Source organism: Cucumis melo, chromosome 11, assembly GCF_025177605.1.
Source record: "Cucumis melo cultivar AY chromosome 11, USDA_Cmelo_AY_1.0, whole genome shotgun sequence".
Lineage (NCBI taxonomy): Eukaryota > Viridiplantae > Streptophyta > Magnoliopsida > Cucurbitales > Cucurbitaceae > Cucumis > Cucumis melo.
In genome coordinates this window covers 26,597,523-26,655,040 of record NC_066867.1, presented here as the reverse complement: position 1 = coordinate 26,655,040, position 57,518 = coordinate 26,597,523, and the positions used below count along the sequence as shown (strand labels likewise).

The following is a 57,518-nucleotide window of genomic DNA, read 5'->3' as shown; positions in this document are numbered from 1 at the left end:
TCAGTTGCTATATGCGTTTCCAATTTACACATCCTTTGTGATATTCCTTAGATCCAGTCAACTAGTCAAATCAGAATCGGACTCATAGTCCTTCCACGACAACACTCCATGATCAACATCCCGACAATAGACTACCACACACCTAACCTTAAGATTGTAAAGTCCATCAGCATACAATTCCTGTCCACAACGTAGCCCATTGACATAACTACAATATACAGAACATCCGGGCATCGATGTCTATCCGCAAACCACTCCTTACATCCGATGGCACACAAGCTACAACTAGCGGTCACGTTACCTTTACATCAGACAAGAGCATAACAGCGATACTTAATAGTCAAACATGCATCAATTCTTTCAGTACAGTTACTAACGTGTAATCCCCTGTGGATTACTACATTTCCAGCCTCGATCCGAGGTCCAGTAGTAGGAAAACCCTTACCAGATACTCGGTTATGCCCCTCGATCGAGTCCATGCTCAACGGATCCACCTAAACGAAAACACAAAGGTTTTAACGATGATACTAGTAGGAGTCATTTTAAATGGTCCTAAGCAACATCCGTTGACTTACCCGAGGAAAGAAAAGCTATCTCTAAATAAGCCTGCCGCGGAACCCGAGAACCGGATCCACCTAGGAAGGATACCTGCTTCAGCCAAAACTCGCATTTCGAGAACTTTGCATACAACTTATTATCCCTAAGTGTTTGCAAAACCATACGTAAATGCTCCTCATGCTCGGACTCCGTCTTGGAGTATATCAAGATATCATCAATAAACACAATCACAAAAGTATCTAGGAACTCCCTAAACACTCTGTTCATCAAGTCCATGAACACTGTCGGAGCATTCGTTAAACCAAAAGACATCACAATGAACTCATAGTGTCCGTATGTGGAACGAAATGCTGTCTTCGGTACATCACCATCTTTAATCCTCAGCTGATGATATCCCGATCGAAGATCAATCTTAGAGAACACTGTAGCTCCCTGTAACTGGTCAAATAGATCGTCGATCCTGGGCAAGGGATATCTGTTCTTAACGGTTACCTTATTCAACTCCCTATAGTCAATGCATAGACGCATCGATCCATCCTTCTTCTTAACAAATAAAACTGGCGCACCCCAAGGTGACACGCTCGGTCGAATGAATCCCTTATCAAGCAATTCTTGTAACTGCACCCGGCTCCAACTCTATGGCAAACTCAACCTCTCTGTGAGGAGGTAACCCTGGAAGTTCTTTAGGAAAGACATCCGGATAGTCCCTCACCACCGGTTCTGATGACAGGGATACATCGACCTCTCTAGTATCCACCACGCTCGCTAAGATACACCAAGTACCCTGACTGAGCAGTTTACTGGCCCTGATGGCTGAGATTACCTGAGGCAACGACCTTGACCCTTCTCCCTTAAATTTAAAACTGGCCATTGAGGGAGGGTTAAACGCTACCTCCTTACGGGAACAATCTATGCTGGCATGGTTAGCGGCCAACCAATCCATACCCAAGATTACATCAAAGTCGAGCATGTCCAGGACTAACAGTGTTACTTCAATCACATGGCCTACTATCTCAATCTGACATGCTTTCACCTTTTTCTTCGACAACATACACTCCCCGGAAGGAGTAGATACTGATAGAACATGGTGTAAGGGCTCTACCTCTAAGCGGGCATGCAACACAAATGCGGAAGAGATAAAAGAATGCGACGAACCCGAATCAAACAAAACTAAGGCGTAATGCCCCAATACTGGAAGCGTACCTGTCACCTCCGTGCCTGCCCTCTCAGCCTCAGTCTTGTTGGTAGCAAAGACTTTACCCTGATGTGGTGCACCTGCTCCCTGATTCTGCGCATTCCCCGTAAGTGTCATCGGGCATCTGTCAGCTGTATGCCCCTCTTGCCTACACTTAAAGCAAGTCTTGGTTCCCAATAAACAACGGCCCAGATGGTGCTTCCCACAAGTGGCACACAATGGCTTCCCCTGCCTCAAAAGGTTTCTGCTGGATGCGGCGAAACTCACCACCTGGTCTGAAGTTCCGCTGCGACACTGGAATAGGCTGCTGCTCAGCCTTCCTTTTCTGTCTCAAGGTTCAACCTCTACCTGCGACCTTCGACGAGTTAGCCCTCTCCTGTAAACTGAGATCCACTGCCAGGCGCAGTGCATCGGCATGTGTAGCGGGTCGGAAAGCTCGAACCAAACCCTGAATGTCCAGTCGGAGGCCTCTAACAAACTTATCAGCTCTGGCCTCCTCGGTCGCTATCATCTCGGGAGCGAAGCGGGATAACATGTCAAACTCCGCATCATACTCCTCCACTGTCATGTCACCCTGCTCTAAGTTCAGGAACTCCTGCAGCTTGGCATCTCTCAAACTAGTAGAGAAGAATTTCGCATAGAAACTCTCCTTGAACTGTTGCCACGTGATCTGACTCACATCACCACCTAGCATTCTCTCTGTAGTCTCCCACCATGCAGTACCTCTGTCTGTCAACATGAAAACAGCACACTGAACTTTCTGATCCTCAGGGCACTTCATGTATCGGAATATGGTCTCCAAAGACGATAACCACAGCTGAGCCCTGGTGGGGTCCTCCAAAGACCCATCGAATGTCGTGGGATTATACTTCCTGAAATCCCTCAGGTGCTTGGCCTCTGCTGACAACTGATCCGGCACAACCTGGGGCACAACTGGTACTGGAGCCGGAGCTGGAGCAGGAGCTGGCGCTGGAGCTGGCGGGGCAGGCTGCTACTGCTCCCGCATCTGCATAATCAAATCCCTGAACCTCTGCTCCATGGCAGCTAGGTCCGCATAAGTAACTGGCGCAGCCGGGTCAGTGGCTTGGGCTACAGGCTGCACCTCAGGTTGAACACGTCCTGCTCCCCTTCCTCGGCCACCCCTACGTGCACCCCTCCTTGGCGGCATTTCCCCTAACAACCACCAATGATCCCTTTAGTCATAAGTGATAATTAACTTCGCAGTTTAATTTAGGTAAGGTAATGCATATAGAGTTATACATATAATTTCATGAGAGCGTACCTGACGAGTGGCAAGGATCGTTTTAGCCATAAGGACACAAAACACAGACTCACATCATAAGTCAGTCTACAGAACCTAAAACCTAGGCTCTGATACCAACTGTAACGACCCAACTTTTCGGACTAAGCTGAGGTCACTACTCAGTACTAAGACTCGACCACAAAACACAAAAACTCATGAAGGACCGGATACGATTCATTAAAAACGTTAGAAATATTACAAAAGCAGTTTCGGGCCCTAGTTTAAATCACAGTCACGAGAGTTTCAAATACAATACTCAAGTCATCAAACTCAAAATCACAAAACCAAATATTCTAACAAAATATATCAGCGGAAGCATAAAGAAAACTAGACGTGTCCATATGGCCTTTACGCATCCTTCCTGCCTCTCATCGGTCTGCCCCTCGCTGTGCCCTTACCTGAAAAGTTAAAGAAGAGAAAGGGTGAGTATAAATATACCCAGTAAGGGACCCACTACCGGGCCCGTTAGGGAACAACAGTTAACTTCCTATGTAGGGGGTACCCTACGTAAACAGTCTAGTGGTTCCGTAGAACGCACACATCAGTCTCGTGATCCCGAAGGATGCACGTATCAGTCTAGTGACCCCGAAGGATACACCTATCAGTCTAGTGATCCCGAAGGATGCACATATCAGTCTAGTGATCCCGAAGGATGCACATATCAGTCTAGTGATCCCGAAGGATGCACGTATCAGTCCAGTGATCTCGTAGGATGCACCTAACCGTAAGGTACACTACCCCATAGATTAAGCTAACTGTTACCCCTCAGTCCATATTACACCGTCTACAACAGTCACACTCCGACAACATTCATATTACTAATTCACCATAGGGTTTACCAACCAGATAGTATAGGTTTAAACAATTACATCCTCAGTTGCTATATGCGTTTCCAATTTACACATCCTTTGTGATATACCTTAGATCCGGTCAACTAGTCAAATCAGAATCGGACTCATAGTCCTTCCACGACAACACTCCATGATCAAAATCCCGGCAATAGACTACCACACATCTAACCTTAAGATTGTAAAGTCCATCAGCATACAATTCCAGTCGATAACGTAGCCCATTGACATAACTACAATATACAGAACATCCGGGCATCGATGTCTAGCCGCAAACCACTCCTTACACCCGATGGCACACAAGCTACAACTAGCGGTCACGTTACCTTTACATCAGACAAGAGCATAACAGCGATATTTAATAGTCAAACATGCATCAATTCATTCAGTACAGTTACTAACGTGTAATCCCCTGTGGATTACTACATTTCCAGCCTCGATCCGAGGTCCAGTAGTAGGAAAACCCTTACCAGATACTCGGTTATGCCCCTCGATCGAGTCCACACTCAACGGATCCACCTAAACGAAAACACAAAGGTTTTAACGATGATACTAGTAGGAGTCATTTTAAATGGTCCTAAGCAACATCCGTTGACTTACCCGAGGAAAGAAAAGCTATCTCTAAATAAGCCTGCCGCGGAACCCGAGAACTTGAACGTCAACTCCTTAATACCTTCAAGGGATGAAAGATAGGACCAAATCTTATTCCAATATTCAAACTCGAATCGGTTGTAGCAACATTAGGAAATTCATCAAAGACAATCCTTACCGAAGACTCACCATGACCCGAAGTGGAGGAAGGAAGGCTTAGGTGGCTCGATGAACAGGGAGCTCGGCTTGGCTTGGAGGTGTTCGGCTCGGCTCGACTCGGCTCGCGGATTGGGTTGGCCAGCTCGCGGCTTGTCTCGGCTTGGATCAGTTTATGGCTCGGCTTGGATCAGTTTACGGCTCGGCTCAGCTCGGCTTGAGGCTCGGCTCGGTCTTCGGCTTGACTCGGCTCGCGGCTCGGTTCGCAGCTCGGCTCGCCTTGGGGCTCGACTCGGGAAAGGATGGTTGCTTTGCTAGCTCGGCTCCACTCAGCCGGCTTGGAGCCGATTTAAATTCCACACCACACGGCGGCGAAACACACGGCGACGATGGCAGAGAAGGTTTGCCCGGTTACTTACGTCGATGCTAGATATACGACGGTCGACGCTGTACAACCGAGGCAGAGACGGCCGATGGCTGGCCGTGCACGCGAAACCCAGAAGAAGACGGTCGGATACGGCTGCAGTTGGGTGGTTTTCTGTCGGTGATGTGTTGCCGGTTAGATGAAGGAGGAAGCGTTCGTTCGGACGGTGAAGTACGACCGAGCTGGTGACGGAGAGGAGGTCGGAGACAGGGGCGGAGGTGGAGACGTGCACGAACGTAAGGGGGATGGTTGCGAGGCGGCGGCGGCTTTGCGTGTGAGAGACGATGAAGAAGAAGAAGAAGAAGAAGAAGATGGAACGGCTGGGGGGGGTCGCGCGCCTTTAGGGTTTTTTTTTTAAAAAAATATTATTATATATATATATATATTAAACAAAATAAATAAATAAAAATAACAATACTAATATAAATAATCAAAGAAAATATTGAATAATAAAAATAAAATTAATAATTCAATATTAATATTAATTAATTATAATAATATTAATATCAAATAATGAATATAATATTCAATAAAAATAAAGGTATTAATATTAAATTATAATGATAATAATAAATAATAATAATAAGATAAATAATATTATATTATTATTTCATCATCTACAAGATTTTAAAATCCCAAAAATTCACATAAAATGCTAAAATTTTACCTCGAAATTCGGGGCGTTACATTGGATCTAAGAATCATGTTAATAACAACAAGACTCAAAAACCACAACACCAACAGCTCCAAAACCAATTTGATTTGAACCCCTAAGATATAGGTTAGATTCAGATTACTTAGATGATCTAACAAACTAAGGATTGGACAAAGCTAGAAACTTCCATAAACCCTCAAACACTCCACAAGCAAAGACATATCAATTCTCACTTGATTGCTGCAAATATTCATGCACTCTATCACAAGAACACACAAGAACAAAATTCTACATTTTAGTATTTTCAAATTTCATTCATCCAAACTCTTATTTTAAATGTGGAAATTACAACCATAATTTTATACTAATTAAAATATTAAATCAAAACTTTCAACATTTAATTTGATGACTTTTGGGTTGTCCAAATAATTTTTCAACTTCTTCATTTGATTCAGTTCTGATTTCTAATTGGTTCATATAATATTACGTACTTTGCTGTATATGTATATTGTCAACCATCGACAAAAATTACATTTTTTTAAGATTGCAATACTTCTTCATTTGATTTTGTATTTCTATTGGCCATGTAAATTTTGAACCGAAAAATAGAAATTTAAAAATTTTCACTTAGAAATTATCCTTTGAAAACTTAATTTTTGGATTTGGTGATTAGACAATAATTTTTTTTCTTATGTGTCGGATTTTTATAAACACGTCATCTAAATTTCAATTCCTTAAATAAAGTATTAAAAAATTCTTGAATAGTTAAACTCAATTTGAACATTTTATATCTAGAGAAGACGATACTTGGTTGCTTCTTAACCATTCTACTGCTTTATAGTTAATTTGACGGGTATACTTACACTTCACACCAAGTTTTTGGCATCATACATGGTCAGAAAATTCAATTTTTAACATCTTAGTTGTATCTTTCCAAATAAATAAATAAAGCATATCTTAGTTGTAAGTATGTCAAAAACAAATTGACAATTATGATTATTCAAGAATTGATTTTGGGTATTTTTTGAAGATAAAAATAACAAATAATAATAATACAAAAACAAACAAAAGACTATAATAGGCTTTAACTATGTAATTACAACTTCCCTTTCTACTCCCAAAGAAAAAAACCATTTCTCTAAATTCCATCTATATATGTGTGTGTATCGATCAAAATGACCCATAGGACACTAATATTGAGAAAGAACAAAGAAATTAAAATGACCAATAACTCTTGTATCGTCATTGTCTCTCTCATTGAAGTTATTTTGTTCACCATCATTTCAAATGTGGCATCATCTAACGACGTCATTTCCACTATCTATCCGAAAACTTCAAACCCACCATTTTGTTCAAGTGTGTTGAAATCTGCAGGCACTACAGATCTAAAAGGCTTGGCTGTATACACCTTAAATCTTGCCCATACAAATGCTTGCAAATCTTTGACCTTAGCCAAGTCACTTGCAACAACCACCACCAATCCACAGCTTAAGCAACGATATTCGTCTTGTTTTGAGAGCTATGATGAAGCTGTTGGTGACATTGAAAATGCCCTAAAGGACTTGGCACTTGGTGACTTTAATGCTGTCAATATTGTAACTTCTCGTGCCATGATAGAGATTGACGACTGTCAGGATAAGTTCGCGCAGCCGCTGAAGGATACGTCGTTGCTTTTGAAGAATGGCAAGACTCTAAACGATATATGCAGCATTATTTTGGTTATATCCAATCTTCTTTGAGGGCTATATGTACTTTTGAGATTTAATGAAGTTTATTTTTTAAAATAATAACATTTACAATGTAATGGTATTTAAATTGATTATTTTAGTTAATTTTCAGGTGATAAAAAAAATCACTTAAAAACAAATAAAAATAACCAAATCGAAAACATCGAATCAAACTTAAATAATTTATTTAATTCGTTTGATATGATATAGTTAACTTAATTAGAATTCAAAGCACAAATTAGAAAGGAAAATCATTAATTATACATTAACTTATTGTTCTATTAAAATGACCAATTCCAATTTCAATCTAAGACTCTTTGGCTAGTTTTAGAGTTTTTCTTTTCTTTTCTACAAAGTTATTCCTCACATATGGTGTTGACACAACGACACAACATCAAACGTTGTAGCATCAAGCATATGCCCGAAAACTAGAAATTGATCATTTTGCACTAATGTATTGATATCTCCAGGCAACACAGACCCAAAAGTGTTAGCCACTTTTGTAACGCCCCGACAAATTTGATTTCCATTTATTATTATTTAAGTGTGGTTACGGAAAAATTCGAATTTATTTGAGGAACTCTATCATTTTGATTTGTGATTAATTAAGGTTTGGAGTTTTTTTTTATTTGGTTGGATTTTAATTGTTTTATTTGGAAATACATTGGTGAAGTTTTGTTGTTAAAGATCAAAATTGGTTGGTTAAGGAGAGAGAGGTGAGGATTTAATTAGGGAAAAGAAAGAAAGATTCTTTTTCTAAAAAAAAAAGAGAGAAAAAGGGGGGATTTAATGAGATTTGGAAAAGAGAGAGAAGGTAGAGTAAGTGGGTTTAAATAAGCATTGGGACCCGTGTACCAAAAATAAATTTCCTTTTTAGAAAAGAAAACAAGAAAGAGAAACCTAGAGAAATTTTTGAAGAAAAAAAAATAAAAGAAATTGTTTGGAAACCCTAGCCGCCGCCGACCCTAGCTTCGCCGCGCTGCCGCTGGATTCCAGCCAACTTGTACGGGAGCCCAGCTGCAACCCCCGAGCCGAAATTCCTCGTCCGTCCCGCGCCGCCGCGTCGAGTCGAGAGCTTCGAAGCCGTGCAACCCAGCAAGCCGTCGCCTTCGCGGATCGGAAGCCGTCGCGTCTCGCCAGCCGAACTCCCTCATCCGCAAGCCGTCGCCTTCGCGGATCGGAAGTTGCCACGTCTCGTCAGCCGAAATCTGTCTGCAAGCCGTCGCCGAGCACCGCTAAAGCCAACCGTCGAAGTCGCGGCGTTAGCCGGATCGCCCTGCGCCCCGTTCACGCATAAACCCGACCCGGCCGAGCCTCCACCCCGTGACTCGAGCGACCCGCGTCCGCACGCGCTCAGCACCTGCGCCCAAGCTGAGCCGCGTCGGCGTCGTAGCCGAGCTGCTTCCCTCCGCGCCGCGCCTGTCTGCGCCGTGTCCGAGCCGATCCCAGTCTTCAAGCCGAGCCGATTTCTACTTCTCTAGCCGAGCCGATCTGCTTGCTCTTGAGCCGCCAGTCTGCTCCGGTTCCTCTTCACCTACTTTGGTGAGTCAAAAGTGTTTCTCACACCCAGCCAAGATTTGAAACTTTAATCTAAATAATTTAATTTGGACTAAATTAAATTATATCTTTTAAGGAACGCCGTGGACCAATTGACTTGGAGCGTTGGACTTCTTCAGCAAGGGCAAGCGTTACAACCTCGACCTAGGGTAAGTTGTCCCAACCACATTTGTTTGGTCTTGGGTCATTTGGTGATTCAATTACGAGTTTTGGTGTTTTAAACATTTAGGATCTCGCTGCTTGGAAAGCACATTTTCTGATTGTTAGGGCTCGTTGAACAAATCTCCAGGTAAGAGAGTTCTACTACTAGTACTGTGATTAGAACCATGAGACCGCTCACACCTTCAGTTATGCATGATAAAGATTAGACTGCATAACACATGTAATTAATGAGAGCATGATGTGTTTGATGATGTGGTTACATGATGGTATGATATTGTGATGTTGTGACTTGTTGAATTGTATGTTAGATATTGTGATGGTTTGTGAAATGGCGATTTGACTTGTCTGGTTACATGATGACGCTATGTGCATGTATGTTACGGTTAGGGTACTTGTTAGCTTAACCTATTAGAGTCATGCTTGCATGGGTGTCATTCAAGATCACCACCTATTTAGGGCTGTGTAGTCCGACGGGACGCCAGTCTAGCATGGATATAGATATGATTCGAGTGGCTCGACGGTCGCATCCTGATTGACTTAGTGTCACCCCGGGTTCACTACAGACCAGTATGTCCTAGGTGCTCCCCCGAGACACCGAAGACCAGATTTTCGTTCCTACGGGAGCGTATGTTGCACGTGTTCAGGAACGTGCCAGAGATTGGGTACCATTTACAGAACTCTAATGGGAAGCTAACAGGCACATAGCGGGACTAGTAGTAGGTCCCTTACTGAGTATTTTATACTCACTCTCTCCATGTCATGTTTTTCAGGTAGAGGCCGAGGTAGGGGCAAAGGCAAGCTGGCGAGCGACCAGAAGTGACCGTGGCGAGCCATAGGGATTTCTGCTTCCGCTTACCCCGTTTTAAACATTTTGTACTTGAGTTTTATTTTCTTCCTTATTTACTATTTCATTTTTTTAAAAGTAGATAGGGCCCGAGTAGGATTTTAACATTATTTACATTTTCCATATTATCCTGATTTGATTTTCAGAAATGAAATTCTGAAGTTTGATTCGTTTTAACTAAACTTTATGGCTTAAATCATGTGTTTTACCTTTAGTAATAACTTCGGCTCAGTATAAGGAGTTGGGTTGTTATAGTTGGTATCAGAGCCCAGTGTTTTAGGTTCTGTAGACTGACTTACGAGGTAGGTCTTGTTTTGTTTGTTTTTATTTTAACCCTATGGCTATACGGTCCTTCGTCACTCGCCAGGTATGTCTCAAAGCCTTGCTAATGTTAAGATTATAATCTTGCCTGAATAGACTAAGCTTAGAAGTTTGAGTGTCATGTTCTTGTGGTGAAAGTTTTTACTGGTTAAATTTAGGGAGAATGCCGCCACGTAGAGGTGCACGCTGAGAAGGTGGTAGGGGAGGCAGAGGAGCCAGTCGTGGCCAACCGAAGGAGCAACCCGCTGTGCCGGCGGTCGACCCTAACGCACCGGTCACCTAGCCGAATCTCGCCGCGATGGAGCAGCGTTATAAGGACATGCTGCAAGCTGCTCTAGCGCCTTTCCTTGCTGCCCAGCAGAACCAGGTCGCCCCTGTTCAGGACCAGACCGTCATTCCTCCAGCCCCGGTGGAAGCTCAGCCCGTGCCAGTTCAACTGTCGACTGAGGCCAAGCATTTGAGAGACTTTAGGAAGTATAACTCTAAGACTTACGACGGATCCATGGACAACCCCACAAAGGCCCAAATGTGGTTGACGTCCATAGAGACTATCTTTCGGTACATGAAGTGCCCAGAAGACCAGAAGGTGCAGTGTGCAGTTTTCTTCTTGGAGGATAGGGGCACCGCCTGGTGGGAGACTGCTGAGAGGATGCTGGGGGGCGACGTCAGCAAGATAACCTGGGAGCAGTTCAAGGAGAACTTCTACGCTAAGTTCTTCTCGACCAACATGAAGCACGCCAAGCTGCAAGTATTCATAAACTTGGAGCAAGGCAACATGACCGTGGAGCAGTACGACGCGAGTTCGACATGCTATCCCGTTTCGCTCCTGATGTGGTAAGGGATGAGGCTGCTAGGACTGAGAAATTCGTTAGAGGTCTCAGACTAGACCTTCAGGGCATCGTTCGAGCCCTCCGACCAGCCACTCATGCAGACGCACTACGCATAGCACTGGATTTGAGCCTGCATGAGAGAGCTAATTCGTCTAAGGCTGCCAGTAGGGGGTCGAGCCTTGGTCAGAAGAAGAAGGCGGAGCCGCAGCCTGCGCTGGCACCACAGCGAGACTTGAGGTTAGGAGGCGTCTTCCAGCGGCATCGTCAGGAGCTAGCTGCTGCAGGGAGGACGTTGAGGGAGCTACCTCCTTGTGGGAGATGTGGGAGAGTGCATGGAGGTCGTTGCTTGTTAGGGAGCGGGGTTTGCTTCCCATGCAGACAGCCGGGGCATACCGCTGACGCATGTCCTCGGAAACCCTTGGAGACGACACCGCATCAACCTTCTGCTTCCAAGCAGGGAAGAGTTTTTGCCACTACCCGTCAGGAGGCCGAGCGAGCTGGTACAGTGACAGGTACGCTTCCAATCTTGGGGCATTATGCTTTTGTATTGTTTGACTCTGGGTCGTCCCACTTGTTTATATCCTCTGTTTTCGTTCAGCATGTGGGTTTAGAGGTAGAACCGTTGGGTAGTGTTTTGTCTGTTTCTACTCCGTCTGGGGAGGTCTTGTTGTCTAAAGAGAAAATAAAGGCATGTCGGGTAGAGATAGCCAATCACGTGTTAGATGTGACCCTACTAGTATTAGACATGCAAGACTTTGATGTGATTTTAGGCATAGATTAGCTGTCAGCTAACCATGCAAGCATAGACTGTTTTGGTAAAGAAGTCGTTTTTAACCCTCCGTCTGGGCCTAGTTACAAATTTAAGGGGGCAGGCATTGTATGTTTGCCCAAGGTCATCTCAGCCATGAAGGCTAGTAAATTACTCAGCAAGGGTACTTGGGGCATCTTGGCAAGCGTAGTAGACACCAGAGAGTCAGAAGTTTCCTTGTCCTCCGAACAAGTAGTAAGGGAGTACCCTGATGTTTTCCCCGACGAGCTTCCAGGACTTCTGCCTCCTAGGGAGATAGAATTTGCCATTGAGTTAGAGCCGGGCACTGCTCCTATCTCGAGGGCCCCTTATAGAGTGGCTCCAGCCGAGCTAAAGGAGCTGAAGGTCCAGCTGCAGGAGTTGCTGGACAACGGTTTCATCCGGCCCAGTGTGTCACCTTGGGAAGCCCCAATGTTGTTTGTAAAGAAGAAGGATGGGTCGATGCGCCTTTGCATTGACTACAGAGAGCTGAACAAGGTGACTGTTAAGAATCGCTATCCCTTGCCCAGGATTGATGACTTATTCGACCAGTTGCAGAAAGCCACCGTCTTTTCTAAGATCGACCTGCGATCAGGCTATCACCAGTTGAGGATCAGGGATAATGACATTCCTAAGACGGCCTTTCGTTCGAGATACGGACATTACGAGTTCATTGTGATGTCTTTTGGTTTGACTAATGCCTCTGCGGTGTTCATGGACTTGATGAACAGGGTGTTTAAGGACTTTCTAGACTCGTTCGTCATAATTTTCATTGACGACATCTTAATTTACTCCAAGACTAAGGCTGAGCATGAGGAGCATTTACGCCAAGTTTTGGAGACTCTTCAAGCCAATAGACTGTATGCCAAGTTCTCCAAGTGCGAGTTCTGGCTGAAGAAGGTATCTTTCCTTGGACATGTGGTGTCCAGTGAGGGAGTCTCTGTGGACCCAGCAAAGATCGAAGCGGTTACCAATTGGCCTCGACCGTCTACTGTTATTGAGATTCGTAGTTTCCTGGGCTTGGCAGGTTACTACAAGAGGTTTGTGGAAGACTTCTCACGTATCGCCAGCCCCTTGACCCAGTTGACCAGAATGGGAACCCCTTTTGTCTGGAGCCCAGCTTGCGAGAGTAGCTTCCAGGAACTTAAGAAGAAGCTAGTGACTGCACCAGTTCTGACAGTGCCCGATGGGTCGGGAAGTTTTGTGATCTATAGTGATGCCTCTAAAAAGGGACTGGGCTGTGTTCTGATGCAGCAAGGTAAGGTAGTTGCTTATGCCTCCCGTCAGTTGAAGAGTCATGAGCAGAACTACCCTACCCATGACTTGGAGTTGGCAGCAATGGTTTTTGCACTGAAAATATGGAGGCACTACCTGTATGGTGATAAGATACAAATTTTCACCGACCATAAGAGCCTGAAGTACTTCTTCACTCAGAAGGAGCTGAACATGAGACAGAGGAGGTGGCTCGAGTTGGTGAAGGACTATGACTGCGAGATTCTGTACCACCCAGGTAAGGCAAATGTAGTAGTTGACGCGCTGAGTAGGAAGGTCGCACATTCAGCAGCACTGATCATCAAGCAAGTCCCCTTATTCAGAGATTTTGAGAAAGCCGAGATTGCAGTCTCAGTAGGAGAGGTTGCCTCACAGTTGGCTCAGTTGTCAGTGCAGCCGACCTTGAGGCAAAGGATTATCGTTGCTCAGCTAAATGATCCTTACTTGGTCGAGAAGCGTCGTTTGGTAGAGACAGGGCAAGGTGAGGATTTCTCCATATCCTCTGACGATGGCCTTATGTTTGAGGGACGTTTGTGTGTGCCGGAAGGCAGTGCAGTCAAGACAGAGCTGTTGACTGAGGCTCACAGTTCTCCATTTACCATGCACCCTGGAAGTACGAAGATGTACCAGGACTTAAGGAATGTCTATTGGTGAAGGAACATGAAGAGAGAGGTGGCAGATTTTGTCAGTAGGTGCTTGGTGTGCCAGCAGGTCAAGGCACCTAAACAGCGACCAGCCAGGTTGTTACAACCCTTGAGTGTGCCAGGATGCAAATGGGAGAGTGTGTCGATGGACTTCATTACGGGACTGCCCAAGACCCTAAAGGGCTATACAGTGATCTGGGTTGTTGTCGACACTCTCATGAAGTCGGCCCACTTTGTGCCAGGGAAATCCACGTACACTGCCAGTAAGTGGAGGCAGTTGTACATGACAGAGATTGTGAGACTACATGGAGTACCCGTATCCATCATTTCAGACAGAGATGCTCGTTTCACATCGAAGATCTGGAAAGGACTTCAGCTTGCATTAGGCACGAGGTTAGACTTCAGCACGACCTTCCACCCTCAGACTGATGGTCAGACAGAGAGATTGAACCAGGTTTTGGAAGACATGCTGCGAGCCTGCGTGCTAGAGTTTTCAGGGAGTTGGGACTCCCATTTGAATTTGATGGAGTTCGCCTATAATAATAGCTACCAGGCTACCATCGACATGACACCATTTGAGGCTTTGTATGGTAAGTGCTGTAGATCCCCTGTCTGCTGGGGCGAGGTTGGTGAGCAGAGGATGCTAGATCCCGAGTTAGTTCAGACCACCAATGCAGCCATACAGAAGATCCGAGCCCGTATGCTGATAGCCCAGAGCAGACAGAAGAGTTATGCTGATGTACGACGTAAGGATCTCGAGTTTGAGGTGGGAGACATGGTATTTCTGAAGGTAGTACCTATGAAGGGTGTTCTGAGATTCGAGAAGAAGAGAAAGCTAAGTCCACGCTTCGTAGGGTCGTTTGAGATACTGAAGCGGATTGGCCCCGTGGCTTACCGCTTGGCGTTGCCCCCATCTTTTTCTACAGTATATGATGTATTCCATGTCTCCATGCTGAGGAGGTATGTCGCAGACCCGACGCATGTAGTGGACTTCGAGCCACTGCAAACCAGTGAGAACTTGAGCTAGGAGGAGCAGCCTGTCGAGATCTTGGTAAGGGAAGTCAAGAAGCTCCGTAATCGAGAAATTTCTCTGGTCAAAGTCCTTTGGCGGAACCATGGAGTTGAAGAGGCCACGTGGGAGATAGAAGAGGACATGCGAGCCCAGTACCTCGAGCTGTTCGAGGATTAGAACTTTCGAGGACGAAAGTTTTCCAAGGGGGGAAGATTGTAACGCCCTGACAAATTTGATTTCCATTTATTATTATTTAAGTGTGGTTACGGAAAAATCCGAATTTATTTGAGGAACTCTATCATTTTGATTTGTGATTAATTAAGGTTTGGTGTTTTTTTATTTGGTTGGATTTTAATTGTTTTATTTGGAAATAAATTGGTGAAGTTTTGTTGTTAAAGATTAAAATTGGTTGGTTAAGGAGAGAGAGGTGAGGATTTAATTAGGGAAAAGAAAGAAAGATTCTTTTTCTAAAAAAAAAATAAAGAGAGAAAAAGGGGGGATTTAATGAGATTTGGGAAAGAGAGAGAAGGTAGAGTAAGTGGGTTTAAATAAGCATTGGGACCCGTGTACGAAAAATAAATTTTCTTTTTGGAAAAGAAAACAAGAGAGAGAAACCTTGAGAAATTTTGGAAGAAAAAAAATAAAAGAAATTGTTTGGAAACCCTAGTCGCTGCCGACCCTAGCTCCGCCGCGCCGCCGCCGGATTCCAGCCAACTTGTACGAGAGCCCAGCCGTAACCCCCGAGCCGAACTCCCTCGTCCGTCCTGCGCCGCCGCGTCGAGTCGAGAGCTTCGAAGCCGCGCAGCCCAGCAAGCCGTCGCCTTCGCGGATGGGAAGCCGCCGCGTCTCACCAGCCAAACTCCCTCGTCCGCAAGTCGTCGCCTTCGCGGATCGGAAGTCGCCGCGTCTCGTCAGCCGAAATCCGTCTACAAGCCGTCGCCGAGCACTGCTAAAGTCAACCGTCGAAGCCGCGGCGTTAGCCAGATCGCCCTGCGCCCCGTTCACGCGTAAACCCGACCCGGCCGAGCCTCCACCTCGCGACCCGAGCGATCTGCGTCCACACGCGCACAGCACCTGCGCTCAAGCCGAGCCGCGTCCGCGTCGTAGCCGAGCCGCTTCCCTCCATGCCGCGCCTGTCTGCATCGTGTCTGAGCCGATCCCAGTCTTCAAGCCGAGCCGGTTCCTACTTCTCTAGCCGAGCCGATCCACCTATTCTTGAGCCGCCAGTCTGCTCCGGTTCCTTTTCACCTACTTTGGTGAGTCAAAATTGTTTCTCACACCCAGCCAAGATTTGAAACTTTCATCTAAATAATTTAATTTGAACAAAATTAAATTATTCCTTTTAAGGAACGCCGTGGACCAATTGACTTGGAGCGTTGGACTTCTTCAGCAAGGGCAAGCGTTACAACCTCTACCTAGGGTAAGTTGTCCTAACCACATTTGTTTGGTCTTGGGTCATTTGGTGATTCAATTAAGAGTTTTGGTGTTTTAAACATTTAGGATCTCGCTGCTTGGAAAGCACGTTTTCTAGCCGTTAGGGCTAGTTGAGCAAATCTCCAGGTAAGAGAGTTCTACTACTAGTTCTGTGATTAGAACCATGGGACCCCTTACAGCTCCAGTTATGCGTGATAAAGATTAGACTGCATAACACATGTAATTAATGAGAGCATGATGTGTTTGATGATGTGGTTGCATGATGGTATGATATTGTGATGTTGTGACTTGTTGTAATTGTATGTTGGATATTGTGATGGTTTGTGAAATGGCGATTTGACTGGTCTGGTTACATGATGACGCTATGTGCATGTATGTTATGGTTAGGGTACTTGTTAGCTTAGCCTATTAGAGTCGTACCTGCATGGGTGTCCTTCGAGATCACCACCTATTTAGGGCTGTGTTGTCCGACGGGACGCCAGTCTAGCATGGATATAGATATGATTCGAGTGGCTCGACGGGGTCCTCGCATCCCGATTGTCTTAGTGTTACCCCCGGGTTCACTACAGACCAGTATGTCTTAGGTGCTCCCCTGGGACACCGAAGACCAGATTTTCGTTCCTACGGGAGCGCATGTTACACGTGTTCGGGAACGTGCCAGAGATTGGGTACCATTTACAGGACTCTAATAGGAAGCTAACAGGAACCTAGTGGGACTAGTAGTGGGTCCCTTACTGAGTATTTTATACTCACTCTCTCCATGTCATGTTTTTCAGATAGAGGCCAAGGTAGGAACAAAGGCAAGCTGGCGAGCGACCAGAAGTGACCGTAGCGAGCCATAGGGATTTCTGCTTCCGCTTACCCCATTTTAGATATTTTGTACTTGAGTTTTATTTTCTTCCTTATTTACTATTTCATTTTTTTAAAAGTAGATAGGGCCCGAGTATGATTTTAACATTATTTAAATTTTCCATATTATCCTGATTTGATTTTCTTAAATAAAATTCTGAAGTTTGATTCGTTTTAACTAAACTTTATGGCTTAAATCATGTGTTTTACCTTTAGTAATAACTTCGGGTCGGTATAAGGAGTTGGGTTGTTACAACTTTCATCCTCAAACTTACATGTGCAAATGGAAAAAAATCTCTAAATTTGGCCAAATCTCTTGTAACAACGATGACCAATTCTCAACTTGAAAACTAATATTTCTCTTGCTACGAGAGCAACGAGAAGGCCGTGGGCGATAATGTGAATGCTAAAAGTAATTTGGCCATTAGAGATTCCAATGGTGTCGATATGACAACTTATGGCATCATGACAGTGGTCGACGACGGTTAAGATAGCTTTAAATAGCCATCAAAAGATTCATCATTATTGCTTCCAAAAGAATGGGAGGACATTAAATGTTGTATGTAGTATTATTTTAGTTATATCTAATCTTCTCCCATAGTCCCCATTTAATGAGAGGTATTATGATATGAAACCCTGGACATTGGATCTAAGAATCATGTTAAAGAACAAGACTCAAAGAAAACAACTTCAACAGCTCCAAAACCAATTTGATTTCAACCTCTAAGATATAGGTTAGATTCAAATTACTTAGATGATCTAACAAACCAAAGGATTAGACAAAGTTAGAAATTTCCATCAACCTTTAATCTTCAAAGCACTCCACAAGCAAGCCAGATCAATTCTCACTTGGATGCTCCAAATATTCATGAATTCTATCACAAGAACACACACAAACAAAATTCTACAATTTAGAATTTTTAAATTTCATTCATCTTAATTCTTATTTTAAATGTGGAAATTACAACCATATTTATACTAATTAAAATATTAAATGAAATGTCACAATATTTAATTTTATGGCCTTTGAGTTGTTCAAATAAATTTTCAACTTCCAAATACTGCATCCCTTCAACTTCTTCATTTGATTAAATTCTAATTTCTTGGTTTGTATCGTATTGCGAACTTTGTTGTATATGCATATTGTTAACTGTCAACAAAAGTTACATTTTTTAAGGCTGTAATATTTTTTCACTTGATTGTGTATTTCTATCGACCAGGTAAATTTTCACTTAGAAATTCTCCATGGAAAATTATTTTTGGATTTGGTGCTTAGACAATAGTTGTTTTTTTTTTCCTTATGTTTCATTATTTTAAAAAACACTATCATCTAAATTTCATTCCTTAAATAAAATCCAAAAAATTCTTGAATAGTTAGACTCAATTAGAACACTTTTTCTCTATAGAAGACGATATTGATTTCTTAATTACCATTTTACTACTTTATAATTAACTTGACGGGTATACTTACATTTTACACCAAGTTTTTGGCCATACATGGTGAAAAAAAATTCAAATTTTAACATCTTAGCTATTTCTTTTCAAAATAATAATAATAAATAAATAAATAAATAAATAAAACACATCTTAGTTGTAATTATGTCAAAAAAATGACAATTGTGATTATTCATGAATTGATTTTGGTTATTCTTTTTTAAGATAAAAACAACAAATAGAAAAAAAACAAACAAACAAAACAAAAGACTAAAGGAGGCTTTAATTATGTAATTGCAACTACCTTTTCTCCTCCCTAAGAAAAAAAAATATTTCTCTAAATTTCATCTATATATATGTATTAATCAAATGACCCATAGGACACAGTATTGGGTAAGAACAAAGAAATTAAAATGGCCAATAACTCTTGTCTCATTATTGTCTCTCTCATTGGAGTTCTTTTGTTCCCTAACAACGTGGCATCATCTACTGATGTCGTTTCCATCATCTGTCAAAAAACCTCAAATCCACCATTTTGTTCAAGTGTGTTGAAAGTTGCAGGCACTACAGATTTAAAAGACTTGGCTGTATACACCTTAAACTTCGCCCATACAAATGCTCGCAAGTCTTTGACCCTAGCCAGCTCACTAGCAAAAACCACCCTCAATCCTCAACTTAAGCAACGATATTCGACTTGTGCTGAGAGCTATGACGAAGCTATTGTTGATATTGAAAATGCCCAAAAAGACTTGGCACTTGGTGACTTTAACGGTGTCAATATTGTAACTTCTGGTGCTATGATAGGGATTGACGATTGCCAAGATAAGTTGGCGCAACCACCAAAGGATACGTCGTTGCTTTTGAAGAATGGCAAGACTCTAAATGATATATGCAACATTATTTTGGTTATATCCAATCTTCTTTGAGGGCTATGTACTTTTGAGATTTATGTACTCCCTACATTTAATACTTTCAAAATTTAATCTATAATTTCATAAGGTTTTCCTAATCAATCTTTTCTAATAACTTATACCGTTTTCTTTAGATAAAGTCCTACGACGGAATCTAGGAAATTTAGGAGTCCAATTTCCTGTAACCCTTGAGGTGAGGGATCACATATTTGGGAGTCCAAGATTTGATCCCAATAAAAAATAATTTTAATTAACGTTTAAAAAAAACACATCTCTTTATTAGAAGGCTATTCCGATGACGGATTTTGAGAAATTAGTACAATTTTCCACTTTCTTGAGATGTGAAGAAAAGGAAATGTTTTCTCAATATAGTCTAATATAATTGATGAATTTTCTTCCACCTATTTTAGGGGATTGTTGCTTCAAATATGGGAGTAATGAGAATAAAATAAGACATCATTTTAAAAAAGGATTTAAAAATTTTTCAAACAACATTTTCAATTTAGGTTTTGAAGGAAAAAGAAAAAATATTAGCCACCATTTTTGCAGGTGTTAAGGGGTGCTAACACCTTCCCCTTACACATTTAACTCCCAAACTTAACTCTAGTTTTCACAGATAATTTTTTTAATGATTTTATTTAAAAAGTGTTTACTATATTTCGCTGCCCAATCACATCGCAAAAAGAATCGGTGGCAACTTTTAGTTTGTTTTGAAACTAACCATTTTGAGGATGTCAGCCGCTCCGTGTCGTCTCGTCTCGGGCACGTGGCGACAATAATAAATGTTGGAAAGTCGTCTACTTTTGATATTATGTGGAATTGTGCATGGTTGAAATGAAATTATTAAGAAAATCAAAACATTTGAACATCTTTGTCTCTCGAATTTAAAACTTTACTTTTTTTCTTATGTTTCATTATTCTAGAAAACACATCATCCAAGTTTCATTCTTGTGCTAAGAGCTATGATGAAGTTGTTGGTGATATTGAAAATGCCAAAAGGACATGGCCATTAGTGACTTTAATACTGTCAATATTATAACTTCTGGTGCCATGATAGAGATTGACGACTGTCAGGATAAGTTTGTGCAGCCACCAAAGGATACGTCGTTGCTTTTGAAGAATGGCAAGACTCTAAATGATATATGCAACATTATTTTGGTTATATCCAATCTTCTTTGAGGGCTATATACTTTTGAGATTTTTATCAAAGAATAATATGAAATTCATTTTTTAAAGTATTAACATCACAATGTGATCGGTGTGACTGGAATTGATTATTTATTTTGGTTAGTTTTTAGATGATAAAAAAATCAAGTAATAGATAATTCTAACAAATTAAAATAATTAAATAAAAAATCAAATTTAAAATACAATATTCCAAATAGATTTGTATTTTTTTTTTTTTTTGAAAAAGATACAAATGGGTCATAGGTGCACCCCGACATCTCCTAATAGACTTATGTTAATAGAGAATTCCAGCAGATAGAAAAATTAGTAAACTTTAATATATTTCATAAATAAAAATTTTCACTTAGAAATTCCCAATAGAAAAATTATTTTTGGATTTGGTGCTTAGACAATACGTAAACACTAATAAACCGAAGTTGTAGCAATGAAATTGGAGATTTATCACCAAAATAAGTTTTTAATTTTTAATTTCATAAAGAGATAGAGAAGCCAACTTCTAAAATTGAATAATATGTCCACCGCTAAACATGATGATTTCTACCACTAAATTCTTTTAAAGATTAGATGTAATTTATGGATATAGGAGGTTTGTAAAATCATTGATATTTGGAAGTTAAATAAAAACATTATTTCATAATTGAAGTTGTGGATCCAATCCACGACTCCGATCGAATATTCCACTGTCATGTGTCGTCTTTTTACCATATGTAATTATATTTATATTCCATAAATAGTAACGTAGAATGTGAGTTTTCTTAATTTACTAACAAATTGTTTTTGGTAACTTTTTCTTTTGCCAAACTTAAATTTTGGGTAATTATATATAAAACTATCATATTTACTTTCTCATTACCTAAAATAATTTATCGTATGTAATTATATTTCTTTCATAAATAATAACATAAAATGTGGGTTTTTCCTAATTTACTCATAACAAATTATTTTTTTGTAACTATTTCTTTTGTTAAACTTAAAATTTGGGTAATCAAGCTAAATAAGAAGCAAAATCAATTATTTCAATCTTTTTTATTTATTTTTAAATATGCACTCAACAAATTAAAAATTGCAATCTTGAAAAAAAAAACATTTACATCTAATTTAAAATTTAAATTTCAATCAAATTGTAGGAAAAGGATCGGGTTACAAACTTATCATTTTTATTTTTACTCAATTTCTAATTTCTAAACTTCGTTTTTTCTTTTGCGACACCAAATTTTTAAGAAATATAGCATTGTTTTGGGTCACAAAAACTTGAATTTCATTAAGGAATTTATACAATTTCTATTTAATGGGTGCATTTTAAACTATTTAAAAAAGAATCAATATTAAAATTGTAACCTTTGAAATAAGCTATACATTTTTAAAACAAATAACAAAGTTTTGACTTTTATTATTATTATTATTATTATAAATGTTGCGAACTCCTATACGGATACCGACTTTCTTTTTCCCATTTTTTAAATTCCTTTTGATACTACCATTTTTGTAACGACCCAACTTTCCGGACTAAGCTGAGGTCATTATTCAGTGCTTATACTCGACCACAAAACACAAAATTCATAACGGACCGGTTACGATTCATTAAAACGTTAGAAATATTACAAAAACAGTTTCGGGCCCTATTTTAAATCACAGTCACGAAAGTTTCAAATAAAATACTCAGGTCATCAACTCAAAATCACAAAACCAAATATTCTAACAAAATACATCAGCGGAAGCATAAAGAAAACCAGACGCGTGCATATGGCCTTCACGCATCCTTCCTGCCTCTCGTCGGTCTGCCCCTCGCTGTACCCTTACCTGAAAAGTTAAAGAAGAGAAAATGGTGAGTATAAATATACCCAGTAAGGGACCCACTACCGGGCTCGTTAGGGAACAACAGTTAACTTCCTATGTAGGGGTACCCTACGTAAACAGTCTAGTGGTTCCGTAGAACGCACACATCAGTCTCGTGATCCCGAAAGATGCACGTATCAGTCTAGTGACCCCGAAGGATATAGCTATCAGTCTAGTGATCCCGAAGGATGCACATATCAGTCTAGTGATCCCGAAGGATGCACATATCAGTCTAGTGATCCCGAAGGATGCACATATCAGTCTAGTGATCCCGAAGGATGCCCGTATCAGTCTAGTGATCCCGAAGGATGCCCGTATCAGTCCAGTGATCCCGTAGGATGCACCTAACCATAAGGTACACTACCCTATAGATGAAGCTAACCGTTACCCCCAGTCCATATTACACCGTCTACAACAGTCACACTCCGACAACATTCATATTACTAATTCACCATAGGCTTTGCCAACCAGATAGTATAGATTTAAAAAATTACATCCTCAGTTGCTATATGCATTTCCAATTTACACATCCTTTGTGATATTCCTTAGGTCCAGTCAACTAGTCAAATCAGAATCGGACTCATAGTCCTTCCACGACAACACTCCATGATCAACATCCAGACAATAGACTACCACACACCTAACCTTAAGATTGTAAAGTCCATCAGCATACAATTCCAGTCCACAACGTAGCCCATTGACATAACTACAATATACAGAACATCCGGGCATCGATGTCTATCCGCAAACAACTCCTTACACCCGATGGCACACAAGCTACAACTAGCGATCACGTTACCTTTACATTAGACAAGAGCATAACAGCGATACTTAATAGTCAAACATGCATCAATTCATTCAGTACCGTTACTAACGTGTAATCCCCTGTGGATTACTACGTTTCCAGCCTCGATCCGAGGTCTAGTAGTAGGAAAACTCTTACCTGATACTTGATTATGCCCCTCGATCGAGTCCACGCGCAACGGATCCACCTAAACGAAAACACAAGGGTCTTAAACGAGGATACTAGTAGAAGTCATTTTAAATGGCCCTAAGCAACATCCATTGACTTACCCGAGGAAAGGAAAGCTATTTCCAAATTAACTTGCCGTGGGGTCGTGAACTTGAGCGTCAAACCCCTATTACCTTCAAGGAACGAAAGATGGGATCCGGTCTTACTCCAATATTCAAACTCGAAACGATTATAGCAACGTTGGGTAAATTACCAAAATGATCCTTACCGAAGACTCGCCGTGACCCGAAGTAGAGGGAGAAAATATGACCTAGGTGGCTCGGCTCGGCTTGGCTCACCCTCGGCTCGGCTCAGCTCACGACCTGGCTCGCGGCTCAACTCGGCTTGGCTCGGCTCGCGGCTCGGTTAGCGGCTCGGCTCGGTCTTCGGCTTGCGGCTCGAGTCGGTCTTCGGCTTGCGGCTCGCGGCTCGATCTTCGGCTTGCGGCTCGCGGCTTGATCTTCTGCTTGCAGCTCGGCTCAGATTCACGAGTCGGGTCGGTTTGGATGAGGGTTCTCGGGTCAGCTTACAAGAAGAAAAATCCGCGACGGATGGCGATTGGCGGATGGAGGTTTGCCGTCGGCTGCCCGACGAACGACGCGGCGGATGGCGGCTGGACGCGGTCGGACGAAGGACGCACGGCGGCGTCCGGTTACTTGAGATCGAGAGGGAGGTCGGGAAAGATGGAACCGCAGCGGACGAAGTTGAAGTTGAAGAAGTTGCCGACGATGGAGACGGAAATGGAGACGGAACGTGACGGAGGAGATGGGGACGGAGGCGAAGGCGTGTGTGACGGAAGAGAGATGGTGGGAGGCGGTGCTGAAGAGAAAAGAAAAAGAGGGGGCTGCGGCGGCGCGAGGAAGGAGACGAAGAGGATGAAAAAGAGGGGGTGCCGCGTGTCAGGGGCATAATTGTCCAACGTATTATTTACCGTTGGTCGTATGCCCGAATACTCCCAAATTACTTTATCTTTATGTCTTGAAAGTAGTTTAGGTTAATTCTTTCGTTTAGGTGTCGCCGAGTCATAGTGTGACATTTCGGCTTTTTCATATGCAAGCCTGCCAAGGCCAAAATTCTCAATATGTACTATAGGGGGTACATGACTAAGTCCGAGCCCCGCCCAAGCCTTGTCGCACTCTTTGCATGTTGAGTTATTTTCCTTGCAATTGACAGTCTTCAATGCTTTCTTTATGACGTTTTCAACTATTTACTTTCTCTCTCCCGTTTTATAAAAACATTTTTTCAAGAACGGGAAGGGAGGCTACGTCATACCGCGAGTTTGACCACGGATTCCGATTTTCGAACGGCTGACTTGCTGATTGAGCTAAGCAAGTGCCGCACAATCGTGTTGAGAAGTTACGATTGTGACAAAGTGGTATCAGAGCCAAGTTGGCTAATTGACGATTACACCGAAGCATGTCATCGTCGAATCCATCGGGCAAGGCCCAGAGAGACCGACTAGTAGAGATAGAGGAGCAGATGCTCTACCTAGTCGAAGTTCCCGACTCCATCCGCTACTTGGAGTCTCGTTTCGACGGAATTTCTGAGAAAGCTAACATGATCGATTCGGTAGCTGGCCGTGTCGAAGGGTTGCCAATAAAAGAGTTGTTGGCAAGGGTTGACGCCCTAGAAGAAAACACCAACGCCAGAAGAACTATTAACTACGAGCGTGGGGAGAGTTCTTCAGGTTTTGCTGCCCACATGGAAGAACGCGTCAGTGAGCTTGATAACACTCAGAAGACACTCTTAGAGATGATAAACGGCATGTCGGAGGATTTTAAAGTCACCCTCGATGTCGTTAGAAATGAAATCACAGACGTGAACGCAAGGCTGAGTCTCACGATGCGAGCAATGGCTAACCAAGCTCCAGCTGGAGGAGCAATTTCGGTTAGCAAAGTAAAAGTCCCAGAACCAAAGCCCTTCTGTGGGGCAAGAGATGCTAAGGCCCTGGAGAACTACATTTTCGACCTTGAACAGTACTTCAAGGCTACAAACACTGTCGCCGAAGAAGCCAAAGTGACATTGGCAACGATGCATCTGTCTGAAGATGCAAAGTTGTGGTGGAGGTCCCGATACGTAGACATACAGGAAGGACGTTGCACTGTAGATACGTGGGATGCCCTGAAGAGAGAACTCCGCTCGCAATTTTTCCCCGAGAATGTGGAAATCCTGGATCGGCGAAAATTGCGCGATCTAAGACACACTGGCGAGATTCGGGAGTACGTGAAGCAGTTCACAGGGTTAATGCTAGACATCCGGGATATGTCAGAGAAAGACAAAGTTTTCTACTTTGTCGAAGGGCTGAAGCCGTGGGCGAGGGCCAAGTTGTATGAACAAAGGGTCCAAGACCTCACGTCAGCATATGCAGCAGCCGAACGGTTGTTCGACCTGACAAGTGACTCTCAAGATGCGAGGCGTAATCAAAGTTTCTCACCAAGAAGGAACAGGGATAGTCGCCCGAGCTCTCCCAAAGCTGTCGGGGGAGACAGACGTTCTGGTAAGGACCGCAAACCTTACCAGCCAACCACCGAAAATACATGGCGGAGGCCGAATGATCGAAGCCCAACCAAGCATCCCCTCAGTTGTTTCATATGTCAGGGGCCCCATTTGGCAAGGGAATGCCCGAACAAAGTCGACTTCCATGCGTTTCAGGCCTCACTAATTGCGGATTCAGACGATAAGTCAAATCGTGCTGAGGATAAAGCGGACCTGGTAGATGGAGGCGAGAAGACTCGGATTGGGGCCATAAAGTACATGTCGTCTCTGCAGAAAAAGTCAGGGGAGAGACATGTACCAACAAAAGGGGGCCTAATGTATGTTGACACCTGGATCAATCAAAGACAGACTAAGAGCACAATGGTTGATTCTGGTGCAACCCACAACTTTATTACAGAGGCAGAAGCCAGACGTCTAGGGCTCCGTTGGGAGAGGGATTCAGGAAAGATGAAAGCCGTGGATTCCATTGCCCTACCTATCGTCGGATTGGTGAAGCGAACGACGATAAAGTTGGGAGGATGGAGAGGCCCCGTAGACTTCGTGGTTGTAAAGATGGACGACTTTGATGTAGTGCTGGGAATGGAGTTCCTCCTTGAACATCAAGTCATTCCAATGCCCTCAGCCAATTGTCTAGCGATTACCGGATCTTTCCCCACGGTAGTGCCAGTAGAGATTCATCAGCCCAACGAGTTTAAAATGTTATCGGCCATGCAACTAGACAAGAGTCGCGCCCAAGAGGAACCACCATCGGTGGAGATCCTGCTTGGGGCGTTGGAGAAGCCGAGGGAGACAGTCCCCAAGGACACTCTGGGTGTTCCAGAGAAGTGCCATGGTGTGATGCCAAGTAATTGGCCCAAGTCCTCGTCGAGGCGAAGGAGGACCGACCATGGGATAGAGCCGCCGTCAGAGGCAAAAGCGCATGCGAAGAATGCTTATCGCATGGCGCCGCTGGAGTTAGCCAGACTTCGGAAACCATCAAAGATGCTGTGGAATACAGGATTTTGTAGATCTGTACAAGCCCCTTATGGAGCCCATGTCCCTGCCCTGAAGGAGAGGGACAAAAGCCTACAACAGCATATTGACCGTCGTACCCAGAGTAAGCTCACGGTCCGGCGTAAATGTCCACTCCCCATGCTCACGAGGCGGGGGGACTACCCACGTGGAGTGAAGCATCTCCCAAAGTCAGACGGCCGACCGAGGCAATGTCGAGTAAGAACAACGGAGGCAAAGGGACTCGAGAAAAATTGTGTCACTAGGCATGAAGCCTGCGAGTTCCCCGTGGTGCCGCTGGGTCTTACTGATGCCAAGGGAGGAAAGTATTGTTCTGTGCAGGGTCGGGTAAGCGTGCCGATTCATGTGGGGGAGTGCCACCAAGGTGGGTCGTCGAGAGAAGAAGACACTCAGTGGAGCGAGAACCTCGAGTGTCAGGTCGCCTTCAATGGTTCGTAGCAAAGCATGATCGGGGGGCCAAGTCTTGGGGTCGCCGATGCGACCAAGACTCCTGAAGTCGAAGCCGAGCAACTCAGCTGTGTGCTCGAAGGATACCTGCATCATTGTGTTGATGGCAGACAAAAGAATTGGGTTCAACTGCCGAGGGTAACCCAATTCGGTTATAGTGCTCAGACCGACTCGCTGATCAAGAGAAGTCCGTTTGAGATTAAAGACAAGAGGCATTCTGTATTGCCGCCCGTCGCTGATGGCCCCTATCTACGGGACCGCCCTTAAGTCCATCGAGTTGGAGAAGAATGTGAATAGATGGCCAACATCGCTCTAGTGTGCCTAGAAGAAGCTTCAAGGCTGATGGAGGAGAGGGGAAATCAAAAGCGATGCCCTCTCGAGTTCGAGGGGAGGACCAAGCTTCCAATTGACGGGCAACAACACCGTATGATTATCTGTCAACCTGGACCTGGAGGAAGACGGAGAAGCCGAGGAAGCCCTTGCTGACAGAGTAAGGACTTGTAGAAGGCCCACGAGGGAGATACATAAATTCCTGGTGAAGCGGAAGAAGCCCTCGTGGAGGTAACCAGCGGAAGACCTGTCGAAGACTTTGAAGCGTGGGTGCAGAAGACCAAAGAGCTCCAGCTTCGCCAGTTGACGAGGACGTCAACCGTTTGAGTGGGGGAGAATGTCAGGGGCATAATTGTCCAACGTATTATTTACCGTTGGTCGTATGCCCGAATACTCCCAAATTACTTTATCTTTATGTCTTGAAAGTAGTTTAGGTTAATTCTTTCGTTTAGGTGTCGCCGAGTCATAGTGTGACATTTCGGCTTTTTCATATGCAAGCCTGCCAAGGCCAAAATTCTCAATATGTACTATAGGGGGTACATGACTAAGTCCGACCCCCGCCCAAGCCTTGTCGCACTCTTTGCATGTTGAGTTATTTTCCTTGCAATTGACAGTCTTCAATGCTTTCTTTATGACGTTTTCAACTATTTACTTTCTCTCTCCCGTTTTATAAAAACATTTTTTCAAGAACGGGAAGGGAGGCTACGTCATACCGCGAGTTTGACCGCGGATTCCGATTTTCGAACGGCTGACTTGCTGATTGAGCTAAGCAAGTGCCGCACAATCGTGTTGAGAAGTTACGATTGTGACACCGCGCGCGCCTTTAGGGTTCTTTTTTTTAAAAAAAAAAAAAAATATATATATATATATATATATATATTAAACAAAATAATTAAATAAAACAATAATACTATTATAAATAATAAAAGAAAATATTAAATAATAATTAAAATAAAATTAATAATACAATATTAATATTAATTAATTAAAATAATATTAATATCACCTAATGAATATAATATTCAATAAAAAAAAATAAAGGTATTATTATTAAATTTTAATGATAATAATAATAATGATAATAAGATAAATAATATTATATTATTATTTCATCATCTACAAAATTTTAAAATCCCGAAAAATTCACATAAAATGCTAAAATTTTACCTCGAAATTCGGGGCGTTACAATTTTATCCTTATTAAAAAAAATCACCTTGTACTAGAGAGAAGAATTTCTTTCTGTTTTTAAGATGATCGAAGAATATTAAAATAAAATTTGTTACATTACCTAATTTAAAAAGTTGATGGTAACTAAAATAACGTTAAATATTGTATAATATTTATTTATTATATGCGAAAGAAATCCATATTTAAAAAATAATTTGAATTTAATTAGAGATTTCACATGAATTCATGCACGTGTTTTTCAACTAATTTAACTGAAAAAGATTGAAACAATAGTTACGAATTATCTTTTCCTAAAACGAATGTAGGCAACAAAACATTTCCAAAACTAAATATGCATTTTAATGATTATAGAATCAAAAGTTATATAATTACAATCGTTAAATGAAATTAATTATTAAGAAAATCAATACATTTGAACATCTTTGTTTCCTGAATTTAAAACTTTAACTTTTTCTTATATTTCATTATTTTAGAATACACGTCACATATGAATTTCATTCCTTAAATAAAATCCAAAAAATTCTTGAATAGGTTAGACTCAAGATGATGATACTTGATTTCTTCACCATCTTATTGCTTTATAACTTGACCGGTATACTTACACTTTACACCAAGTTTTTGGCATCATACATGGTCAGAAAATTAAAATTTTAACATCTAATTAGTTGAATCTTTTAAATAAATAAATAAAACCGATCTTAGTTGTAATTATGTCAAAAAAATTGACAATGTGATTATTCATGAATTGATTTGGGTTAACTTGTTGAAGATAAAACAAACAAACAAAAGGCTGAAATAGGTTTTTTAATTATGTGACTAACAACTTTCCTTTCTCCTCCCATAAGGAAAAGACCGTTTCTCTAAATTTCATCAATATATATATGTATTGATCAAATGACCCATCTCAACGAGGACACAATATTAGGAAAGAACAAAGAAAATAAAATGGCCAATAACTCTTGTCTTCTTATTGTGTCTCTCATTGGAGTTCTTTTGTTCACCATCATTTCAAATGTGGCATCATCTAACGACGTCGTTTCCACCATCTGTCCAAAAACTTCAAACCCGCCGTTTTGTTCAAGTGTGTTGAAATCTGCAGGCACTGCAGATCTAAAAGGCTTGGCTGTATACACCTTAAACCTTACCCATACAAATGCTCGAAAATCTTTGACCTTAGCCAAGTCACTTGCAACAACCACCACCAATCCTCAACTTAAGCAACGATATTCGTCTTGTGCTGAGAGCTATGATGAAGCTGTTGGTGACATTGAAAATGCCCAAAAGGACTTGGCACTTGGTGACTTTAATGCTGTCAATATTGTAACTTTTGGTGCCATGACAGAGATTGACGACTGTCAGGATAAGTTCGCGCAGCCGCCGAAGGATACGTCGTTGCTTTTAAAGAATGGCAAGACTCTAACGATATATGCAACATTATTTTGGTTATATCCAATCTTCTTTGAGGGCTATGTACTTTGGAGATTTTTATCAATAAATAATATGAAGTTGAATTGTTAACATATATAATAACACTACAATTTGATGGTGATTGGAATTGATTTTGTTTAAACTTTAGAAGAGGAAAAAAAAATCAATCAATAGATAAGTCCAACAAATCAAAATAACTAAATAAAAAATCAGACTCGAAAGATAATATCTCCTATAACACAGATCGACGTATATTAATAGGTAATTCTAACAAAAGAAAAATTACTGAAATTTTATAAATATTTTGTTATATTTAAAAACAATCGTTAAGATAATTCACATAATATAATCTCTTAAGGAATGAAGCATTTTAAATATGTTTAATGTATATACTATTCTTTAAATAAGATCGTTTAATGTATATATAATTAAAGTAATAATTAAATTAAAAAATAAAAATAACCAAATAAAAAACATCAAATCAAACTTAAATAATTTATTTAATTCGTTAGATGTGATATAGTTACATTAATTAAAATTTAAAGAACAAAGAAAGGAAAATCATTAATTGTACATTAACTTATAATTCTATTAAAGTGACCCATTCCAATTTCAGTCTTGGAACCTGTAACGACCCAACTTTCCGGACTAAGCTGAGGTCACTACTCAGTACTAAGATTCGACCATAAAGCACAAAAACTCATAAAGGACCGATTACGATTCATTAAAAACGTTAGAAATATTACAAAAGCAGTTTCAGGCCCTATTTTAAATCACAGTCACGAGAGTTTCAAATACAATACTCAAGTCATCAAACTCATATCACAAAACCAACTGACCTAACAAAATATATCAGCGGAAGCATAAAGAAAACCAGACGCGTCCATATGGCCTTCACGCATCCTTCTTGCCCCTCGTCGGTCTGCCCCTCGCTATACCCTTACCTGAAAAGTTAAAGAAAAGAAAGGGTGAGTATAAAATATACCCTACATAACAGTCTAGTGGTTCCGTAGAACGCACATATCAGCCTCGTGATCCCGAAGGATGCATGTATCAGTCTAGTGATCCCGAAAGATACACCTATCAGTCTAGTGATCCCGAGAGATGCACATATCAGTCTAGTGCTCCCGAAGGATGCACATATCCATAAGGTACACTACCCCATAGATGAAGCTAACCGCTACCCCTCAGTCCATATTAAACCGTCTACAACTGTCATATCCCAACAACATTCATATTACAATTTCGCCATAGGCTTCGCCAGTCAGGTAGTATAGGTTTAAACAACTACATCCTCAGTTGCTATATGCGTTTCCAATTCACACACCATTGTGAAAAATCCCTAGATCCAGTCAACTAGTCAATCAAAATCGGACTCACCGTCCTTCCACGACCAAACTCCATGATCAATGTCCAGACAAAAGACTACCACGTACCTAACCGTAAAACTTTAAGGTCCATCGACATACAATTCCAATCCACAACGTAGCCCATTAACATAACTATACTATACCGAACATCCGGCATCAGGGTCTATCCGTAAACTACTCCTTACACCCGATGGCACACAAGCTACAACTAGCGGTCGCGTTACCTTTACATCAGACAAGAGCATAGCAACGATACTTACAAGTCAAACACACATACATTTATTCAGTACAGTTACTAACGTGTAATCCCCTGTGGATTACTACGTTTCCAGCCTCGATCCGAGGTCCAGTAGTAGGAAAACCCTTACCTGATACTTGGTTATGCCCCTCGATCGAGTCCACGCTCAACAGATCCACCTAAATGAAAACACTAGGGTTTAAACGATGACACTAGTAAAAGTCACCTTTTTAATTCATTCGAAACAACAACGTCGGCTTACTCGAGTAAAGGGAGCTATTCCCCAAATGAACTTGCCGTGGGATTGTGAACTTGAACGTCAAACCCGTATTACCTTCAAGGAACGAAAGATAGGACCCAGTCTTACTCCAATATTCAAACTCAAAACAGTTATAGCAACATTGGGTAAATTACCAAAATGATCCTTACCGAAGACTCACCGTGACCCAAAGTGGAGGGAGAAAAATATGGCTTAGGTGGCTCGGCTCGGCTTGGCTCACCCTCGGCTCGGCGCGGCTCACCCTCGGCTTTGCTCGGCTCACGACTCGGCTCGCGGCTCAACTCGGCTTGGCTCGGCTCGCGGCTTGGTTGCGGCTTGGTTCGCGGCTCGGCTCGTTGCTCGGTTCGCAGCTTGGCTCGCTGCTCGGCTCGGTCTTCGACGTGCGGCTCGGCTCGGTCTTTGGCTTGCGGCTTGCGGCTCAGCTCAGATTCACGAATCGGGTCGGTTTGGATGAGGGTTCTCGGGTCGGCTTGCAAGAAGGGAAATCCGCGACTGATGGAGGTTTGTCGTCGGCTGCCCGATGAACGACGCGGCGGATGGTGGCTGGACGCGGTCGGACGAAGGATGCACGGCGGCGTCCGGTTACGTGAGACCGAGAGGGAGGTTGGGAAAAGACGGGACCGCGGCGGACGAAGTTGAAGTTGAAGAAGTTGCCGACGATGGAGATGGAAGTGGAGACGGAACGCGACGGAGGAGATGGGGACGGAGGCGAAGGCGTGCGTGACGGAAGAGGGATGGTGGGAGGCGGCGCTGAAGAGAAAAAAAAGAGAGAGTTGCGGCGGAGCGAGGAAGAAGACGAAGAGGATGAAAAGGGGGGGTGCGCGCGTAGCTTAGGGTTTTAAAAAAGTAATATTATTATATATATATATATATATATTTAAATAAAATAATAATAATAATAATAATAATATCAAATAATGAATATATATTAATTAAAGATAAATGTATCAATATTAAATTATAATGAATAATAATAAATAATAATAATAATAATAATATTATATTATTATTTTATCACTTACAAAATTTTAAAAATCCCGAAAATTCACAAAAAATGCTAAAATTTTACCTCGAAATTTCGGGGCGTTACATTCTTTCCCCCTTAGGGAACTTTCGTCCTCGAAAGTTTTATTCCTCGAACAGTTCGGGATACGGGACCTCATGTCATCTTCTCGCTCCCATGTGGCCTCTTCGACACGGTGATTCTGCCATAAGACTTTAACCAAAGGAATTTCTCTATTCCTCAACATTTTCACCTCACTAGCCAGCACCTCTACGGGTTGTTCTGTATAGCTCAAGTTTTCATCAATTTCTAGTGGTTCGTAATCCACTACGTTGGATGGATCTGGCACGTACTTCCTCAACATAGAGACATGGAACACATCATGAACTGTCGAGAGTGATGGTGGCAACGCCAAGCGATAAGCTACAGGGCCAATCCGCTCCAGAATCTCAAACGGTCCAACAAAACGGGGACTCAGCTTTCTTCTCTTTTCAAATCGTAAGACACCTCTCATAGGTGCTACCTTTAAGAACACCTTGTCCCCTACATCAAACTCAAGATCCTTCCGTCTCACATCTGCATAACTCTTCTGCCTACTCTGTGCGGTAAGCATACGTGATCTAATTTTCTGTATCGCTTCGTTAGTAGACTAAACTAACTCAGGACCCATCAATCTCTGCTCACCCACCTCACCCCAGCAAACCGGGGATCTACAACATTTGCCGTACAAGGCCTCAAATGGTGCCATGCCAATAGTAGCCTGATAACTGTTATTATAAGCAAATTCCATCAAATGCAAGTGGGAGTCCCAGCTACCTGGAAATTACAATGCACACGCTCGCAACATATCCTCTAAAACTTGGTTTAGACGCTCAGTCTGATCGTCAGTCTGTGGATGGAAAGCTGTACTAAAGTCTAACCTCGTGCCCATAGCAGTCTGCAAACCCTTCCAGAATTATGAAGTGAAACGGGCATCTCTATCAGAAACAATCGACACTGGCACTCCATGTAATCTCACAATCTCAGACATGTACAGTTGTGCCCACTTACTAGTAGTATAGGTGGATTTACCCGGAACGAAGTGCGCTGATTTCGTAAGTCTGTCCACCACAACCCAAATCACTGTAAAACCCCTCAGAGTTCTTGGCAGTCCTGTAATGAAATCCATGGACACATTTTCCCACTTCCATTTCGGTATGCTCAAGGGTTGTAATAAACCCGCTGGTTTCTGCCTTGGTGCCTTAACCTGATGACACACCAAGCATTTACTAACAAATTCTGCTACCTCTCTTCATGTTACGCCACCAATAAACCCGCTTCAGGTCCTGATACATCTTCGTACTACCTGGGTGCATGGAAAATGGGGAACTGTGAGCCTCAGATAATAATTCTGTTTTAACCGCACTATCTGATGGCACACAAAGGAGTCTCTCAAACAAAAGTCCACCATCAGAGGATATGGAGAACTCAACCGTCTGCCCTGCCTCTGCTAGGCCCCGCTTCTCAACCAAATAAGGATTGTTACTCTGAGCATCAATGATCCTTTGCCTCAAAGTCGGCTGTACCGTCAAGTGGGCTAACTGCATAGTGACTGCTCCCACTGACACTGCAATCTCAGCCCGCTCAAGATCTCGATGCAATGGGGCCTGTCGGGTAATAAGTGCTGCTGAATGTGATGCCTTTCTACTAAGACCATCAGCTACCACATTTGCCTTGCCTGGATGATACAGTATCTCACAATCGTAATCCTTCACTAACTCAAGCCATCTTCGCTAACTCATATTCAATTCCTTCTGAGTAAAGAAGTATTTCAAGCTCTTATGATCCGTGAAGATCTGTATCTTTTCAGCATATAAGTAATGCCTCCATATTTTCAAAGCAAAAACCACTGCTTCCAACTCTAAATCATGTATAGGGTAGTTCTGCTCATGACTCTTCAACTGACGAGAAGCATAAGCGACTACCTTACCTTGTTGCATCAAAACACAACCCAAACCCTTCTTGGAAGCATCACTATAAATCACAAAACTGCCAGAACCATCTGGTACAGTAAGAACCGGTGCGGTAACTAGCTTCTGTTTAAGGTTTTGGAAACTGTTCTCACATGCCTTGCTCCAAACAAAAGGAGCTCCCTTCCTGGTCAACTGAGTAAGAGGAGTAGCTATACGAGAAAAGTTCTCCACAAACCGTCGATAATAACCTGCTAAACCCAGAAAGCTACGAACCTCACTGACTGTGGAAGGTTGGGTCCAACTGGTGACTGCCTCTATCTTAGTTGGATCCACAGAAACTCTTGCCTTAGAAACCACATGGCCTAGAAAGGACAGCTGCTTCAGCCAAAACTCGCATTTCAAGAACTTTGCATACAACTTATTATCTCGAAGTGTTTGCAAAACCATACGTAAATGCTCCTCATGCTCGGCCTCCGTCTTGGAATATATCAAGATATCATAAATAAACACGATCACAAAAGTGTCTAGGAACTCCCTGAACACTCTGTTCATCAAGTCCATAAACACTGCCGGAGCATTCATCAAACCAAAAGACATCACAATAAACTCATAGTGTCCATATCTGGAACGAAATGCTGTCTTTGGTACATCACCATCCTTAATCCTCAGCTGATGATATCCCGACCGAAGATCAATCTTAGAGAACACTGTAGCTCCCTGTAACTGGTCAAATAGATCGTCGATCTTGGGCAAGGGATATCTGTTCTTAACGGTTACCTTATTCAACTCCCTGTAGTCAATGCATAGACGCATCGATCCATCCTTCTTAACAAATAAAGCTGGCGCACCCCAAGGTGACACACTCGATCGAATGAATCCCTTATCGAGCAACTCCTGTAACTGCACTTTTAGTTCTTTCAGCCTTGCGGGGGCCATTCTGTAAGGGGCTCTGGATATAGGAACCGTGCCCGGCTCCAACTCTATGGCAAACTCAACCTCTCTGTGAGGAGGTAACCCTGGAAGTTCTTCAGGAAAGACATCCGGATAGTCCCTCACCACCGGTTCTGATGACAGGGATACATCGACCTCTCTAGTATCCACCACGCTCGCTAAGATACCCCAAGTACCCTGACTGAGCAGTTTACTGGCCCTGATGGCTGAGATTACCTGAGGCATCGACCTTGACCCTTCTCCCTTAAATTTAAAACTGGCCATCGAGGGAGGGTTAAACGTTACCTCCTTACGGGAACAATCTATGCTGGCATGGTTAGCGGCCAACCAATCCATACCCAGAATTACATCAAAGTCGAGCATATCCAGGACTAACAGCGTTACTTCAATCACATGGCCTGCTATCTCAATCTGGCATGCTTTCACCTTTTCCTGCGACAACATACACTCCCTAGAAGGAGTAGACACTGATAGAACATGGTGTAGGGGCTCTACCTCTAAGCGGGCATGCAACACAAATGCAGAAGAGATAAAAGAATGTGACGAACCCGAATCAAACAAAACTAAGGCGTAATGCCCCAATACTGAAAGCGTACCTGTCACCACCGTGCCTGCCCTCTCACCCTCAGTCTTGTTGGTAGCAAAGACTTTACCCTGATGTGGAGCACCTGCTCCCTGATTCTGCGCATTCCAAGTAATCCTCATCGGGCATCTGTCAGCTGTATGCTCCTCTTGCCTACACTTAAAGCAAGTCCTGGTCCCAAATAAACAACGGCCCAGATGGTGCTTCCCACAAGTGGTACACAACGGCTTCCCCCTGGCAGCTTCCCCTGCCTCAAAAGGTTTCTGCTGGGAGCGGCGGAACTCACCACCTGGTCTGAAGTTCCGCTGTGGCACTTGAACAAGCTGCTGCTCAGCCTTCCTCTTCTGTCCCGAGGTCGAACCTCTACCAGCGGACTTAGACGAGTTAGCCCTCTCCTGTAAACTGAGATCCATTGCCAGGTGCAGTGCATCGACATGAGTAGCGGGTCGGAAAGCTCGAACCAAACCCTGAATGTCCAGTCGAAGGCCTCTAACAAACTTATCAACTCTGGCCGCCTCGATCGCTATCATCTCGGGAGCGAAGCGGGATAACATGTCAAACTCCGCATCATACTGCTCCACTGTCATGTCACCCTGCTCTAAGTTCAGGAACTCCTGCCGCTTGGCATCTCTCAAACTAGCAGAGAAGAATTTCGCATAGAAACTCTTCTTGAACTGCTGCCACGTAATCTGACCCACATCACCCCCTAGCATTCTCTCTGTAGTCTCCCACCATGCAGTACCTCTGTCTGTTAACATGAAAACAGCACACTGAACTTTCTGATCCTCAGGGCATTTCATATACCGAAATATGGTCTCCAAAGACGATAACCACAGCTGAGCCCTGGTGGGGTCCTCCAAAGACCCATCGAATGTCATGAGGTTATACTTCCTGAAATCCCTCAGGTGCTTGGCCTCTGCCGACAACTGATCCGGCACGACCTGGGGCACAACTGAAACTGGAGCCGGAGCTGGAGCTGGAGCTGGTGCTGAAGCTGGTGGGGCAGGCTGCTGCTGCTCCCGCTTCTGCATAATCAAATCCCTGAACCTCTGCTCCATAGCTGCTAGGTCCGCATGAGTAACTGGCGCAGCCGGGTCAATGGCTTGGGCTACAGACTGCACCTCAGGTTGAACACGTCCTGCTCCCCTTCCTCGGCCTCCTCGGCCACCCCTACGTGCACCTCTCCTTGGCGGCATTTCCCTAACAACCACCAATGATCCCTTTAGTCATAAGTGGTAATTAACTTCGCAGTTTAACTTAGGTAAGGTAATGCATATAGAGTTATACATATAATTTCATGAGAGTGTACCTGACGAGTGGCAAGGATCATTTTAGCCATAAGGACACAAAACACAGACTCACATCATAAGTCAGTCTACAGAACCTAAAACTTAGGCTCTGATACCAACTGTAACGACCCAACTTTCCGGACTAAGCTGAGGTCACTACTTAGTACTAAGACTCGACCACAAAGCAAAAAAACTCATAAAGGATCGATTACGATTCATTAAAAACGTTAGAAATATTACAAAAGCAGTTTCGGGCCCTATTTTAAATCACAGTCACGAGAGTTTCAAATACAATACTCAAGTCATCAAACTCAAATCACAAAACCAACTGTCCTAACAAAATATATCAGCGGAAGCATAAAGAAAACCAGACGCGTCCATATGGCCTTCACGCATCCTTCTTGCCCCTCGTCGGTCTGCCCCTCGCTGTACCCTTACCTGAAAAGTTAAAGAAAAGAAAGGGTGAGTATAAAATATACCCGGTAAGGGACCCACTACTGGGCTCGTTAGGGAACAACAGTTAACTTCCTATTCAGGGGTACCCTACATAATAGTCTAGTGGTTCCGTAGAACGCACATATCAGCCTCGTGATCCCAAAGGATGCACGTATCAGTCTAGTGATCCCGGAAGACACACCTATCAGTCTAGTGATCCCGAGGGATGCACATATCAGTCTAGTGCTCTCGAAGGATGCACATATCCGTAAGGTACACTATCCCATAGATGAAGCTAACCGCTACCCCTCAGTCCATACTAAACCGTCTACAACAGTCATATCCCAACAACATTCATATTACAATTTCGCCATAGGCTTCGCCAGTCAGATAGTATAGGTTTAAACAACTACATCCTCAGTTTCTATATGCGTTTCCAATTCACACACCATTGTGAAAAATCCCTAGATCCAGTCAACTAGTCAATCAAAATAGGACTCACCGTCCTTCCACGACAAAACTCCATGATCAATGTCCAGACAAAAGACTACCACGTACCTAACCGTAAAACTTTAAGGTCCATCGACATACAATTCCAATCCACAACGTAGCCCATTAACATAACTATACTATACCGAACATCCTGCATCGAGGTCTATCCGTAAACAACTCTTTACACCCGATGGCACACAAGCTACAACTAGCGGTCGCGTTACCTTTACATCAGACAAGAGCATAGCAACAATACTTAAAAGTCTCACACACATACATTTATTCAGTACAGTTACTAACGTGTAATCCCCTGTGGATTACTACGTTTCCAACCTCGATCGGAGGTCAAGTAGTAGGAAAACCCTTACCTGATACTTGGTTATGCCCCTCGATCGAGTCCACGCTCAACAGATCCACCTAAATGAAAACACCAGGGTTTAAACGATGACACCAGTAAAAGTCACCTTTTTAATTCATTCGAAACAACAACGTAGGCTTACCCGAGTAAAGGGAGCTATTCCCCAAATGAACTTGCCGTCGGACCGTGAACTTGAACGTCAAACCCCTATTACCTTCAAGGAACGAAAGATAGGACCCAGTCTTACTCCAATATTCAAACTCGAAACGGTTATAGCAACATTGGGTAAATTACCAAAATGATCCTTACCGAAGACTCACCGTGACTCGAAGTGGAGGGAGAAAAATATGGCTTAGGTGGCTCGGCTCGGCTCGGCTCACCCTTGGCTCGACGCGGCTCACCCTCGGCTCGGTATGGCTTACCCTCGGCTCGACGCGGCTCACCCTCGGCTTGGCTCGGCTCACGACCCGACTCGCGGCGCAACTCGGCTTGGCTCGGCTCGCGGCTCGGCTCGCGGCTCGGCTCGCGGCTCGGCTCAGTCTTTGGCTTGCGGCTCGACTCGGTCTTCGGCTTGCGGCTCACGACTCAGTCTTCGGCTTGCGGCTCGCGGCTCGGCTCAGATTCACGAATCGGGTCGGTTTGGATGAGGGTTCTCGGGTCGGCTTGCAAGAAGGGAAATTCGCGACTGATGGAGGTTTGCCGTCGGCTGCCCGGCGAACGACGCGACGGATGGCGGCTGGACGCGGTCAGACGAAGGACACACGGCGGCGTCCGGTTACGTGAGACCGAAAAAGAGGTCGGGAAAAGACGGGACCGCGGCGAACGAAGTTGAAGTTGAAGAAGTTGCCGACGATGGAGATGGAAGTGGAGACGTAACGCGACGGAGGAGATGGGGACGGAGGCGAAGGCGTACGTGACGGAAGAGGGATGGTGGGAGGCGGCGCTGAAGAGAAAAAAAAAGAGAGAGCTGCGGCGGCGCGAGGAAGAAGACGAAGAGGATGAAAAGGGGGGGGGGGGCGCGCGCGTAGCTTAGGGTTTTAAAAAAATAATAATATTATTATTATATATATATATTTAAATATATATATATATAATAATAATATTATTAATATCAAATAATGAATATAATATTAAATAATAATAATAATAATAATAATAATAATAATAATAATAATAATAATATTATATTATTATTTTGTCACTTACAAAATTTTAAAAATCCCGAAAAATTCACATAAAATGCTAAAATTTTATCTCGAAAATTCGGGGCGTTACAGAACCTTTGGCTAGTTTCAGAGTTCTTTTCTTTTCTTTTCTCCAATGTTATTCCTCACATGGTGTTGATACGACGACAATATCAGACGATGTAGCATCAAGCATATCCCCGAAAACTAGAAATCCATCACTATGTGCTAATGTGTTGAAATCTAGAGGCAACCCAGAGCTAAAAGTGTTAGCCACTTACACACTCAAACTTACATGTACAAATGCAGAAAAATATCTAAATTTGGCCAAATCTCTTGCAGCAACGACGACCAGTTCTCAAGTTAAAAACTAATATTTTTCTTGCTACGAGAGCAGTGAGGAAGCCGTGGGTGACATCAAGAATGCGAAAACAAATTAATTTGGTGGTTAATGATTTCAATTGTGTCAACATGGAAACTTATGGCATCATGACAGCGATCGACGACTGTTAAGATAGCTGCAAACAGCCATCGAAAGGATTGGACAAAGCTAGAAACTTCCATAAACCCTCAAGCAGTCCATAAGCAAGGACATATCAATTCTCACTTGATTGCTCCAAATATTCATGCACTCTACCGCAAGAACACACAAGAACAAAATTCTACATTTTAGTATTTTCAAATTTCATTCATCCAAACTCTTATTTAAAATGTGGAAATTACAACCATAATTTTATACTAATTAAAATATTAAATCAAAACTCTCAACATTTAATTTGATGACTTTTGGGTTGTCCAAATAAATTTTCAACTTCTTCATTTGATTCAGTTCTGATTTCTAATTGGTTCGTATAATATTACGTACTTTGCTGTATATGTATATTGTCAACCATCGACAAAAATTACATTTTTTTAAGATTGCAATACTTCTTCATTTGATTTTTTATTTCTATTGGCCATGTAAATTTTTAACCGAGAAATAGAAATTTAAAAATTTTCACTTAGAAATTATCTTTGAAAACTTATTTTATGGATTTGGTGATTGGACAATAATTTTTTTTTCTTATGTTTCGTTATTTTTATAAACACGTCATCTAAATTTCAATTCCTTAAATAAAGTATTAAAAAATTCTTGAATAGTTAAACTCAATTTGAACATTTTATATCTAGAGAAGACGATACTTAGTTGCTTCTTAACCTTTCTACCGCTTTATAGTTAATTTGAAGGGTATACTTACACTTCATACCATGTTTTTGGCATCATACATGGTCAGAAAATTCAATTTTTAGCATCTTAGTTGTATCTTTCCAAATAAATAAATAAAGCATATCTTAGTTGTAATTATGTCAAAAACAAATTGACAATTATGATTATTCAAGAATTGATTTTGGTTATTTTTTGAAGATAAAAATAACAAATAATAATAATACAAAAACCAACAAAAGACTAAAATAGGCTTTAACTATGTAATTACAACTTCCCTTTCTACTCCCTAAGAAAAAAACCATTTCTCTAAATTTCATCTATATAAGTGTGTATATCGATCAAAATGACCCATAGGACACTAATATTGAGAAAGAACAAAGAAATTAAAATGACCAATAACTCTTGTATCCTCATTGTCTCTCTCATTGGAGTTCTTTTGTTCACCATCATTTCAAATGTGGCATCATCTAACGACGTCGTTTCCACCATCTGTCCAAAAACTTCAAACCCGCCATTTTCTTAAAGTGTGTTGAAATCTGTAGGCACTGCAGATCTAAAAGGCTTGGCTGTATACACCTTAAACCTTGCCCATACAAATGCTCGCAAATCTTTGACCTTAGCCAAGTCACTTGCAACAACCACCACCAATCCTCAACTTAAGCAACGATATTCGTCTTGTGCTAAGAGCTATGATGAAGCTGTTGGTGACATTGAAAATGCCCAAAAGAACTTGGCACTTGGTGACTTTAATGCTGTCAATATTGTAACTTCTGGTGCCATGACAGAGATTGACGACTGTCAGAATAAGTTCGCGCAGCCGCCGAAGGATATGTCGTTGCTTTTGAAGAATGGCAAGACTCTAAACGATATATGCGGCATTATTTTGGTTATATCAAATCTTCTTTGAGGGCTATATGTACTTTTGAGATTTAATGAAGTTTGTTTTTTAAAATAATAACATTTACAATGTAATGGTATTTAAATTGATTAGTTTAGTTAATTTTTAGGTGATAAAAAAATCAATTAATAGATAAATTTAACTGATCAAAATAACTAAATAAAAAATCTTACTTAAAAGACAATGTCCCTAATAAACACAGATAGACTTATATCACTAGATAATTCTAACAAATGAAAAATTACTGAAATTTTCATTCAGATAATTCACATAATACAACATCTTAAATTTACGTGATGTTTCCAGAATACCTTAAGCCATTTAGTTCACTGATTCAAACTTTTATAGTATATAGTTGCTTTAATTCAAGCGTTATGTTTGAAAATAAATTTAGTTTTAAAAAATAACTAAAAACTATCATTTCAATATTTGACAAGAGGAAAAATGCGTATAATAAAATGGAAGGAATGAAGCATTTTAAATATGTTTAATGTATATATTATCGTTTGACTATGATCGTTGAATGTATATATAATTAAAGTAATAACTAAATTAAAAAAATAAAAATAACCAAATAGAAAACATCAAATCAAACTTAAATAATTTATTTAATTCGTTTGATATGATATAGTCAATTAGAATTCAAAGAACAAATTAGAAAGAAAAATCATTAATTATACATTAACTTATTGTTCTATTAAAATGACCAATTCCAATTTCAATCTTAGACTCTTTTGCTAGTTTTAGAGTTTTTATTTTCTTTTCTACAAAGTTATTCCTGACATATGGTGTTGACACGACGACACAACATCAAACGTTGTAGCATCAAGCATATGCCCGAAAACTAGAAATCGATCATTTTGCACTAATGTATTGATATCTCAAGGCAACGCAGACCCAAAAGTGTTAGCCACTTTCATCCTCAAACTTACATGTACAAATGCAAAAAAATCTCTAAATTTGGCCAAATCTCTTGTAGCAACGATGACCAATTCTCAACTTGAAAACTAATATTTGTCTTGCTACGAGAGCAACGAGAAGGCCGTGGGCGATATTGAGAATGCTAAAAGTAATTTGGCCATTAGAGATTCCAATGGTGTCGATATGACAACTTATGGCATCATGACAGTGGTCGACGACGGTTAAGATAACTTTAAATAGCCATCAAAAGATTCATCATTATTGCTTCCAAAAGAATGGGAGGACATTAAATGTTGTATGTAGTATTATTTTAGTTATATCTAATCTTCTCCCGTAGTCCCCATTTAATCAGAGGCATTATGATATGAAACCCTGGACATTGGATCTAAGAATCATGTTAAAGAACAAGACTCAAAGAAAACAACTCCAACAGCTCCAAACCCAATTTGATTTCAACCCCTAATCTTAGATGATCTAACAAACCAAAGGATTGGAAAAAGTTAGAAATTTCCATCAACCTTTAATCTTCAAAGCACTCCACAAGCAAGCCAGATCAATTCTCACTTGGATGCTCCAAATATTCATGCATTCTATCACAAGAACATACACGAACAAAATTCTACAATTTAGAATTTTTAAATTTCATTCATCTTAATTCTTATTTTAAATGAGGAAATTACAACAATATTTATACTAATTAAAATATTAAATGAAATGTCACAATATTTAATTTTTGACCTTTGGGTTGTTCAAATAACTTTTCAACTTCCAAATATTGCATCTCTTCAACTTCTTCATTTGATTCAATTCGAATTTCTTGGTTTGTATCGTATTACGTACTTTGTTGTATATGTATATTGTTAACTGTCAACAAAAGTTACATTTTTTAAGGCTGTAATATTTCTTTATTTGTTTGTGTATTTCTATTGACCAAGAAATTTTTAACTTAAAAATTCTCCATGAAAAATTTATTTTTGGATTTCGTGCTTAGACAGTAGTTTTTTTTCCTTCTTATGTTTCATTATTTTAAAAAACACTATCATCTAAATTTCATTCCTTAAATAAAATCCAAATTTTTTTTGAATAGTTAGACTCAATTAGAACACTTTTTCTCTATAGAAGACGATATTGATTTCTTAATTACCATTTTACTACTTTATAATTAACTTGACGGGTATACTTACATTTTACACCAAGATTTTGGCATCATACATGGTGAAAAAAAAATTCAAATTTTAACATCTTAGCTATTTCTTTTCAAAATAATAATAATAATAATAATAAATAAATAAAACACATCTTAGTTGTAATTATGTCAAAAACAAATTGACAGTTGTGATTATTCATGAATTGATTTTGGTTATTCTATTTTAAGATAAAAACAACAAATAAAAAAAAAACAAACAAACCAAACAAAAGACTAAAATAGGCTTTAATTATGTAATTGCAACTACCTTTTCTCCTCCGTATGAAAAAAACCATTTCTCTAAGTTTCATCTATATATATGTATTGATCAAATGACCCATAGGACACAGTATTGGGTAAGAACAAAGAAATTAAAATGGCCAATAACTCTTGTCTTGTTATTGTCTCTCTCATTGGAGTTCTTTTGTTCACTAACAACGTGGCATCATCTACTGATGTCGTTTCCACCATCTGTCCAAAAACCTCAAATCCACCATTTTGTTCAAGTGTGTTGAAATCTGCAAGCACTACAGATTTAAAAGGCTTGGCTGTATACAACTTAAACTTTGCCCATACAAATGCTCGCAAATCTTTGACCCTAGCCAGCTCACTAGCAAAAACCACCCTCAATCCTCAACTTAAGCAACGATATTCGTCTTGTGCTGAGAGCTATGATGAAGCTATTGGAGATATTGAAAATGCCCAAAAAGACTTGGTACTTGGTGACTTTAACGGTGTCAATATTGTAACTTCTGGTGCTATGACAGGGATTGACGACTGTCAAGATAAGTTGGCGCAGCCACCAAAGGATACGTCGTTGCTTTTGAAGAATGGCAAGACTCTAAATGATATATGCAGCATTATTTTGGTTATATCCAATCTTCTTTGAGGGCTATGTACTTTTGAGATTTATGTACTCCCTACATTTAATACTTTTAAAATTTAATCTATAATTTCATAAGGTTTTCCTCATCAATCTTTTCTAATAACTTATACCATTTTCCTTAAATAAAGTCCTACGACGGAATCTAGGAAATTTGGGAGTCCAATTTCCTGTAACCCTTGAGGTGAGGGATCACATCTTTGGGAGTCCAAGATTTGATCCCAATAAAAAAATAATTTTAATTAACGTTTAAAAAAAACACATCTCTTTATTAGAAGGCTATTCCGATGACGGATTTTGAGAAATTAGTACAATTTCCCACTTTCTTGAGACGTGAAGAAAAGGAAATGTTTTCTCAATATAGTCTAAAATAATTGATGAATTTTCTTCCACCTATTTTAGGGGATCGTTGCTTTAAATATGGGAGTAATGAAAATAAAATAAGACATCATTTTAAAAAAGGATGTAAAAATTTTTCAAACAACATTTTCAATTTAGGTTTTGAAGGAAAAAGAAAAAATATTAGCCACCGTTTTTGCGGGTGTTAAGGGGTGCTAACACCTTTCCCTTACACATTTAACTCCCAAACTCAACTCTAGTTTTCATAGATAATTTTTTTAATGATTTTATTTAAAAAGTGTTTACTATATTTCGGTGCCCAATCACATCGTAAAAAGGATCGGTGGCAACTCTTAGTTTGTTTTGAAACTAAACATTTTGAGGATGTCAGCCGCTCAGTGTCGTCTCGTCTTGGGCACGTGGCGACAATAATAAATGTTGGAAAGTCGTCTACTTTTCATATTATGTGGAATTGTGCATGGTTGAAATGAAATTATTAAGAAAATCAAAACATTTGAACATCTTTGTCTCTCGAATTTAAAACTTTACTTTTTTTCTTATGTTTCATTACTTTAGAAAACACATCATCCAAGTTTCATTCTTTAAATAAAATTCAAAAAAGTTCTTGAATAGTTAGACGCAATTCGAACATTTTATCTCCAGAGAAGATAATACTTGGTTTCTTAACCATTTTACTACTTTATAATTCGACGGGTATACTTAGTTACACTTTATACGCCAAGTTTTGGGCATCATACATGGTGAGAAAATTCGAATTTTAACATCTTAATTGTATCTTTCCAAAAGAAAAACCATTTTAGTTGTAATTTTGTATGTGATTATTCATGAAATGATTTTGGTTAATTTTTTGAAGATAAAAATAACAAAAGGACAAACATAAGACTAAAATTATGCTATTTAATTACCACTTCCCTTTTTCCTACCTGGAACAAAAAAACCATCTCTAAAATTCATCCATATATATGTGTGTGTATTGATCAAATGACCCATATCAATAATTAAGGTCACAATAATATTGGCATAGAACAAAGAAATCAAAATGGCAAAAGACTCTTGTCTCATTATTTTCTCTCTCGTTGAAGTTCTTTTGTTCACCATATCATTTCAAATGCAGCATCATCTACCGACGTCATTTCGACCATCTGTCCAAAAACCTCAAACCCACCATTTTGTTCAAGTGTTTTGAAATCTGCAGGCACTACAAATATAAAAGGTTTGGCTGTATACACCTTAAACCTCGCCCATACAAATGCTAAAAAATCTTTGACCCTAGCCCACTCACTGGCAAAATCCACCACCAATCCTCAACTTAAGCAACGATATTCGTCTTGTGCTGAGAGCTATGATGAAGTTGTTGGTGATATTGAAAATGCCTAAAAGGACTTGGTCATTGGTGACTTTAATGCTATCAATATTGTAACTTCTGGTGCCATGAAAGAGATTGACGACCGCCAGGATAAGTTTGTGCAGCCACCAAAGGTTACGTCGTTGCTTTTGAAGAATAGCAAGACTCTAAATGATATATGCAGCATTATTTTGGTTATATCCAATCTTCTTTGAGGGCTATATACTTTTGAGATTTTTATCAAAGAATAATATGAAATTTAATTTTTAAAATATTAACATCACAAAAGTGTTAGCCACTTTCATCCTCAAACTTACATGTACAAATGCAAAAAAAATCTCTAAATTTGGCCAAATCTGTTGTAGCAACGATGACCAATTCTCAAGTTGAAAACTAATATTTGTCTTGCTACGAGAGCAACGAGAAGGCCGTGGGCGATAATGAGAATGCTAAAAGTAATTTGGCCATTAGAGATTCCAATGGTGTCGATATGACAAGTTATGGCATCATGACAGTGGTCGACGACGGTTAAGATAGCTTTAAATAGCCATTAAAAGATTCATCATTATTGCTTCCAAAAGAATGAGAGGACATTAAATGTTGTATGTAGTATTATTTTAGTTATATCTAATCTTCTCCCGTTGTCCTCATTTAATGAGAGGTATTATGATATGAAACCCTGGACATTTGATCTAAGAATCATGTTAAAGAACAAGACTCAAAGAAAACAACTCCAACAGCTCCAAAACCAATTTGATTTCAACCCCTAAGATATAGGTTAGATTCAAATTATTTAGATGATCTAACAAACCAAAGGATTGGACAAAGTTAGAAATTTCCATCAACCTTTAATCTTCAAAGCACTCCACAAGCAAGCCAGATCAATTCTCACTTGGATGCTCCAAATATTCATGACCCCGGACAAGTGCGGACAATCTTTCTTGAAATGTCCTAGCTGTCCGCACTGGTAACATACACCGGCACCTACCAAACATTGTCCTCGATGGTTCTTTCCACAACTCGTGCATGGTGTTCGCCTGACGTACTAGCAACGGACTGCTGACTTGGTTGCGATCTTACTGTTGATCTAATCGGTTGACTAGGTATTCTCTGGCTCTGTCTCTGAAAAACACTACCACAACTCATGCTTGGCTCTAGAGTGATTCTTAAAATCTTGACGGCTTGAAATATTTATCCCAGGCGTGAACCTCCGCTTCTCACGGCCTCTAAATCCACTAGTTGTTGAAGTCCCACGACTAAGCTCTACTGCCGATTTCTCTTCTGTTATACTCTGCTCCACACGAAGGGCAGTCTCCACTAACTTAGAGAAATTCGTCCACTTAGCAATTGTTGTAACTGGGGTACGTATTTCAAAACGTAACCCTCTTTCAAACCTTCGGCACCTGTCACTCTCAGAAGCCACAATAACATCAGCATACCGTGAAAGCTCAGTATACTTCCTCTCATACTCAGCCACTGAAAGTGATCCTTGTTTCAACCCCAGAAATTCATCCCTCTTGGCTTCGCAGTATATTCTGGGATAATACTTATCTTCGAATATACATCTAAAAGTCTACCAGTCTAAAGCACATGCATCACTGCGCCTTGCTAATATAGATTTCCATCATCCTTCAGCCTCTTTTTGCAACAAAAATGTGGCCAATCTAACCTTTCGCTCCTCAGGACAATTCATCGCATCAAAACACTTTTCAAGCATATTCAACCAGTTCTCTGCATCAACTGGATCTGTGGAACCCTAAAACACTGTAGCCCCTAACTTCTTCAGTCGTTCAATTCCATATGCCTTTTCTGGATTACTAGGCTCTGCTCTCTCTGGCCTTCCTATCTCATGTGCAGTTCTCGTAAACTGCTCGTTTCCTGCCCCACCTCGAACTCTTAGGGTACTAGATTCCCCTAAAGATGGACATTGGATAGGACCTTGCATCTCGTCCTAATTCTGTCGACGTCGTCTACTAGTATGTGGTGGCATGACTCCTATAATATGTCAAACATTAGACATACTATAAATACTTAACCCAAATGCATGATACTAAATGTCTACTCACATATTAATAATAATTGGACTCACTTCTACCCTTACCTAGACCATACTCCACTAGTTCCCTTTAAGCTAACTTGACTTTCAATTATTTACTTTTCAGTTTCTTCTTAGAGCTAACTGCTCTACCTTAATTCCCATGGAGAAAACTGCTCTGATACCAAGTTGTCACACCCCCTCTCGGACTACCTGCTACCTTAGACCGAAAGATGGCGTGAAGCCGATGAACAACGCTTTTCTATACCTGTATCTGTCGACTTTGCTTAAAACTTTCATGTGATGAACTTGCCAATCTAGTATATAAACTATTATACATGCAACAAAACAAAGCGGATCCTAGGCTAGTAAAAAACATACATGAAGTGTACCTCAAAACTTACCAATTTCACTAGTAAACCTAAAGACACCTTAATCAAAATATAACCAACAAAATTTACACAACTACACCTCCTAAAGCTTATACAAACTGTGGAGTATCTATAACATACAAGGGTGTATATACATCATAACACAACAGACTCTATGCCCAACTCAAAACACGTACTGGCAGTCGATAACGGAGCTTCCGCAGACTAAGACAGTCTATCAGGCACCGGGAACTCGATCTCTGCCTAGAAAATGGGTACAACATTTTGGAAAGGGTGAGCTATGAAGCTCAGTGAGTGACTCAATTTAAAACTATGAATTTAAAGATAAGAGCACGTGAAAACTTTACACATATAAATCTGTAACGACCCAACTTTCCGGACTAAGCTGAGGTCACTACTCAATACCAAAACTCGACCACACAACGTAAAGTTCATAACGGACCGGTTACGATTTCTTAAAACGTTAGAAATATTACAAAAAAAACAGTATCGGGCCCTATTTTAAATCACAGTCACAAAAGTTTCAAATAAAAACTCAGGTCATCAACTCAAAATCACAAAACCACATATTCTAACAAAAAAAAAAACATCAGCGGAAGCAATAAGAAAACCAGACGCGTCCATATGGCCTTCACGCATTCTTCCTGCCTCTCGTCGGTCTGCCCCTCGCTGTGCCCTTACCTGAAAAGTTAAAGAAGAGAAAAGGGTGAGTATAAACATACCCAGTAAGGGACCCACTACTGGGCCCGTTAGGGAACAACAATTAACTTCCTATTCGGGGGTACCCTACATAACAGTCTAGTGGTTCCGTAGAACGCACATATCAGTCTAGTGCTCCCGAAAGATGCACATATCAGTCTAGTGCTCCCGAAGGATACACACATCAGTCTAGTGCTCCCGAAGGATGCACATATCAGTCTAGTGATCCCGAAGGATGCACACATCAGTCTAGTGCTCCCGAAGGATGCACATATCCGTCTAGTGCTCCCGAAGGTTGCACATATCAGTCTAGTGCTCCCGAAGGATGCACATATCCGTAAGGTACACTACCCCATAGATGAAGCTAACCGTTACCCCTCAGTCCATACTAAATCGTCTACAACAGTCATACCCAACGACATTCATATTACAGTTCCGCCATAGGCTTTGTCAGTCAGATAGTATAGGTTTAAACAACTACACCCTCAGTTGCTATACGCGTTTCCAATTCGCACACCATTATGGTAACCCCTAGACCTAATCAACTAATCAATCAAAATCGGACTCACCGTCCTTCCCCGACCAACTCCATGATCAATGTCCAGACCAATGACTACCACGTAACTAACCGTAAACTTCAGGGTCCATCGACATAAAATCCCAATCTACAACGTAGCCCATTAACATAACCACCCTATACCGAACATCCAGCATCGGGGTCTATCCGCAAGCAACTCCTTACACCCGATAGCACACAAGCTACAACTAGCGGTCGCGTTACCTTTACATCAGACAAGAGTATAGCAACAATACTTAAAAGTCAATCACACATACATTTATTCGGTACAGTTACTAACGTGTAATCCCCTGTGGATTATTACGTTTCCAGCCTTGATTCGAGGTCCAGTAGTAGGAAAACCCTTACCTGATACTCGGTTATGCCCCTCGATCGAGTCCACGCTCAACGGATCCACCTAAACGAAAACACGAAGGTTTTAATCGATGACACTAGTAGAAGTCATTTTAAATGGTCCTAAGCGACATCCGTTGACTTACCCAAGGAAAGGAAAGCTATCTCCAAACAAGCCTGCCGCGGAACCCGAGAACTTATACGTCAACTCCTTAATACCTTCAAGGAATGAAAGGTAGGACCAAATCTTATTCCAATATTCAACTCGAATCGGATATAGCAACATTATGGAAAATCATCAAAACAATCCTTACCGAAAACTCACCGTGACCCGGAGTGGAGGAAGGAAGGCTTAGGTGGCTCGGTGAACAGGGAGCTCGGCTTGGCTTGGAGGTGTTCGGCTCGGCTCACCCTCGGCTCGGCTCGGCTTGGCCTCGGCTCACAGCTTGGCTCGGCTCTCCCTCGGCTCGGCTCTGCTTGGCCTTGGCTCACAGCTCGGCTCGGCTCACCCTCGGCTCGGCTCCGCTTGGCCTCGGCTCACAGCTCGGCTCGGCTCACCCTTGGCTTGGCTCGGCTTGGCCTCGGCTCACAGCTCGGCTTATGGCTCGACTCAACTCGGCTCGCGGCTCGGCTCAACTCGGCTCGCGGCTCGGCTCAACTCGGCTCGCGGCTCGGCTCAACTCGGCTCGCGGCTCGGCTCGCAGCTCGGCTCGCGGCTCGCAGCTTGAAACACGGGTCGAACTGGAAACGGGTTCTCCGGTCGGGTCGGCTGAAATCGGGCAACCACAACAACAAACCTTCGGGCGTTCGACGACGGAGACGCGTCGCGGCTGTCCGACGACTGGCCCTGCTTCCACGCGGCGGAGGGCGACGGCTTAACGGCGGATACGGTCGGACGAAGGACGCACGACGGCGTCCGAGTGTTTGAAACCGAGAGGAGACCCGAAATGGTAGGAAGCCGCGGCGGACGAACACGATGAGCTGACGACGTTGCCGACGCTGGAGGCGGAAATGGAGACGGAACTTGACGGGGGAGATGGAGACGCGTGCGGAAAAGAAAGATGGAGAGACGGCGGCGGCGGCTTTGTGAAACGCTGAAGACGATTAAGAAGAAGAAGAAGATGAGACGGCTGGGTTGGGGGGGGTCGCGCGCCTTTAGGGTTTTTTTTTTTAAAAAAATTATTATTATATATATATATATATATATATATATTTATATGTAAAACAAAATAATTAAATAAAATAACAATATTAATATAAATAATAAAAGAAGGTATTAAATAATAAAAATAAAATTAATAACACCAATTTTTATTATAAGTAATTAATACAATATTAATATCAAATAATTAATATGATAAATAATAAAAATAAAGGCATTAATATTAAGTTAAAATGATGGAAATTAATAATAATAATACGTTAAATCATATTATATTATTATTTCATCATCTACAAAATTTTAAAATCCCGAAAATTCACATAAAATGCTAAAATTTTACCTCGAAATTCGGGGCGTTACATTCTTCCCTCGAACAGTTCGGGATAACGGGACCTCATGTCATCTTCTCGCTCCCACGTAGCCTCTTCCACCCGGTGATTCCACCATAAGACTTTAACCAAAGGAATCTCTTTATTCCTCAACGTTTTCACCTCTCTAGCCAGCACCTCAACGGGTTGTTCAGTATAGCTCAAGTTTTCATCAATCTCCAGTGGCTCGTAATCCACTACATGGGATGGATCTGGCACGTACTTCCTCAACATAGAAACATGAAACACATCATGAACTGTCGAGAGTGATGGTGCAACGCCACGCGATAAGCTACAGGCCAATCCGCTCCAGAATCTCGAACGGCCCAACAAAACGGGGACTCAACTTTCCCCTCCTTTCAAATCGTAAGACACCTCTCATAGGTGCTACCTTTAAGAACACCTCGTCCCCTACCTCAAATTCGAGATCCTTCCGCCTCACATCTGCATAACTCTTCTGCCTACTCTGAGCGGTATGCATGCGTGATCTAATCTTCTGTATCGCTTCGTTAGTAGACTGAACTAACACAGGACCCATCAATCTCTGCTCACCCACCTCACCCCAGCAAACCGGGGATCTACAACATTTGCCGTACAAGGCCTCAAATGGTGCCATGCCAATAGTAGCCTGATAACTGTTATTATAAGCAAATTCCATCGAATGTAAGTGGGAGTCCCAGCTACCTGGAAATTCCAATGCACACGCCCGCAACATATCCTCTAAAACTTGGTTCAGACGCTCAGTCTGACCGTCAGTCTGTGGATGGAAAGTTGTACTAAAGTCTAACCTCGTGCCCATAGCAGTCTGCAAACCCTTACAGAATTTGGAAGTGAAACGGGCATCTCTATCAGAAATAATCGACACTGGCACTCCATGTAATCTCACTATCTCCGACATGTACAGCTGTGCCCACTTACTAGCAGTATAGGTGGATTTACCCGGAACAAAGTGCGCTGATTTGGTAAGCCTTTCCACCACAACCCAAATCACTGTAAAACCCCTCAGAGTTCTCGGCAGTCCTGTAATGAAATCCATGGATACGTTTTCCCACTTCCATTCCGGTATGCTCAAGGGTTGTAATAAACCCGCTGGTTTCTGCCTTGGTGCCTTAACCTGCTGACACACCAAGCATCTACTAACAAATTCTGCTACCTCCCTCTTCATGTTACGCCACCAATAAACCCGCTTCAGGTCCTGATACATCTTTGTACTACCCGAGTGCATGGAAAATGGGGAACGGTGAGCCTCAGATAATAATTCTGTCTTAACCGCACTATCTGACGGCACACAGAGGCGTCTCTCAAACACAAGTCCACCATCAGAGGATATGGAGAACCCCTCCGCTTGCCCTGCCTCTGCTAGGCCACGTTTCTCAACCAAATAAGGATCGTTACTCTGAGCACCAATGATCCTTTGCCTCAAAGTCGGCTGTACCGTCAACTGGGCTAACTGCATAGTGACTGCCCCCACTGACACTGCAATCTCAGCCCGCTCGAGATCCCGATGCAATGGGTCCTGTCGGGTAATAAATGCTGCTTAATGTGATACCTTTCTACTAAGAGCATCAGGTACCACATTTGCCTTGCCTGGATGATACAGTATCTCACAATCGTAATCCTTCACTAACTCAAGCCATCTTCGCGGTCTCATATTCAATTCTTTCTGAGTAAAGAAGTATTTCAAGCTCTTAGGATCCGTGAATATCTGTATCTTTTCACCATATAAGTAATGCCTCCATATTTTCAAAGCAAAAACCACCGCTGCCAACTCTAAATCATGTGTAGGGTAGTTCTGCTCATGACTCTTCAACTGACGAGACGCATAAGCGACCACCTTACCCTGTTGCATCAAAACACAACCCAAACCCTTCTTGGAAGCATCACTATAAATCACGAAACTGCCAGAACCATCAGGTACAGTAAGAACCGGTGCGTTAACTAGCTTCTGTTTAAGGTTCTGGAAACTGTCCTCACATGCCTTGCTTCAAACAAAAGGAGCTCCCTTCCTGGTCAACCGAGTAAGAGGAGTAGCTATACGAGAAAAGTTCTCCATAAACCGTCGATAATAACCTGCTAAACCCAGAAAGCTACGAACCTCATTGACTGTGGAAGGTCGGGTCCAACCGGTGACTGCCTCTATCTTAGCTGGATCCACAGAGACTCCAGCCTTAGAAACCACGTGGCCCAGAAAGGACACCTGCTTCAGCCAAAACTCGCATTTCGAGAACTTTGCATACAACTTATTATCCCGAAGTGTTTGCAAAACTATACGTAAATGCTCCTCATGTTCGGCCTCCGTCTTGGAGTATATCAAGATATCATCAATACACACGATTACAAAAGTATCTAGGAACTCCCTAAACACTTTGTTCATCAAGTCCATAAACACTGCCGGAGCATTCGTCAAACCAAAAGACATCACAATAAACTCGTAGTGTCCATATCTGGAACGAAATGTTGTCTTCGGTACATCACCATCCTTAATCCTCAGCTGATGGTATCCCGACCGAAGATCAATCTTAGAGAACACCGTGGCTCCCTGTAACTGGTCAAATAGATCGTCGATCCTGGGCAAGGGATATCTGTTCTTTACGGTTACCTTGTTCAACTCCCTATAGTCAATGCATAGACGCATCGATCCATCCTTCTTCTTAACAAATAAAACTGGCGCACCCCAAGGTGACACGCTCGGTCGAATGTGCGGAGGTAACCCTTACCCTCCTCCCTTAAATAAAACTGGCGCAAACTCAACCTCTCTGTGCGGAGGTAACCCTGGAAGTTCTTTAGGAAAGACATCCGGATAGTCCCTCACCACCGGTTCTGATGACAGGGATACATCGACCTCTCTAGTATCCACCACGCTCGCTAAGATACCCCAAGTACCCTGACCGAGCAGTTTACTGGCCCTGATGGCTGAGATTACCTGAGGAAACGACCTTGACCCTCCTCCCTTAAATTTAAAACTGGCCATCGAGGGAGGGTTAAACGTTACCTCCTTACGGGAACAATCTATGTTGGCGTGGTTAGTGGCCAACCAATCCATACCCAGGATTACATCAATGTCGAGCATATCCAGGACTAACAGCGTTACTTCAATCACATGGCCTGCTATCTCAGTCTGGCATGCTTTCACCTTTTCCTTCGACAACATACACTCCCCGGAAGGAGTAGATACTGATAGAACATGGTGTAAGGGCTCTACCTCTAAGTGGGCATGCTACACAAATGTGGAAGAGATAAAAGAATGTGACGATCCCGAATCAAAAAAAACTAAGGAGTAATGCCCCAATACTGGAAGCGTACCTGTCACCACCGTGCCTGCCCTCTCAGCCTCAGTCTTGTTGGTAGCAAAGACCCTACCCTGATGTGGAGAACCTACTCCCTGATTCTGCGCGTTCCCCGTAAGTCTCAACGGGCATCTATCAGCTGTATGACCCTCTTGCCTACACTTAAAGCAAGTCCTGGTCCCGAATAAGCAATGGCCCAGATGGTGCTTTCCACAAGTGGTACACAACGGCTTCCCTCTGCAGCTTCCCTTGCCTCAAAAGGTTTCTGCTGGAAGCGGCGAAACTCACCACCTAATCTGAAGTTCCGCTGTGGCGCTGGAACAGGTTGCTGCTCAGCCTTCCTCTTCTGTCCTGATGTTGAACCTCTACCAGCGGTCTTAGACGAGTTAGCCCTCTCCTGTAAACTGAGATCCACTGCCAGGCGCAGTGCATCGGCATGAGTAGCTGGTCGGAAAGCTCGGACCAAACCGTGAATGTCCAGTCGGAGGCCTCTAACAAACTTATCAGCTCTGGCTGCCTCGGTCGCTATCATCTCGGGGGCGAAGCGGGATAACATGTCAAACTCCGCATCATACTGCTCCACTGTCATGTCACTCTGCTCTAAGTTAAGGAACTCCTACCGCTTGGCATCTCTCAAACTAGCAGAGAAGAATTTCGCATAGAAACTCTCCTTAAACTGTTGCCATATGATCTTACTCACATCACCACCTAGCATTCTCTCTGTAGTCTCCCACCATGCAGTACCTCTGTCAGTCAACATAAAAACAGCACACTGAACTTTCTGATCCTCAGGGCATTTCATGTATCGGAATATGGTCTCCAAAGACGATAACCACAACTGAGCCCTGGTAGGGTCCTCTAAAGACCCATCGAATTTCGTGGGATTATACTTCCTGAAATCCCTCAGGTGCTTAGCCTCTGCTGACAACTGATCCGACACAACCTGGGGCGCAACTGGTACTGGAGCCGGAGCTGGAGCAGGAGCTGGTGCTGGAGCTGGCGGGCCAGGCTGCTGCTGCTCCCGCATCTGCATAATCAAATCTCTAAACCTCTGCTCCATGGCAGCTAGATCCGCATGAGTAACTGGCGCAGTCGGGTCAGTGGCTTGGGCTACAGGCTGCACCTCAGGCTGAACGCGTCCTGCTCCTCTTCCTCGGCCTCCTCGGCCACCCCTACGTGCACCTCTCCTTGGCGGCATTTCCCTAACAACCACCAATGATCCCTTTAGTCATAAATGGTAATTAACTTTGCAGTTTAACTTAGGTAAGGTAATGCATAT

The 57,518-nt window shown here is 41.9% G+C and overlaps 3 protein-coding genes across 3 annotated transcripts; all 3 read left to right on the top strand.

Moving 5' to 3' along the window:
* The first annotated feature begins 6,950 nt into the window (after window positions 1-6,950).
* Window positions 6,951-17,658, top strand: LOC103501963 (pectinesterase inhibitor-like). The gene is made up of 2 exons (XM_051079281.1): window positions 6,951-7,448; window positions 17,542-17,658. Exons 1-2 carry the CDS (start codon window positions 6,951-6,953, stop codon window positions 17,656-17,658), a joined length of 615 nt encoding a protein of 204 aa, XP_050935238.1.
* Window positions 17,659-19,016: 1,358 nt separating this feature from the next.
* Window positions 19,017-19,529, top strand: LOC127143970 (pectinesterase inhibitor-like). Its single transcript, XM_051079280.1, has one exon. The coding sequence runs from the start codon at window positions 19,017-19,019 to the stop codon at window positions 19,527-19,529; it is 513 nt and encodes a 170-aa protein (XP_050935237.1).
* Window positions 19,530-45,174: 25,645 nt separating this feature from the next.
* On the top strand, window positions 45,175-45,687 carry LOC127143969 (pectinesterase inhibitor-like). Its single transcript, XM_051079279.1, has one exon. The coding sequence runs from the start codon at window positions 45,175-45,177 to the stop codon at window positions 45,685-45,687; it is 513 nt and encodes a 170-aa protein (XP_050935236.1).
* Window positions 45,688-57,518: the final 11,831 nt, after the last annotated feature.

What these genes read in the sequence shown, in the direction of transcription:
- LOC103501963 (XM_051079281.1), top strand. Translation starts at nt 6,951, where the DNA reads ATGACCAATAACTCTTGTATCGTCATTGTCTCTCTCATTGAAGTTATT. An exon ending in ATATATGCAGCATTATTTTG is followed by an intron (nt 7,449 to 17,541) that starts GTTATATCCAAT and finishes TCTTGCTACGAG; the next exon opens with AGCAACGAGAAGGCCGTGGG.
- LOC127143969 (XM_051079279.1), top strand. Translation starts at nt 45,175, where the DNA reads ATGGCCAATAACTCTTGTCTTGTTATTGTCTCTCTCATTGGAGTTCTT.
- LOC127143970 (XM_051079280.1), top strand. Translation starts at nt 19,017, where the DNA reads ATGGCCAATAACTCTTGTCTCATTATTGTCTCTCTCATTGGAGTTCTT.